General features: G+C 38.5%; 1 protein-coding gene across 1 annotated transcript; it reads right to left on the bottom strand.

Moving 5' to 3' along the window:
• Nucleotides 1–19886: 19886 nt before the first annotated feature.
• Nucleotides 19887–57307, bottom strand: LOC145993926 (uncharacterized). Its single transcript, XM_083129874.1, has 4 exons — nt 57224–57307; nt 48744–48862; nt 36974–37486; nt 19887–26072 (listed from the first exon to the last, which is right to left on the bottom strand). Exons 2-4 carry the CDS (start codon nt 48785–48787, stop codon nt 24650–24652), a joined length of 1980 nt encoding a protein of 659 aa, XP_082986000.1. The 5' UTR covers nt 48788–48862; nt 57224–57307; the 3' UTR covers nt 19887–24649.
• Nucleotides 57308–72089: the final 14782 nt, after the last annotated feature.

Here is a 72089-nt window from a genome sequence, read left to right on the forward strand (position 1 = left end):
GAGGTAATAGCAACAAGAGGTTTCAACGTCGAGATCAGGCTAATCGCGACGATGCAAATACCTCAGCCTGCAGGTTTTGCGGTCGTTATAATCACGAGAGCGACAATTGCTTTTACAAGCCACAACGAGAGAGCAGTTTAAACTAAAATCGTCTTCGACTTGCGGGAACGAAATCGAAGATAATAGCAGATTAGATAAAGTTCCTATAATTGAGAGAAATGGCCTATACTTTATTAATAGTAGCATACAAGGGAAACAGGTAGATTTACTTATTGACGTGGGATCCCAAATCTCAATTTATCCTTCCCACCTTCTCCCTACTGAAAGAAAAACATACAAGGTACAATCCACAATCCAAGGTGTGTCCGGATCGAAACTGAGTGTATCTGAAATTGTAGTTCTTCCTATCATAATTGGAAAGCGTAAATATTCGCACCCATTTAGAATAGTAGATTCAACTAACGTCCCTCCCCTTTTAGGAAATGACTTTTTACGAACGCAGAGGTGCGAAATGTCGTTAAAAGACAATACAATAACTATTTATCATTTAGGACGTACTCCAAATTATAGTATTTTAAGATCAAAGTACAAAACTCACCAGGTGTCGCATGACATATTTACCCAAATTGAGAATGTAAATGTGTATGAGGGAAAAGCTACCCTTTCAAACACAGTTCAGTTAAGTCCACGATCCAAGACTTATATCAATTTGAACATTATCACTACAACACCTAATACCCATAAGCCTGTACTTTTTACACCATCTGCTTCCCTTATGAGCCAGCATCCAGTAGTCCTTCCCAATGCTGCAGTAAACCCGCAGTCACCTGTCATTCACATACACAACCCTACGGAAACCACAATCACTTTGGAAAGTGACACAATATTAGGCGAAATATCGACATGTGAAATTTTAACTGACGTTACTTCCGTTTGGGAACATAAAAGTGAAGATGTTGCATTTTCATACTCTTGTAATGAAAATACTACAGTAAAGCAACAACTTAGTGAAAGTCAAAAGAAATTTGACCCCTCCCTCCTCACAGTTAACCCTGATATTCCCCGAGAAGAAAGAGAAAAAATCCTAAATCTCGCATACACGTATGCAGATATTTTTCTCTGGCCAGGGGATAAATTAACTAAAACCAATGTTTTGGAATATGATATCAAACTGACAGATGACACCCCAGTGTATGCCAAAACCTACCCTATTCCTTTTCATTACCGAGAACCCATGAAACAGGAAGTTCAGAAATTACTAGACCAAGGTGTTATAGAACGCTGTGAAGGGAGTCCCTATCGACACCCAGTCCTATTAGTTAAGAAACCCAATGGGACTTACCGTTTTATCTCTGACCTCCGCGACCTAAACAGGATAATAGCTCCGATTTCCTTACAATCCCCAGACATAAAAACCATCATGACAGAGATGGCTGGAAAGAAATATTACTCAATTTTAGATATGTCCAGTGCATTCTTTCAGGTATCATTAACAGAGCGTTCTAAGGACATTACCGCCTTTTCTATTAACAATCTTGGCAGTTTTAGATATGCTAGGTTATGCCAGGGATTGAAAACATCCCCCGGTGTAATGAACCGAGTAAGCGAACTTGCCCTTAGCGGAATAGACAGTTCAGAACTTTTTGTTTACACTGATGATATTATTATTTACAGTTCAAATCTCCCACACATGCTTAACATACTGGACAGAGTGTTTCAAAAGTTACGAACAGCATCCCTTAAATTATCACCCTCTAAGTGTAGGCTAGCTTTTACCGAAGTAAAAGTCCTTGGTAACTTGGTATCTCAAAAGGGAGTTAAGATTTCAGAACACATTCTTAAAGCTATTTTGGAATATCCCACCCCTACCACCAAACGCAAGCTTCGTAGTTTTCTAGGACTTGTCAATTTCGTTCGACGATTTGTGCAAGGTTTAGCAGGACCAACAGAATGTTTATTTAAGCTTCTTAAAAAGAATGTTAAGTTTCAATGGACTAATGAACACCAGAAAAGCTTCGAAACACTGAAAGAAATGATCACTTCCGCCCCTATCCTCCGCCCTTATGACCCTAAGCGCCCCTCATATGTATACATTGATGCGAGTGGAATTGGCATCGGAGGATCGCTGTTACAGCCTGATGAAGAAGGGAATTTACATCCATGTGCCTATTGTTCACGAGCCTTAACAGACACAGAGAAAAGAGCTGACACATTTTCACTTGAAATTGCAGGTGCATATTATGTATTGAAAACTTTCAAATTTTTTCTTATGAATCAACATTTTGTGGTTCTCACAGACAACAAGGCCTTATCCTATCTTCGTTCAACTAAACACCATAGTTCTATTCTAGGAAGAAGAGCCCTTTATTTTCAGAATTTTGATTTCGAAATAAGGCATGTCAGCGCTAGTAAAAATGAACTTGCGGATGCACTCTCCCGTGCAAGTTTACCGCTTGACAAGACTAATCATGACAAGAAAGATGATGATGATGATCATGACTTATTTTTTCATCAAGTATTTCATGCACAAGCAGCAGATTTTGATATTAGTTCAGAACAACGTAAAGACCCCTATTTCAGAGACATTATTAATGTTTTAGAAAACAAAGATAAAGCTAGTGACCCTAAACTAGAAAAGCTTTCGTATTCTTATGTACTCAAAAATGGAGTCTTATACAGGACTAATAAAATCAAAACTGGTAATAGCGATAGACTTTGTATTCCTCATGCATTAAAAAATCAAGTTTTCGACCTTATTCATGCACACAAAATGAATGGAAGTCACCAAGGTGCACAAAAGACATATAATTTAATGCTTATGCGTTACTTTTTCCCTAATATGAAGAAATTTGTGTACGATAAGGTTCGACATTGCATCCCTTGTCAGATTTCAAAGAAACCACAAGGTTCTAAGCCGCATACGCTGCAAACATTTCAACCAGCCCAAATTCCTTTCCAACGAATTCATATTGACGTATGTGGTCCTTTAGTCTCTTCAAAAACGCACAAATACAAATATTTCCTATCAGTAGTCGATAGTTGTACAAGGTACGTAATAACAGCTCCTTTGGCTAATCACGATGCACAAAACATAGCAACAGCCCTAGTTGAGAAAGTCTTTTTAGTCCATGGCATCCCGGAAACGATCTATTTAGATCGTTCAACACCCAATTCAAGTTTACTCTTACGAGAATTAGCTAATATTACAGGCGTACAACTAAAATATGTAGATACTTGTGCCCATTTCACGAATGGATTAGTTGAAAGTTCATTTAGTTACTTAAAGAAAGCTATGTGAGTCTTTGTGTTAGAAAAGAAAGCTTCGTGGTGTGACTATTTAGCTAGCGCAGCGTACAGCCACAACGTTACAATCCATTCTGGATCCCTCCAGAGCCCGTATTTTACTTTATTTGGCTACAACCCAAGGATCTTAGCTGACGCAGTCCTTCCTTCGAACCCCGACAATGTTTCCCAGACGAACGCACAGAGACTTGAACTCCTGACTTCCATACGTAAGACAGCACATGACAACCTGCATAAGCGTTACGAACAGCAGAAAAAGTACGCAGACAGCACTTCTAGGCAAATACAGTACTCACCAGGACAACATGTATGGATTCTAGATGCCACTCCAACTCCAGGTGTGTCAAAAGCCTTTGCGTCCTCTTATAAGTACAAAGGAACTATTCTTCGCAAAGTTAACGAGAATTCCTACGAAGTAACTTTCATCGACGGCAGGAATAAACAAAAGACTGACACTATTACTATTTCTAGACTCAAAGCCCGCTACGACTAGTGCCATGATAACCCCAGTAACATTCATTAACACGCCACTCCGTTGTCACCTGCTTTAGCCTCCTCGCTCCTCGTTGCGTACATGCTAGCATCCCCTGATCCAGCATTTTCTCACGCTCATCGACTCCCCTCCCCCCTCTTTCCACTTCCAGTGCTCGCACTGCATTTCTTCGTTAGAACGAACTCATTTTATTTTTAACAAGATCAGGACTACAGAATGCTATCTCAATTGTCGGAACATTTATAATACATCTCTTGCCTAATAATAAATTTTTTTTACAGATATTTTAATGTTATTTTATAATTTGCGATTCAACGCATAGTAATAGTCAGAACATATCACTTAGCTGATTTGACTAATAAGTACTTAGTGTGTTTATGATCCTAACTAGCAAATATTTTTTTTTCTCCCCATTTGCTGGTACATATACGCTCAAATGAAGAAAAAGTACAAAGAAATAAAGAACGAATGAACTAAGATAGAACAAGATCAATGATTTAAAGAACAAATGAACTGTGTAGAACTTGCTTGAACAATTGGCTTTTTGGCCATAGCAATTTTTTTTATTTACGCTTAGGTGTAACGCGAACTGCTTCCTTGAAAGCTGCAATGCACTAAATATGTTAATAAAGCATATAATAAAATAGGCAAATGTTCCCACTCTCTCCTTTAATTTTATAGTTCAAATATTGATAGCATACAACATGGTATAGCTCATATCCCATGAAATTACAACCTACTCTATTTTTCAATGAACTTTTACACAAATATATTACTTACTCTTTTTCACTTCTTTTTCAATTTTTTTTTTATTAGCAGCGAATCGAAGGCGCTTAAACCTTTGTCCACAAGACACGTAAAATTCTTGCAATTGCTTTTATAAACGACATTTACACATATTACAGAAGGAAATGTCTCGTAATCACTTAGTTCGTTCTATCATCGCTGAATTCTCCTTTCTTTTCTCATTTCATTCCGGCTAAGCCGAATATTCTAACTTCCTCCCCCCCCCCGTTGCGCCCCGGCGAACTTTCCTTACAACATGGAATTATTCCACCTACCCCCCCCCCCCCCGTTGTCCCGGCGAACTTTTCTTCAGGTAAACCTGTTAATCATAAACAGGCCCCCTTAAAAACTCTACATCATATAAGTAACAACGCCCCTTCGCCGTCATTCAAATTAGACATTACCTCCCCTCCCCCCCAAAATAATTCACCAGTTTTAACTGAAAGTCCCTTTTCAATCGATTTTATAACCCGTCATCATTTATTGTAACTCTGCTCCACTACCTTTTGCTTTTTCCTAATTTTTCCCTTTTTGCGCTTGTTTCATTTTCTCATCGCCACGGATGCTACCGGACCCATGACGACCAACGGCTTGTACCATCGAGCGACAGACCTAGGCTCATCGCAGAGACCGACGACGATTTTGTGGAGTTCCAGCCCCAACAAGGACCCGTTCCCGTCTGGACCCCATGGCTGATTTTTCCATCTTCCAAGCCGCGATGCAGAACTGGAGCTTTTTACCCAGGACGTATCTTGCCCAGAAGCGCCATCGAAAATTTGACTTCCAGAAGGCCCCTCCCACTGAGTGCATCCTGCTCTTGTTTCCTGACGTCATATGATGCATGTGTTATTTTTCATCGGCTAAAAGTGTTCCGGTGCTCAGCTACTTCAACTACCGTAAGGCACACGCATGTCCATTACAGTGCCAAAGTTTGTGCCCATGGGTACTGCCCATATTGGATTAGAGATACGTCTCTTTCTTTTGTGTTTTTTTTTATTATCGACAGCTGCACAGAACGTCCAGCCTATGGCGGCATGCAGTTTACAGAGTTGCCATAGGTAACATACCTCAAGGCTCCGCCCAGCATCGTGTATGTTCCGCCGAGTGTACTTTGAACTCAGCAAACAGTAAATACAACCGCTTGCGGTTCCCGGCGTTTCTTCACACTGTGCTGACATGTTTTTTTTTTATTATTATTATTGTGCTGTCATCACTCAATCAAAACTAGTTCAGTGTCACACTTAAGTAATTATTTTTATCCATGCCTCAAGACTTAGTTAATTGTGCTCGTACTTTTTGAGTTTATAAGAGGCTATGACCTACAATTTTATTTTTTTTTCTCTACGTGTTTTTATATTTTTTTTTCTCAACGGTGTTTGGTGCCACGATATGATATGACTCTTCTGGTGATTTCAATATTTTTTTTACGGTGATGTGATTCTTCTACTGATTGGTTTACTGTATTGGTTTTCTACGAGTTTTGATATGTTAATAAATATTAATTTTTAAATATAACCTACTCCGGACGAGGTAGTCGACCATCACAGAGTGGTTCGATTATTTCAACAAGGGGAATGTAGAGATATGGAGACTATTAGACCGAGAAAACCTCGTCATGTTAATATTCACACTTGTTCATTTCCTGAACTTGTCCGACCAGCGAGTGATCCCAAGAATGCGCTAACTTGTAACTTCCGTAAAACAAGGAACTAGAAAGGCAAACGCGTGGATCTAAACAGGATCTACCGCGTTTGAAAGGTTTAACAACCTTTCGACGCCTAGAATGATAAAAGCAAGCTCCTACCCGGAGCTCGCTCTCTTTTGATTCTGACACTCATCGACGCTACATGGAGAACTAGTCCGATTACATTACAACACGTTACACTGCTAACTACGACGATGGAACACGGAGTTACCGCTGCCTAGCATGCTACAAGGCGCAAGGGAACGCTCGGCTTGGTGAACTGAGGGTCGCTGGATAGAACCTTGGAACTGTCACGATTCGGTCTGCGAGAAGCATTAGGACAAGACATCACACACATCTACCAGGTATGAACAAGCGTGAATAACCTTTTACACCAACTTTCCATATCTCTACCCTCCTACGGAGCAGGTTCAGCCATCAGATATTATTAAGCTCTACCTGAATGTTTAAATGAAACTTCCCTGTGACCTCTCAGAGCCCAGGTAAACGGGCTTACAACAATACATACATTATTTTTTCACTCATAGCTTTCCGGTTAACAAAAATGGCAGGAATGTATCCGATGTTCTCTGTTTCAATTACGCTATAAAAATTAAGCGTGGTTTTACAGTTGGATCTCGGCTAAGACGATTAATGTCACCGTAAAATTACAGTCCTTACACTCTGAGGGAGATTTCGCACCGAAGCCACAAGCGACAGGCAGACGAAAGCGACAAACTTCACGTGTAGTTTGGAAGCGAAATAACAGTAATCAATTGAACTTTAGAACAGAAGCGACACGAGAAGCTGCACACGTCGTGCATCGTGTCGCCTGTTGGTCGCGTATGAGCAGTGAACGCTTCACTTCACCGCAAGAAGCTATATTTATACTCTAAAAGACAGCCCAATCGGAGGTCTTACAAATTTTTGAACGTCTAATAAAGTATCAATATGCACAATGCTTCAAGATTTAAACACAATGTTCTTTTGGCTTTGTCAAGTTTGTTGGTACATTTATCGGCTATAAATTGCTCTTCAACATCATATAAAGAGCCTTTGATTTGGACATTTAGGATGTTGCAGCCAGCTCTTGGAGGCAAGTCGGTCCAAAGTAGATCAGTCAAGGTGGTATGACCTCTTCTGCAGTGTTTCTCAACCGCCGTTTAAAGTGGAATCCTCACTACTATGTGTATCCACCACGTATCGAACCCAGGATCAATTGATTACAATGCAACGACATTACCTGTACGCCATCCATATTTTTATATTTTTCAACAATCCCAGACGTAATCGAACTATTACTTTTTATGATCATGAAACAATTTATTTATCAATAATTAATTTCAAGGACACATGTTAATTTTAAAAACTGGAAACATATTTACAAGAAAAATTTATTGGGATTGCGCCATTGACTTTTAATAAAGGAATTTACGTCTCGGTGGTTGAGAGCCACTGCTTTAGTGTTTAGGTCCTTGCTTTATCCAGGCTAGAAAAGAAAGCGAAAAGTCTAGCGTTTACGGTTTGAGGTTACTGCACAGGGTTTGTTCCTTTGTTTTATGTTCCCGAGCAGTGACGGCGCCAGGGAAAAGTGACTAGGGGAGAAGTTACATTAAAACGCCGGAAAACACTACATATGTATATATTATACATAAATATATAATACTTATTATTAGTAGTAGTAGTATTATACTAATGTATGGTGTTTTGTGTTTGTCCTTTATTCAGAGTGCACGTTTACTGCATAAATTTAATTCTTGATTAAGAGTTTAACTCCTTATGGTTCGTTTTAATAAAGGCATTAATTATTTTTTTTATACGTGGAAACTGCCGCAAGTTGCGTTGTTTTTAGTGATCTATTTCAGGTTTGGAAGACAGGTAGAAAATGGTCTAAAATAGTTTTCCCCTCGTAATTTCATAATGCATCGTCTTCCTTGAGATAAAACTACTGATATAAATATTCAAATTATAAGATAATAATATAAATGACGAAAAAATGTTTCGAAGAGTTACATTTTCTTGCAAAATAAACATGACGTTGGAAGAAATTAATTTTCTTAAATATTAGAAACAACGAAAGTCACTTGGTGTAGTGCAGTTATCCTGGAGGAGAATTCTGCTATGTGTGCTTTGGAGAACACATTGCTCGCCTTCGGTACGTCCAAGACTTGACATTCCTTCTTCCAATAACAAGGACAGCCAAATGAGGCAGTTGGCATCCAGCATCCTGTTTCGAGCACGACTTTTCAAATGCTTCAAAGACGAAAAGATTCTTTCCAACACAGCACTGGAAACTGGGATTGCTACAAAGAATACAACTATAGAGCGTCTCAACCTTAAGTCAGTATGGGTTAAATGGAGCGCGGCGTTGCCAGATCAACAAACAGAGGCGCATAGAGTCGCTGTTAACCGCTAATGATTCCGACAAATTTACTTCCTTAATATCGTATAGGAAATCTTCAAAATCTATGTATTTGGGGGAAAACGATAGTTACCTCAACATTTGCATGTAAACGTTTATATTTCGATGTAACTATTTACTATTTTACATTTGCATTATATGTGTAATACACGCAACTATTGTTACTTCTTTCGTTTAATGCTGTATCCTTTACATAAACAGAATTAAATAAATTTTAAAAAAACATTAAGATATATTTTTTACGGAAAATAAAGTAATAACAAAATGTGTTCAGCTCACGTACCTTTAAGCGTAACTACTGTCCTCGTCTGCTAATGACGTTACATCCTCCAAAGAATCTTTTGTTTCTCTTGGTGGTCCCGGTTCCATCGTATTTTTTCGTTCTGACATTATTCTGTTCCCCATTCTTTTCGACTTCCTTTTTGCCGGTGTTCTGAGAGGACCTTCAGTTTCTTCCTTTCGTATTCTGTATACAAGACATTCAGAACACTCCGTAACATCAGCCGTTGTCTTAACCACCTTGCTGATATTCATTGACTTTAAAAAGTGATTTAGCACGCGCATAACTATTATGCATTTTTTTACCTCAAAGTTTACCAATACTGCGTTTTTTTTCAGCTTCTCTATCCATTATTAAACGAAATATGTAACTCACATGCAATCCAAAATTATCACACAGCACACTGCACTTCCTACGAACCGGGGCGGGGGCACCGGCACCTGCACCTGCCTGCAACTGAATTGTAACCTCGCTGGTACAATGAATTTGATACGCGAGACAGCCCGCGTAAACAAACTACGATTGTGCAATAAATAAAGGTGTGGTGGAGTAACAATGCATTCCAAAAATAAATTCCAACAATGGTCAACAGTTTTCTCACTTGGTCTACACGTGCGTCCAGACAAACCGAAAAGTTTCTCGCTAACCAACTTTTTTGTGTTACGGTCTGATGATTTATACAAAGTATCCAATGTATATACAGCGTGTCCACAATGAGACTCCAACATTTTGAAAGTATATAACTTTTTCATTTTAAATTGTACAGCTGTGATTCCGGAAGCAGCACAAACAGAAACTCAAAATGTTTATGTGGTAACGTTTTAGTGCGCGCAATAGACGTAGTGTAGCTGCAGCAGTAGATAGTTTGAAAATGGAGATTCCAAACAAGCGTGCACAGGTTGTGTGGTGGTGTGCAGAAACGAAATCACTTATTCAAGTGCAACGAAACTTTGTCGTGTGTACAATAAGGATCCTCCGACATTCACGACTATAAAGAAGTGGTGTGATCAGTTTTTGGCGACCGGCAATGTTTTGAAAGGACACTGTGGTGGTAAACCCAGAATCCAGGTTGTAGAAAATGTGCGGTCATTCGAAAGGCGTCCACAGACGTCAGTAAGACAAGCAGCGACAGAACTTGGTATGAAACGGTCGACAGTTCACACAGTTCTTCACTGCTTGTCTTACTGACCGGTGGCCGCGGTGGCTCAGTCGGTAACGCGTCTGACTACCATGCTAAAGGTCCCGGGTTTGATCCCCGGCCGGTTCAAATCCGGGAACTTTTCTAACGGTGGAAGCGGCCCCGGCGCCCACCCAGCGTCGAATAACATGGGTACCTGGGGGGTAAAGGCGGTCAGGGGCGTGATGCTGATCACATCACCCCCACTCACGACCGGATCAAGAAAGTGTGGGGCGTTACCCCCACACCCCCTATACGCCTTCATGGCGTGGTGCTATGCACAGGGGAACACTTTACCTTTTTTACTTTTTGTCTTACTGACATCTGTGGACTCCTTTCGAATGAACCTGTGCACGCTCGTTTAGAATCTCCATTTTCAAACAATCGAGTGCTGCAGCGCCACTACGGCTATTGCGCGCACTAAAACGTTACCACATAAACTTTTCGAGTTTCTGCTTCTGATGCTTCCGGAATCACAGCTGTACAATTTAAAATGAAAAAGTTATACTTTCAAAATGTTGGAGTCTCATTGTGGACACGCTGTGTATATATAACTCTCCCTGTAAGCAAATTAATTCACTCAGGCAAAGAATATCATATCTACAAACACCATAGATCCCATAGAAAAATAACTGGCGAAGTTGTTCAAGCGGTTTGATATTTATGGCTTTTGAAGTATTTACTACAAAAAAAATTAAGCTTTTTGCAAAATTGCATAATTATGCAAATTTCAGATCACATTTATTTATGACAGGTTATATAATGCAGTCATTAAATAGAGCATAAAAAACTCTACAGGATAATGATTTCACTGTTTCAAATTTATGACTTTTACATTTTGTATATTTTGTAACATCTGGCAACGCAGCGGTGGTAGAGAAGGACAGAGCTATTGGCAAAACCCATGTATTAGAGAGGGAAGTACTCCATTTACTTCCATACTGACTTTTAAGGTTGAGACGCTCTATAGGTCAGATAACAATTGCTAGTATCCTCGCCCAAGGTCTCCACATGCTCCTGTGTTCACATATCCCCTCCATGTGCATGATATAGTGATCACCCTGATAGCTAGCTAGTCCTCTGAAGGGCAAGACAGTAGGAAATGGACTTAGGCGAAAATGGCCATTGGAATAGAGAAGGTTGCTTGAAGGTTAGGGCAAGTATCGAGACATGCTAACTGAAATAGTATAAAAATCCTCCCTTTTAGGAAACAGCATCCTGTACTAGGGAAATTGCTGCCCAAGGCTGACGGTGTCGCTTCTGCCAATCTTAGGTAAAAAAGACTTTATTCTTCTATAGTATAGCACCTTAGATTATCTCCATTCAGTTACATTTAGATTTAGTACTTAGAACTTAGGATGTAGTATATTAGAATCTGGTTACCATGTTATATGTGCCTTATTGAACTTATATGTCCAAACTTACTGAACATTGTGTGAATTAGAGAGATAATAAACCTTAGCAATGTATTGAATGAATTATCAATGAACCAACCTGAACTACAAAACCCCAAGTGATGTCAGAACCCTCCTCGACGTTGCACTATGCACAATGCTGTATCTATTTGTAAAAGTTTAGTGTTGCTAGATCCATGGCATAGGTGATATAAAATTGAAACTATCTAAAAGTTTCCAGGCAGTCGTGGTGAGGAGGACATATTTAGGAGTTGAAATGGTATATTTAGAATTAGCATACATTATATTTTGTGCAATGCATCATACTAGACAGTCGAGGTGACAAATCCTCTAAGGTTCCTCGAAAAGTATACGTAATTTATGTGAAACCTGTGAGATGATAAAGGCCAGACTTCGGATTTTTCAATATCTTTCAAATTTGTCTTCATGTGTTTAGCAGCTTCATGAATAGGAGGGTTCCTTAGCCAAAAGGTGTTCTGACTTTAATCCTCACACAGTTTGAAAGTAGCAAATCCAAAGTCAGATTATCTGGTGAAATTAATTGTCTATGGTCAATACTGGGAAAATACAAGGAGAAACCAAATTCTTTGTGTAAGGCAACCCACGTTCGAAATCCTGCTCTGGGCTTGGGTGTAATTTGTGAGTGTCCCTTCATAAATTTCATTACTATATCATCACTTATCTTTAATTAGCCAAAAAGGACTCCCCGATGGCGCAGTGGTAGAGTCGTCGCCTCGTAATCAAGGGATCCTGAGTTCGATACCTGGTGCAGGCACATAGTGATTGAGATTGCACTCTAAATTGTAGGTTCACTCCCGATTAGCCTTACTGTGCACAAAGTGGACCAAAATGCCAAATCAATCAATCAATTAGCCAAAAGGGCATGTCTTTTGGTGGATGCACTTCATTCAGTGATGCTAACTCCCCGCACATAATAGACTTCTCTGTTTTTATAGATTTGACTGTCATGAAACACCATTTCAACATTAGTAGACATTTCAACTGTAGTAACCAATAAACAATACGAGCATGTTCTAATGTTCTTCCTAGATGTAAGGGGTGACTTTTCCTGAACACATGCAAATGTTAACCTCACTCCGGAAACTTCAGCCTTGGAGGCCAACGAGTCCTGGTGTCTGGAGCTACGGCAAGAATTATCCTCTGTAGGGCTGTGTTTTGTCCTTATATGTGCTGAGTGTCTCCATAGAGCCTCACTTTTTAATCTGGTTAAGGAGATTTTAGCCCTCAGAGACACATGTTGATTTTCTATCTATGCTAAGGGGTTTGGCTCCCTAAAATGTGATTGGTGCAAGTAGCCTAAATGCTGACGTGCCCAAAATTTTAGTTTCAATCAATCACTCGCATATGGACACTGCTAACAAATAAACAAAATTCATTGTTAGTTACTACTACTACTACTACTAATAATAATAATAATAAATAACTCTTAATTTTATTATTATTAAATGTTATTACAGGTATCTAACAACAATATGTTGTTCAATAGTCAGTACCAGCCACAATATGTGTGATTAAGTAGGACTAAAGGGGCATCCAGCTAGTAGCATTCACTGTACATTCTACATAATTAATTCATTTTATATGAATTCTAAGGTCAAAACCAAATAGTGCAATAGATCAAATTAAAGAAAGAGAGTTTATGCTATAATATTTGTTTGGAACACTTTCTTCTCAGATGCCTAGGTTATTAGTAATTTAATGATAAACATAAAATTAACATTTTTTTTTTAACAATTCGTTATTTACTAATTAAAGGTTGCTAATATCGAAAAACCTAAGATAACATTAAGTAAAGAACACATCTTAAGTTTTCGTTAAAAAAAAAGAACAATGAAATCAGACCATAAGTTTTAGAGATATACCCTAGTCATCTTTTTTAAATCCACCATCTTGGATTGGCCGTCATTTCTATTAGCTACCACTTTGAGATGGCAATCATGGTTTTTTGGTATCCTTAAGCACCCATATAACTGTGGTATAAAGGAAAATTAGTACCCCCAAATTATACCGAATTCTTAGCTAGCCCATAGACTATAATGGTTTTTGGCCTTTAATCAAAAGTAAGTCAGCAATATTGAATTGTCCTGAGCCAACAAACATTAAAGAGTTAAAATCGTATTTAGGAATGATTTCATTTTATCACAGAAGTATGCCTAGCTTTGATACGAATTGTTAAGTAAACGGGCAGGTTGGTCGTGGACAGATCAACATAAAAATGATTTTTTTGAATCCAAGAAAGCATTGCAAAAGGCAGAGATATTAAGTTCAATGATCCAGAGCAAGAGAATGTGCTTATGGTGGATGGAAGTGGGGCAGGAGTTTGGAGCTCAATCATGTAATAAAATAAATGGTGAACTGAAAACAATTGCCTGCACTTCAGTGACACTAGGCCCTTCAGAAAGAAACTACAATCAGTTTTAATGTGAAGCGCTTCGGTTAGGTTAGGTTACTAATGAAGATATCAACAGATTGGGAAACAAACTGTGTTGAATGTAACAGTTTTCAAAGAAGGGCACCCGGAAATTAATATGTTGGATGGAAGCAAACAGATGTTCCATTCGAGTGAGTACACATTGATTTTTTTTTTAATATGGGGGTAGAAAATTTTTATTATTCTTTGATAGTTGTTCCAGATGGACGGAAATGTGGTAGATGCAACAGGAGAGGAAACTATGCAATGTTTGAACAGAAATTTCCAGATCTTTGGTTACCCTTCTGTTATAGTATCAGATAATGGACCACCATTCAGAAGTACTCAGTTTGAGAAGTCTTGCAAAAGTCATGGGATAAGATTGATACATTCACCACCATGGAATCTAGAAAAAAACGGATTAGCGGAGAGAGGGGTTCAAACAGTTGAGAGTTTCATAAGGAAAAAATGTTTTTGAAATAGACATCATGGACAGAGTATCAACTGGCAGCAGATGATAGATAGATAGATAGATAGATAGATATCCTATAGTACTTAAGATTTTCCAAGTGGTAACAATTAGAGATGTCTCCAGCAGAGAGAGTTTCGAGTTACCATCCTACATGCATATTAAACTTACTGACTTGTCAAATGGAAGAAAAGTCAAATAATGATAAATGGGAGGAAGATATTTGGATGCCTAGACCCAGTGACATAGTGTAGGTAAAGAATTTGTCATCACTACTGCCAAAATGTATAATGGCTCAAGTGATCAAGAGGTTAGGATCGTATAAAGTCTAAGAGCGGGGATCGTAGATAGGCTATGACAGCCTTTAGCCACTCGCTTGTTAGGCGAGAGGAACGTTGTAAAAGGAAGGGTGTAGCTCTGGAGAGCACGTCGACACTAAACTACAAGGGGACTAGCCCCGTAAATAAGAACACACGGACATATATTTAAACACTACCTTTGACTGAACAGGCAGGGGAAGGAAAGACAAGGAATGTTCGTTACCTGGAGTTCTACGGCGATCTCTTCTCCGCTGGTCCTTGGATCGACGAGGTCCTACTCTGAAAGAAAACGGACGAGGGAGCAACTCCGGGCTCCAAACTCTGTACTTTCGCCGACCGATATTCTAACGATAACTTTAACTTTCCGATTGTTCGTTTGCTCCTTTTTCTGAACTTACGATGCTTGTGGAGCTCTCTCGCATAAACTGCAAACAACTAGCAACGGATTTCTTTTGTAACAACTACTTCTCTGGCGAAAAACGGAAGACAACTAAGACTGAGATTTTCTCACGCGACCTATTTATGTGAAATTCGAACTATCAGCCGTTACGACGGTTGCTTCGATCGCGTCCTCTCGCAACGGCAATCCTGAGGAAGAACGCTGATTCCTGATTTCATTTCTAATGCAATGTCAGCGGAGTTTTTCCAACTCCGCTGAAGGACGCTGTCGCGATGAGCTTTTAAGAATCTCTTTTTCAATGCTTCAGCGGGACCCCTTTTATAACGCGATTAGCCTATTTATTTATGATACCCGGGTCCTAGGTTCGATTCACGTCTGCGGCGTGATACGGGATCAAGACATTTGAAAGTTAAGTTCAAAAGTGGAGTTATAAAAAGCGTACACAGGCATCAAGTGGGCTGAGCAAAAAGAGACTAGAAAGATCAGAATGGAGGCAAAGAGGAAGGAAGAGGAGTTGGACGATTTTTGGTCATTTAAAAGTTCTTCAGGTACAACAACACAAGTACCTAGGGAACCAGAGACATCTGGAACTTCACAGGCAAGGACCACAGAAAACTGACAGTTTTGGAGGCCTAGATTCATGAAAGAACCTGATAGACATTTGGTAAAAAGACTTATCGATGATTCTTCTTGTCAGAGGGGGAGAGTTGACAGGTCGAGAAGAAGATAAAGAAAATGTTAAGATAGACTGTGGATATTGCTATGTGGAGATAGATTATGTTTTGTCTTTGTTTATGTCTTTAACCTTTTGCTGCCCAAGCGTCTCGAACGAGATACCCAAAAGTAACCCTCAGGCCACCAAGCATCTCGTAGTCGTAGTTTTTACGTTATAACTTTTCTATTTTTGGCTAGAATTTCATTTTATTTTTTTATATTGTTCCTAACACATGTATTTAACAGAAATGTTTTTTTGCCAATTTTTTGCTGACAAAGGAAGACCAGCTTTGTTGTTCTAAAGCAATGCTTTTCACTCCCTCTTGCTAAGTGCATTGGAAGGAAGCTTGTTTATCAGTATCCGATGTCAAAATGAAAGTTTTCCATAAGGGCGCAAGCAGGGGGAGGGGAGGGAATCTGCGTTGTGAGGATGGAATTTCGAAGCGCGCTGAAGGAAACCTTTGTTTTTTTTTTAGCACAAGTGGCAACAGGGGTTACCCAGCATTGTCTAAAAATAGAATTTCAAGCAGCTGCAAGAATTGGCGCTCATTTGTCACTACGTTTTTCGTTGGTGAATGTTGTGCCCAAGTGCGAGGACATTTTTTGGGTGAAGTGACAATTTTTTAAAATAATTTTTGGGGGTTTTCTCCCTTCCCCCTCCATATATACACCAAATTTGCATAAATTTTGCATTTTGACATTTTTTTCGGGGCGGGGGAAACACCATTTTTTTAAAGAAAAGTATTTTTGAGGGGATTTCCCCCCTTCCCCCCTCCATATGTATGCCGAATGTGCATAAATTATATATCGTCTTAATCTGTTATTCATTCTGCGTACAACGGTATATCGTTCATCTCTCTAGGGCATTTAGTTTCTGAGCTATAGTCATTTCAAGGTAGAGCTGCATTTTGAAGCTTGAATCAGTGGCCATTCCTTTCGGGGGTACAACTCAAGTTACATTGGTCATACGACAATGATGCAAATATTTTTCTGTTTCTTACATGCCATCGATAATTTCTATGTGCATTTTGAACTTTTCATATCCTTTTTTTCGGAGGGCAGGGAGGGGGGGGGGCGAAACCCCATTTTTTAAAAAAAAAAGCATTTACAGGGGATTTCCCCCCTTTCCCCTCCATATATACGCCGAACGTGCATAAATTATATATCGTCTAAATCTGTCATTCATTCTGCGTACAACGGTATATCTTTTATATCTCTAGGGCATTTAGTTTCTGAGCTATAGTCATTTCAAGGTACCGCTGCATTTTGAAGCTTGAATCAGTGGCGTGCCGACCATTCCTTTTGGGGGTACAACTCAAGTTACATTGGTCATATGATAATAATGCAAATATTTTTGTGTTCCTTACATGTCAGCGATCATTTCCATGTGCATGTCGACACTGTCATGTACTTTTTTCTTGGGAGGAGGGTGGAGAACCAATTTTTTTTTCCGAATTTTTGGAATTTTTAGAGTTAGCAACATATACGCCGAATTTTCAAAAATTTCATAGTCTGAATCTCTGGTTCATTCCGCGTACAACAGTATATCACTCATCTCTCTAGGGCAATTAGCCTCCGATCTACACTCATTTAATTGAAACTCTGCATTTTACTCAAAATCGGCTCGGGCAATAGAGGCTTACTTGTGAAAAAGGCCTTGGGCGGCAAAAGGTTAATGGAGTTTTGTTAACATGAAGTTATAATTACTACGTGAAAATTCGTATTTCCGTGTACAAAAAACTAAACTCTGAAGGCTACAAAAAAATTACACATGACCCCACAAACAGATACAATACAGCCATCCGCCACACCATAGAGAACTGTGCCTTCCTCCAAGAAAGTGAAAAGAAGAAAAATAAATTAATCAACACCCACCCCAGTCTCCCCTATGCATATGGCATACCCAAAACTCATACACAAGGAACCCCTCTAAGGATCATAGTGGCCGCCTTGAATCAACCCAGTGTTCACCTGACCAAATGGCTCCTCCAGAAACTGATTGCTCACAATGACAAGCTAACCTACTGCCTAAAATACAGCCTTGAAACAAACAAACAAAAAAAAAAAAATTGTCACCTCCTTCGAGAAAGCCAACAATTGTAAGCTAGCCAGCATAGACGTAGTTGATATGTACTCCTCCATTCCAATCAGCCTTGCACTACCAGAATGTCGCTCCACAGCAATGGCACACCCCATTCATAATAGATGAAATCTTCAATCTCCTACAAGCCTGCCTCACCCACAGCTATTTCCTGTTCAAAAACAGTTTCTTCCACCAGACAGGAGACCTAGTAATGGGCAACCCCCTTTCTGCACCCCTGTCCACCATTGTACTACATGTGGCAGAGAAATCAATACTCACCAAACCAGAGTTTGCTCATATAAGATACAGAAGATGTGCCAATGACACCCTAGTCATTTACAAACAGGAACAAGACCTAAACCGTCTCCTAACTGTCCTCAACTACATACATCCTAAGATAAAATGCACCGTTGAAAGGGAAGAAAATGGCCACCTCAATTTTCTCGACCTCAGCATCTGATGACACCAAGACAAATTCATCACCTTCGTATACAGGAAACCAGGCTCAGACACCCATTACATCCACGCAAAATCGAAAGTATGGTTGAACTTCAACAGAAGAGCCTTCCCACGCAGCTGCACAGAAGATGACCTCCATGATGAAACAGCATGCACAATTGAAACAGAACTAAGCAACGGTTACACTGAATGTCAGCTATCCATCTGGTGTGCAAAAGCAGAAGCCCAACTCAAGACATCCACGTGACAGAGATAACCGAACCAAAATTACAAACCCAAATGGATCACTTTTCCATACCACCCAACCACATCAGGCAAATTATCCAAGGCCCTCAAACCATTCAACATCCAACTGGCACACAAACCTGTATTCCAAATTGGAAGAGCTCTACCCAATATCAAGAGATGCAAGGCTACATGCCAATGCCACAACAGTTACATTGGCAGAACCATCTGCACTGTTTGAGAACGGATTAATAAACACCTAAAAGATGCCAAAAAGACACACCAAGATCAGGCCTTTCTCAACACCTCCACTCCACACACCATGCCATCTCCTCCACATCCATACTTCATCCAACCAGCTATGTCATAGAAAACACCATCAAAGAAACCCATGCCACCATCCAACAGAAACCATCGCTGAACCTGGACAACAGACAGGCACACCCAACTTGGTACCCTGTCCTCCAAAAAATTCCAGGCCACAAAAAGAAAAGATGCAGTGCACCCACTCGACCCCTCCAACCAAGTGAAGAACAGGAACTATGCCACACCGAGCAACACAACACAGCAGACAGCCCAGCCCCCAACCAACACCCAGCAATGCCACTTGACAAAAGAAAGCACAGCAGAGGATGCAAGCCAGGAAACACCCCCCTCCCCCCCCCCCCCCAGCACCACCAAATGAAAGAAAATGCAACTACTGCCACCAGGGAACTAACAAAGAAGGGACATGCTACCATCTCCACTCCAGATGCTGCACGCTTAGTGAATGAAGGCAGTGAGCCTTCAAAATTAAATCGAAAATAACCATTAAACTGTGCAACGCGAAAATATGAAATTTCACGTAAGTAAATCTTAAACCACGTTTACCACATTGATCATGAATGAAGTTATAAGTTAATATAAATTATGTTTAAGGTACTGTTTTGCCTAATTAACATTCATTACAATATATTTGTAAATAGTCTGTAATTGATTGTAATATTCTGCCATTTTGTTATTATCCTTATATAATTTGAATGTCATGTTTTTGTAAAGGAAATGTCTAAATACTATGGATGGCCCGATATGAAATTTTGGCAGGTAAAGATAAAGTACCAGTATAAAATTGACAGATACTGATATTCTACCAACCCAATATAAAATTCCAAGTTGTTCATTGATCTCCTTAACAAATGCATGTTAGCAGATAAACCAAGCTTTTGCAATGCAAAAAGAGCTGCATATTTAGACATTTACTTTTTAAAAAGTACAGGATAGGGATTACATGTTTACATCCATAAAAAAATTATCAAAATGGCACAATATTGCACTAAATTGTAAGATATTTATAGATACAAGGTATATCAGATCAGTAAAACAAATAAATATGTCCCATCACTATGAAATACATAGTTATTTATTTAAGACTAAACCCATTGAATAACTTCGTCACACACACTAATTAGGGATGTGAAATAACCATTTATGTTCTTCAAGAAAAGAATCATTCTTACTGGACCCGTTGATATTTTGTTATCTGAATCAGTATATTTTATATCAGTAATTTATCAGAACTGGAAAAAAAATCATATGTCCACTTTCTGATACTAATAAGAATAACAAAACTAATTGAAGAATATAATGGCATCCCTGTGTGAATATAATTCAGGACTAAGGCTGCACATAATCATCTATTCAAACTGTATTGCAACACTCAAGAACACATTTCAAACTTATCTAACATGGAACAAATATTTTCATACTATTTAGAAATAGAAGTTTACAAGTGGACACAATAGTAATTAATGCAAAATAAACATATACCCAAGAACTATATCTGCAAAGCAGGAAGGGTAAAGCAAATTATTAAAGTTGTAACTATTGGATGTCTATTGTAATCATTATCAACAAGGAGCATGTACTTCATTGGGACTCCTTGACTAATTACATGATTATGCCTGAGATTTCCAGGTTCTCCAGGTTTGCCTGGTGTGTGGGAACCCTGTAGTAGTTGTGATAATCGATCTGAGCTACGATCTGAGCTAAGATACACTAAATACTGTTGTCTTCCATGTGAGTGGGACAGCCGAGCAAGGACATTGCACAATGAGAAGAAAGACTGGTTTGCAAGAAAATATCTGGAGGTTGTACAGTGGCCGCAATGGAAATGTTGACATTTGAACGCAATTGAAATCTTTACATGGTTATCGCGTGTGCCAACTGTGCCGTTGTTATACTCCGAAATAAACAAAGTGGGAGAGTTCTATAATCTTGTGATTGTTCAGTGAACAACAGCCAACAGTGTTGTGGTTCGGCCTAAGAAGACAATGGGGAGGAAGAAGTTGACAATGCAAGAGAAGACTCGCGCCTTGACTTTGCTTCTGTGATTCATGTTGCAGCTGATTTGCAAGTTTCAAGACAGGCTATTTATGACCTTAAAAAAGCAGATGCATGTCTACCACTTGGTGTGGTTAACACCTAAATGGAGAGTAGTCTCAGGGGGTACCAGAAAAATGTCGCCAATAACCGACAAGATTTTGAAACATGAAGTTATAGCAAATCCATCGATTACGGCCACACAGTTGAAGAAGATGAATCCAGATCTGCTAAGTGACGTATCCATCCGCACCATACAACATCGACTACAGAAAGACCTTCACTTACCAGCTCGTCGTGCTGCCAAGAAACTGCTTGTAACCTCAACTATGAAGTCGAAAAGGCTGAATTTCTGCAGAAAATATCGACACTGGATATCAGAAGACTGGCGAAAAGTAGAGTTTTCTGACGAAAGCACATTTACACTTGTTAGATCAGTATCAAAAATTGTGAGAAGACCAAAAAATGTGTCGCGGTATGATCCAAGATACACTGTTAAAACTATTAAACATCTGGCTAGTGTGATGGTATGGGGTGCATTCAGTGGTACTTATGGTAGAGGGGGACTAGATGTTCTCCCCAAGAACGTAACCATGACAGGGGACAATATATGAAAAGTATTGGAAGAACACATGTTGAACTAAATTTCCTCGGAAATGTTGGGGCAGAAAACTACTAACAACTGATTGAGAACATATTGCTTCTGTATCAGAAACTTGAATGTCATATGACAATAAAGATACACATTATCCATTCCCACTTAGATATCCTACCCGATATCTCTGGCATGGTGAGCATGGAGAACGTTTCCATCAGGCAATCACATTGATGGAGGAAAGGAACCAGGGAAAATGAATCACTTCCATGCTGGTAGGTTACTGTTGGAAGATACCTAAAAATAATCCTCTACAGATATACAAGTGACAGGCAAAGCAAAACACCAGGAGAAGCAGGCAAAAACAAACACATGTGGAAATACATATTGCTAAATTATAACAGCAACTATTGCATATCCGTCATAAATGGTAGCCAATTTTAAATTCTCATTGTCACTTTAGCATTCAGTAGCTCAAAATGTACAAGAATTAGTTGTTTACATTTCAGGGACAACACTTTTGTTTATTTGTTGCCTCCTGAGGGACAGAATGAATGCTCTTCAATTCTATACTATGTTGAAAGAAAATAACACAGTGTGAATATATGGTTGACCTTGCAAGAAAGGAAAGGAGAAGGGGTGGATTATTATGGTCTGGGTTTATTTAATTGAAATTAAACAAAGAATAATATTAATTCTAAATACGTGAGTAAATTGATACTAAATTACATTTGACAACCAACAAATATTTTTGTGCTGATATTAAATTGTATTTTAGACAAACAAAATTAAATATAACAAGAGATACAAGGGCTGTTCAATAAAGAATGATCATAAATTTCTAATGCCCATGATTAGGTAGCGGAAGTTGATGAAATGTCATCTTTTTTCTGACATCTCGGACACGATGCCCATTAAATATACACAATATTACACTTGGTCTAGAACCCACAAAGGTAATTTTAAAGAGCATTTTTTGCATTTTTTGCCAATTTTCAGGTTTTAGGTCATTTTCCCGTCATTTTTCGCAATATTCGGTGTACTGTTTCGTCATGTTTTGTCACTTCTTTCATTTTGGTAATATTCAGACGAAGATTCTCGTTTGAGAACCTCCGAAAGACAATGGTGGTGTACTGCTACTCTCTGTAAGGTAAGTGGAAAAAATCGTTAAATATTTAGAATGTGTGAGATATTTCAAACAATTTCTGATGTTAAAAATTACTTTTCCGACATACTTTTTCCTGGGTGAAACCCTGAACCTTTTCCCGGATGCGTCCCCGATTTTGGTTTCCCTATTTTTTATACAATTTGTTAAATTGCTAAACAAAAATTGTCTTACATGGATCGTGATAATTTCTTCTTCTTTACAGTGCCACAGAAACACACCACACTACATCACCAAGCAAAGATGTGGGAAATTAATGCATTTCACACCAATTCATTCAGTGGATACAACTCTTTCATTAAATTGTTTTAAAATTATTCGGTTGTTTCCACTGGAAATCCTCGTTGAATATGTTAATTGAATGTGCATGTGGTATCATTTGGTGCTTTTTTTTTAAAAGCAAGATGGCATTTTGTTTCATTTCCTTTTCATTTCAATTTTTAACCTGAAACTAACAAATTTAAAGGTCATTTTTTGCATTTTTAAGTCATTTTCCCCGCTGCCACTAACGTACTACTGGAAAGAAATAATTGAAACTCTTACCACATATTCATTACACATTAAGCTAACAATGCAACATAAAATTAAATTTGTATACAATACATCATGAGCAAAATAAATTTATGATCAGTCTTTATTGAACAGCCCTCGTATATTTGTGACAACACTCATTGTGACACTATTTTATGTCATTTTCATGATACAGTTTCCCTGTAGTCTCATTATAACACCATTAAGCCTTGTTTCCATTATATGAAAAACTAAATATGCTGAACAAGGCAAAAATTTATTTTATTATAAAACATAAACTAAACATAACGTTTCAATCTTCTAGCAAGGTCTTCTTCAGACTCTACACCAAGTACATATGTAACAAGGTACAAAACAGGACGATATATATACACAAAAATAACTCCCCTCCTGACTATTAGAAAGTTGTTCTGGAACATTCTAGCAGGTGGCTTTCCTTTGTCAACTGTACTTTCACCTGAAAGGCTAAACATTTTCTCCCATCGGGAATGTGGTTGGACTCTCTATCTCATGCTCTTTTTCCTTCATTCTTCTTCCTTCTTCTCTCCTCTTTCTCTCTTGTCCTTTCCACTCTTTCTAACACCATCTTCCATTCTTTGTTTATCTTCAGTCCCCCATTCCAGTTCATTGTGTCTTCTTCACCTTTCTTCTCTATTTCCTAAACATTACGTTTAGTTTATGTTTTATAATAAAATAAATTTCTGCCTTGGTCACCATATTGAGTTTTTGTAGTCTCATATTAAATTTATAATACCAAGAAAATATATAACAGTTCTTAGAAATCTCCATCTTCCATTGAAAAGGAAATTATCTCTAATACGATTAACCTATTTATTTCTGTCTTGCCATAAAAATAGAAACAATGTCGATTATTTTTGTAGTGATTTCCAGTAAAAACTATTTTCGATGAATTTTTCATTTATTCCACTGAAGATACACATCATGAATTCGTAAATGACAAAACAAGTTTTTTTCTAGTTTTGAATGCTCTCTTGAAGGGAGTACACACAAAACGCCGAATACCATCATGATTATGTAAATGAGAGGTCAAGTGAGATTTCTGTTTAAAAGCTTTGTTACAGTGAGTATACACAGAAGGCCAAATACTGTCATGAATTCATAAATGAGATGTCAAATCCCTTTTGTGTGTGAATGCTTTGTTGCAGTGAGTACACACAAAACCCCGAATACCATCATGAATTAGTAAATGAGAGGTCAAGTGAGATTTCTGTGAGAAGGCTTTGTTACAGTGAGTACACACAAAAGGCTGAATGCTGTCATGAATTTGTAAATGAGAGGTCAAATTAGATTTGCAGGTAAATGCTTTCTTGCAGTGAGTTCACACAAAACGCCGAATACCATCATGATTTTGTAAATGAGAGGTCAAATTACATTTGCGTTTAAAAGCTTTGTTACAGTGAGTACACACAAAAGGCCAAATACTGTCATGAATTCGTAAATGATATGTCAAATTCCTTTTGCGTGTGAATGCTTTGTTGCAGTGAGTACACACAAAAGGGCGAATACCATCATGAATTAGTAAATGAGAGGTCAAGTGAATTTTCTGTGTGAAGGCTTTGTTGCAGAGAGCACACACAAAAGGCCGAATACCATCATGAATTTGTAAATGAGAGGTCAAACTAGATTTTCGAGTAAATGCTTTGTTGCAGTAAGTACACACAAAAGGCCGAATACCATCATGAATTTGTAAATGAGAGGTCAAGTGAGATTTCTGTGTGAAGGATTTGTTACAGTGAGTACACACAAAAGGCCGAATACCGTCATGAATTAGTAAATGAGAGGTCAAGTGAGATTTCTGTGTGAAGGCTTTGTTACAGTGAGTACACACAAAAGACCGAATACTGTCATGAATTAGTAAATGAGAGGTCAATTGAGATTTCTGTGTGAAGGCTTTGTTACAGTGAGTACACACAAAATGCCGAATATTGTCATGAATTAGTAAATGAGGTGTCAAGTGAGATTTCTGTGTGAAAGCTTTCTTGCAGCGAGCACACACAAAAGGCCGAATACCATCATGAATTCGTAAATGAGAGGTTAAACTAGATCTGTGTTGGAATGCTCTGTTGCAGTGAGTACACACGAAAGGTTGGATACCATTGAGGACTGGTAAGTAAGATGTTAACTGACTTTTGTTTATAGATGTCTTACTGCAATGAGTACAAAGGGGTGATTTCTTATTGTTACTTTTTAAATCTGCTTTCATCTTGAATGTTCTGCCACATTGATTACATTCAAATAAATATTTATATTCATGGATTAGTGCATTAGAGGTTAAATAACTTTTATGGGTGAAATATTTATTGAGCTGAGTAGTAACGAAAGGCCATATATTATCATTAATTTTAACATTTGCATTCAAATTTACTTTCTGACTGACTGTCTCATTTGATGATTTGGATTTGAAATTACTAAGATCCTCATGAAGTCTGAAATGTTTGATCAAGAGTGTTCTTTTAGTGAAGGTTTTGTTGCAATGGTTACATTCATATAAGTGAATATCTTCATGAATTTTAGAATTGCTATTAGTCTCTCTTGTCTGTCTGAATGCCTTATTGAATTGGCAACCTTTGGATACTGAATCATCTTTACATTTTCTCAAATGGGTAAAATTTATGATACTTTCCTTTGCATCCTTAGATTTATGTCGAATAACTTCCTCAGTTTCAGGGAAGATATCTACGTCTCCCTCTAGAGTCCCCACGTCAAGAGGATCTACTGTAAAGTCCTTTTCGTCCAACTTGCTGGAATGAGAAAAATAAATATATCTGGGAGTATTCATAGCATTAATGACTATATAATGTACAGTCACCAGCAATAAATATTGGACACCTAGATTCTGAAATACTCACTTCCGTTCAAGGTGTTATGTGTGTTACCTAACACTATGATGGTTGTAGAAGTTTCCATTGAAAATTTGCTATTAAAATCCACTTGTCACTGCAGAGATAGGCAACACAAATAATGCCAGGAAGGGAAGAGATCATTTCAGGATCAAGGTGTTCCATTTCTATTGCTAGTACTCTTTATAACTTCTTAATTGACCACCCCAAAAGTATTCTAAGTCTCGAATTCATAAACATAACAACATTGCACTTCAGCTCAAGCTGACAGTAGCCAATTTCGAGTTGGTCAAAGTTGATGAAAAATGCTGTAGTGAAAAGATTTCAATCTTGCATACTCCATGAACTTAGAAACTATAAACCGCTAATATAATACACACACACTCAAACAGAAATGGTAAATTGGATCGAGAAGCTTGAAGAATTTTTAATTCTACTTGCTCGACTTGAAATCAGAGAGGTTTGAAACCCTGAATAGGGTTATTCTCCACCTGGAGGAAATCGTCATCACGTTTGAGCAGAAAGAAGCACATATATGAGGAATTTATGTGACATTTTATTTACAATACTCTGTACAATATTGAACATTTCTCGAAATATAATATTTTTCATGACTAGTGGAGAAAATGTGCTTGGAAACCAGGAAGGTGGATGTTTTCATGAACATCAATATGTTTTTAAGGGCATATTGTTAGTAAGGTATTATAGAGCAGTTGGTTACATGCTGATATCCTTATTTTCCTTCAGGCAAGAAAAGTACGGGTTAGAATACCTTTTTCTCTTTATTTATTTTTTTGTTGGCTGAACATAGGCCGTTGATAGAACTAACTAACTCTCTAGCCTATTTAAACCCGAAGGTTCAAGGCTGCAGCAATACAAGCCTTCCATCTGTAACTATCTTCAGCAAGATCTACATACACTTTTTCATCCCTTCCAATTTCCTTTAGGTCCATCTCAACATTGTCCATTCATCTTCGTCTTGGCCTTCCTACAGGTCTCTTTCCCAACAAGAATCCTGTAAACTCCTCTTTCCTCTCCAATCCGTGCCACATGGCCTGCCCACCTAAGTCTTCTTGATTTAATTATTCTAATAATATCTGGACATGAATACAAATTATTTAGTTCTAAGTTATGTAACCTTCTCCACTCACCTGTCTCCTCATCCCTTTTAGGTCCAAAGATTTTCCTAAGGATCTTATTTTCAAATACTCTCAATTTATGTTCCTCTTTCAATGTAAGGGACCAAGTTTCACACCCATATAATACTACAGGCAAAATTACTGTTTTGTATATTTTAACTTTTAGTTTCTTAGATATTAAACGAGAAGACAAAAGTTTATGAAGAGAGAAGTAACATGCATTTCCTGAATTAAGCCTACTTTTTATTTCCTCTTTAATATAATTTTCATTTGTTAATATTACTCCTAAGTATTTGAATTTGGAAACTGGTTCAAACGAGTTATCAATAATTAAGATTTTGATTATTACCTAACACTTGGTTTCGGCCTGTAAGCATATATTTAGTTCTCTTTCTTAACTTCCAAACCTATCTCTTTACCAGTTTTGAAAAATATTTTAGCATTATTCTTAATTGTATTTATATCATCCCCTAATAAGTCTACATCACCTGCATATGCTAACAACTGAGTCACACCATTTAATTTTAGTCCTTCTTTAGTTTATTTTGCCTTCCTAACAGCATATTCTAAGGCAAAATTAAAGAGCAATGGAGATAATGCATCTCCTTGTTTTAACCCATCATGAATTGTAAATTTGTCAGACACATTAATACACACACGAATTTTACTTTCTGTTTCACTGGTGCATACTTTTATCATACTAACAAGCTTCTTAGGTATTCCAAACTCTACTAATATATTATATAATTTATCTCTTTTGACCGAATCATATGCTCTTTTGAAATCAATGAATAGCTGATGGACATTTTGATTATATTCCCACTTTTTTTCAAGTGTCTGTCTGATGTGAAAAGTTTGATCTGTAGTTGATCTGTTACGTTTAAATCCACATTGATAATCACCTATAATTTCATTAGCATATGGGGTTAGTCTTGTTAAAATAATGTTAGATAATATTTTATATGTTGTTGAGAGTAGAGAAATGAACATTTCAAAAAAAATCTGATGCACACTCTGAGGAACACACTTCTGCACCTCCCCCTTCAAGCTGTTGATTGTCAGGAATTAAGGTTAAAACTTCTATCTTTTAACTATTGTAAGTTGTGTTAACACACACATTATGATGATTAATTTACTCCTGGAATCCGGAGCGAGTGTGGGACACCATATATAGGCCAAACAGGATGCACCATTGAACAACAATGCAATGAACATCAATGCAACATCAGATTATTCCAACCAGAAAAGTCAGGACTTGCAGCATCACAGAGGGACACAGGGTTTTATTTTCTGACATCAAATTATAGCCAAATGTGCTGGTTACTACTGAGACCGACGAGTAAAATAAACCGTAGCCATATCATGGGAAAGCACCAATCTTAACAAGGACATGGGACTCCAGCTCAGTCATACCTGGAACTCGCTCCTCCGTAAAAACAAAGCTCCAGCCAATAAGAACACCAGAATCCAGAGCGAGCCAATAAGAAAACAAGAGTCCAAACTCTGCCCCATAATAGTCATATATTTAACCCTACACTGGTCTCCATTGCTATATTCCCTGATGATGAGAGCAATGTATGCACTCGATATGTTGGAAGCCAACATCGACTTAACCTGGCTGGTAACCCGAGAACACTTGTTCAAATCACGTTGCCAGGAAAGCTACAATTCCTATTTTCTTATTACTGTGTTCAATCCTCTCACCTCCATCTTCCAATCCTTCTAAAACTAATAGTAAATCGCCATTCCAATGTGATAAAAAAACTACTGATAACTATTTATATAGTAAGTGACAAACAAAATATGCAAAACCTGAGAATGACTGTAAATTCCCCTCTGCTTTGCATCCAAAATAGTTGTCTTATTTCAACAGAAAGTATTACATCTAACAAACTTTCCACTAATTCTCAATATTCAAAACAACCACCTCAGATTCAGCTCTATGTAACTTGATTCTGCACATTACACATGTCTGCTGTGCATCGTTGCACATCGAAATAACTTCCAGAAATGCTGGATCTCTTACATCTTCCTTTCACCTCATGAAATACAGAGACAAATGTTAATTTCCTAGAATGGTCGATAAACTTTATACCCAACACTATACTCCTGAAAAAAAAAATCCTGTGGCTGTGGAGATTCAAACCTACTACCACCATTGTCAGGAACAAGTACCCTACCTCTTCTCCAAGTAGCTCACATTAAAATTAGCTACCAGTTTGAAGAATCCAATGCACACACATGATGATATGTCTATAATTTCCTCAAGGTGATTTTTAAGTGAAAATGTAATCAGCAAGAATTGAGAAACACTGAAATTGAAACTATTCTATTCGTGCCTTGTCACATTTTGTAAAAAAGAAAAAAAAGAAGAAAAAAGAAAAAGTAAAGTGCTCCCCTGTGCTTAGCACCACGCCATGAAGGCGTATAGGGGGTGTGGGGGTAACGCCCACACTTTCTTGATCCGGTCATGAGTGGGGTGATGTGATCAGCATCATGCCCCTGACTGCCTTTACCCCCTAGGGTTTCCCCAACATACCCATCTCATTCGACGCTGGGTGGGTGCCGGGGCCGCTTCCAATGTTAGAAAAGTTTCCGGATTTGAACCGGCCGGGGATCGAACCCGGGACCTTTAGCATGGTAGTCAGACGCGCTACCGACTGAGCCACCGATGGCATGTAAATGCTGTACTTTGAACAAGTTATCATTTAGTTACAAAATTTTTTCTTGTTTGTTGAAGGAGGAAGTTGAACCAAACCCCGGTTGCCAAGGAACTTCAAGCTTTTTGCTTTTTCCGCAGGCTGTAGAATTCAGGACTTTCAATTTTTTTAAAGCCAGACAAATAAGGTGTTGCATAGAGTACACTGTAAAAGTATGGTCTCACTAAAATGTAATCTTAATCTCTATATCGTGTGTATGTATATTAGTGGCAAAGAGGAAAAAAAGGGGAGGGGGGAAACAACCACTTGTTAATATCAACAGATATAACAGATAGGGTTGCAAACATCATAAAAATTAGCTCCAATCTCCACTTTTGATAGCAATGGAACTGATCAGCCAAAGCTCTTGTAGATGGCAGCACAATAGTTGTGTCCTTGTGCTTCAGACAGGCAACTATTTTCGAAATTTAATATACGAAGAATTCATTGGTAATCATGCTGATAGAAAAAGGACAAAAATCTGATCTGCTTTCCCAGAAGTAAGTAAAAAGGTTCTGGGCTTTAAGGATAGGAGGGAAAAAGATTGGATGACTTAGCAGACCTGGAAAAAGATTAAAGAGTGAAAAATAATTAAGGAGGCAATGAACTCCAAAGTATACAGAGAAGGATCGAGAAATAAAGAGTAGTGTTCGTAGGGATCAAAGAAATTAGGTAGACAATCTGTCCCAACAGGCGGAGGAAGATCACAAAAGTTCTGTCAAGGAAACAGATGCAGAGAAATCGACCAGTGAGAAGTAAAGATGGTACCCTCCTTACGAATGTTGAGGACCAACTGAAACGTTGGAAGGAGCACTTCTCTGCAACCATTAATCGCCCTGTGGATCCTCAGATAAACCAGGGGGAAGAAGAAAATGATAATGATGGTTATGTTGACCCCAGTGTAAGAATTAGGATGGATGTTCCAACAGTAGGAGAAATTAAACAAGCTCTGAAAGAGATACATAATGATAAAGCAGCAGGTGTTGACAACATACCACCGGAAGTGATGAAAAGTGACAAACACCACAGCAAATCTATTGCAGCCCTTACTTGAGAGATATGGATAGAGGGAGAGATGCCTAAGGATTGGAGGAGTGGCCTGTTGGTGAAGCTACCAAAAAAGGAGGATACATCAAAGCATGACAAATGGAGAGGTATAGAACTTCTCTCCATTCCAAGTTAAGATTTTCACAAGAGTTATTTGATTTGATTTAGTTTATTTTACTTCGCGTTTTGTGCCTCTTGGCTAATTTGCGAAGATGGGGATGAGTGATGAAATGATGAAATTGATGAATGGACATTCACAAACAACCAAGCCCGACCGGGATTCAAACCCGGGACCCTTGGCATCGCAGCGCAATGTGCTAACCACTCGGCCACAGGGTCAGGCTTCACAAGAGTTATCCTAAACAGAATTAAGGAACATGTTAACTCGAGACTCAAAAGAGAGCAGGCAGGATTTTTACCAAATCGCTCTTGCATCAAAATCAGAGGTGTTAATTTTTAATCAACCTACCCTCACCCTCTGAGATTGCAGTCGCCCTCACACTCCGAGATTACTCCCGCCCTCACCCTCTGAGATCACATCACCCTCACTCTCCACCACCCTCACCCTCCGAGATCACAGTCGACATTGCCCTCCACTGCCCTGGCAACCCTGAATCAATAGTGGTCACGTGTGTCCACTCTGTGGAATGGGAGTTATACGATTTCGCTATCAGCTGATGCTTAATACATATAGCTAGGAGCCAGCTCTGAAAATCAGGCACCAGGAAACCACCTACTAGTAATTGTGCATACTATAAGCAGTTGAGCATCACCATATTCAAAACATCGATAAATCCTGTGAGAAAGCAGGAAATGCGGGGTTGGGGGACAAAGAGTAAGAAATTGTTTCTGATTCTATGGAATGTACACAACGTTGATAAAAAGAATCATTTGCTAACTTATGCTGTACTGCAATTTGAACTTAAGTCTTCAAAATTTCGTACATGCAAACTAAAAAAATGGCAATATTACAGCAAAAGATCACAGTCGCCAGGCTGAAATTTTTAGTTGCCATGGCAACCTGGCGACCGGGATTTTTCGAGCCCTGGTGTTAACCTTTCGAGTCCCAAGGCCATTTTCACATGTAACCTCCTTGGTCCCGAGCCGATTTTGAGCAAAGTGCAGAGTTTCAATTAAATGAGTGTAGATCGGAGGCTAATTGCCCTAGAGAGATGAGTGATATACCGTTGTACGCGGAATGAACCAGAGATTCAGACTATAAGCAATTTATGCAAATTCGGCATATATGTGGCAGGGGGGAGGGAGCTAACTCTCAAAATTCCACAATTTCGGAAAAAAAAGATGGGGTCCCACTCCCCCCACCAAGATAAAATAAAAATACAGTGTCGACATGCACATGGAAATGATCGCTGACATGTAAGGAACACAAAAATATTTGCATTATTATCATATGACCAATGTAACGTAAGTCGTACCCCCAAAAGGAATGGTCGGCACGCCACTGCTTCAAAATGCAGCGGTACTTTGAAATGACTTTAACTCGGAGACTATTTGCCCTGGAGATATGAATGATATACCGTTGTCCGCAGAATGAACCACAGATTCAGACGGTATATAATTTATGCACATTCGGCATACATATGGAGGGAGAAAGGGGGGAAATCCCCTGAAAATGGGGTTTCTCCCCCCCTGAAAAAAAAAGAATATGAAAAGTTCAAAATGCACATAGAAATTATCGCTGGCATGTAAGAAACAGAAAAATATTTGCATCATTGTCATGTGACCAATGTAACGTGAGTTGTACCCCTGAAACGAAAGGCTTGTACGCCACTGTCTCAAGCTTCAGAATTGAGCAAAATGCAGTTACATTGAAATGACTATAGCTCAGAAACTAAATGCCCTAGAGATATGAAAGATATACTGTTGTACGCAGAATGAATCATAGATTCAGACGATATATAATTTATCACATTCGGCGTACATATGGGAGGAAAGGGGGGAAATCCCCTGAAAAATACTTTTTTTAAAAAAATTGGGTTGCCCCCGAAAAAAGGATATGAAAAGTTCAAAAAATGCACATAGAAATTATCACTTTTCACACCACAAGAAAAACACGTAGATGACAAAAAAATCCTTGGAAGTCTGTCACTTCACTCAAAAAGTATCCTCGCACTTGGGCACAAAACGACACACACCTACGCACAACTTTCACAAACAAAAAGCTAGAACGCAGTGAAAAACGAGCGCCGATTCTTGCAGCTGCTTGAAATTCTATTTTTAGAAAATGCAGGGTAACCTGTGTTGCAACTTGTGCTCAAAAACAAAGGTTTCCTTCAGCGCACCTCGAAATTCCATTCTCACAACGCAGATTCAACAACCAGCCTTCCCCCTTCCCCCACCACCACCCCCTGCTTGCGCCCGCACAGAAAACTTTCATTTTGACATCGGATACTGATAAACTAGCTTCCTTCGAATGCAGTTACCAGGCGAGAGTGAAAAGCATTGCTTTAGAACAACAAAGCCGGTCTTCCTTTGTCGGCAAAAATTTTCCCTTGAAAAGAGATGCAAAAGAGAAGTCCCTTTTCCCACCTTTTCTCCTCCACTTTCATGAAGAAAAAAAAAGTGCAAGAAACATTTCTGTTAACTACATGTGATTGGAACAATATATAAATATAAAAAAATCAAAATTCTAGCCAAAAATAGAAAAGTTATAACGTAAAAACTACGACATTGACACAGCATCTTGATCGAGATGCTTGGGACAGTGAGGGTTACATTTGGATATCTCGATCGAGATGCTTGGGACCCAAAAGGTTAAGTAATAATCAAAATCTAATTATTGATAACAACTCATTTGAACAAGTTTCCAAAGTCAATATAAAATACACAAATATCATACTAATACTAGTTTCTTTTTCTATATCAGGGTGTCTACCAAAATAACAAATCCAAAATTCTTGACTTTCTCATGACTTATCTTGACCTTTCTTTCCTTTTTTACATTTTTCTTAATATTTATCGGGAAATTAAGAAAATATATATTTTTAATGCAAAACCCCTACTGCAAGGCCAATTAAGATGAAAACTAAAGCTGTACTTTAACAAGTGATTTAGACTTGCTTGAATTATTAATAACGTATGTAAAGATTAATCCTTCAGACTTCATTCTGGATGAGGAATGGCCACATTACTTTAATATTTTTACAAAATTTCATGCATATAAGAATTTAATTCTTAAGAAACAAATAAACAAATCTTAACCACAACTCAATGCAATTTAATTTTATCAAAACCCAGTACACTTACAGTAACAATGTAAATTCACTATACTGTACAAAATAGCCAAAATTCTTGACTTTCTTGGCCTACCTGTTGATTTCTTGACTTTTTCTCAACATTCTTGACTGGTAGACACCCTGTATATGTTCAAGTGTTAATTGACTGCTACTGACATTATCCCTTACTGCACACTCCATCCTACTTTTGATGATACAGATACAGGGTGACAATTAATGAACTATATGAAATAAAACTGTCATAATTTCTGAACGGTTCGCGTGATGACGTCCAAACTGGGTGGCTGGTCACAGGGCATGATGGGAATTCGTATGCGCACGCAACGTGTTGATGTCGCCCATTTGCAAGTGAAAATGTCCTGGAGGAGTATTTTGGGGACCGCACTCTGGCTCTGGGGTACCCAGAGGCTACTGGAAGGGGGCTATGTTAAGGACAAGGTGTACAGAAATAACCCCAAAACCATTGCCGAGCTGAAAACTGCCATTCAGGAGGTCATCGACAGCATCGATGTTTCGACACTTCAGCGGGTCATGCAGAATTTTGCTGTTCGTCTGCCCCACATCATCGCCAGAGATGGCAGACATATCGAACATGTCATAACCTAAATCCGAATGTCTGTAGTCCCGTTTATTTATTTATTTATTTATTGTGTTTTGTTTATCATGGTGAAGTTAAGGCTTTGTAGCCTTTTCTACCACTTAACCATGTTTACAACAACATTTAAACCATTACATAGAAAGGTAAATATTAAAATATAGAAAGAGAAATATAAAATTACAAAGAAAAAAAATTACAGAAAAAAATGATAAGAAAAAAATACATACGGGAATAAAAACCTAACCTATACTCACGAGCATACAACAAAACACACACAAACACACACAATCAGATATTCATGACAGAAGTCAGGGATTTGAAATATTAAGGTGAAAAGGGTTTTCAGTGTTTTTCTGAACTTAACTGTATTCAATTTATCACTAAAATATAATGTGCTAATTATTTGTGCCCAATAAAAAATGTTTTAATTGTGTCTTAAAGACATATGCTGAAGATGAGTTCCGGATTTCGAGGGGCAGTGAGTTCCAAAGACGAGAAGTAGAAACGGTGAAAGATTTTGAATAAAAATTTGAGTTATGAAGGGGGATGAGTACTTGAGTTCTCCCTCGGGATCTGGTGTCAAGGCTGTGAGATTCGGAAAGCATTGAGAATCTGCTCGAGAGATAAGCCGGTTCCTTTGAACTGATTGCCCTATAGAGAAGGGTGAGGTTGTATGTGCAATACACTTTGTGTACTACGTGGTTTGTCACTAATTTCCGTTTTATTTCATATAGTTCATCAATTGTCACCCTGTATTTATATCATACAAGAAAAAATGCACAATATGCAATCACATTATACATTCTACCCCCAGCCAAAGCAATAAAACTACCATTCATTCCCCAACACTTGGAATCTGGTGACTTTTGATGCAGTTGTAGAAGGAATGTGGATAATGATGCTAAGCCACAGATTTCTGTCTAAATGGGAGGCCACAACAGAGATTAGAAGGTACAGATAAAGAGGTTCACCTTTGAAAACCATTTCTAAACTCTAGAAAATCTTCTAAATACTTGCTTACTTTCACTTTTGCTCATAAACAAGATGAATTAAAGTAATAGCTGCTGTTCCTGTGAATTTATCCTTCACCAAGTTGTGGGCAAAATAATATCTGCTGTGTACAATTTTACCCTTCATTGCAAACAAATTATATAAAATAGTTTTACCTAATGTCAAGGGGGCTGATGGCAGTGCCAGGAGAACTCAGCTCCCCAGCCCAATGTAAAGTTCAGGGAAAACTAGATCCAATGTGACCATACAACAATGCAAAAATGAAATAAATTAAGCAGCCAATGTGGAGGTAGGTGTCTTGATCAGCTTTTGAGAAATTGCAAAGGTTACAGTGTGTGTTTTTTTTTTTTTTTTGCATTACCATAATGATAGAAAGTAGGACAGTTCTAATTATTTTAGGAAAGGCAATAAATAAAGCCCTGTCTATAAATTAATGAACATATTAAAAAATTAACACTAGCTGCACTTTTCGTGAATATTTTGAAAATGTTATGTATTAGCAGTTATATTGTAATTTCATAACTATTATGTAAGATTTAAGTCCAGGCTGGTGAAGTTATAACAATATGAAGTACAATTCAAGGTTGTACTAATGCATTTTAAGGTTGGAATCATAGTAAAATTGTACTGAATATATCGGTATCAGTGAGATTTTCGACATCGGTATCAGTTCAAAGTGATATCGGCTCAGCCATAATATAAATGAGAAAAAAAAAAGAACTGAAATATAATCAAGAAACTGCCTGGTGAAACCAGGTTACCCAAAGTACATGATTTGTATGGTTTCGTTAGAAACCAACAATCTGCTAAAATTTAATATATAAATATTATTACCAGTCACTTTGTTGGAAACTGATGTGAATGCGACATTGTAAACAAACTAGTAACTAGCAGGAAAATGCATTATGATGTGTAGTGTCAATATAAGGAGATTTCAATCTTCACAGATTTTGTTTCTGGTATAATTTTATAGCAGTTGCACAAGTATAGCGTAATTTAACCTCCATTATTATGCTAGGTTCTAACATGTGTTGTACATAAAAAGACATACCTCAGACACGGAGCTTCAAATTCATTTTTGATTTTACAATCAAAAAGTTCGGTAGTGTTATCTGTGATGAAAACTTCTTCATTTTTAATAGCATCTTCATATTCTCCATTAGGATCTCTCTCAATCACATTTACCTCAGATTTAATAGTTTCTGCTAAGGTAGTTTGAGAAGTAAATTCGTGTTCTGCATTGCAGGTTGTTGAAAACTGTGTTTCAAATTGGAATTTTTGTTCAAAATCAGGCTCTTTCAAACGTTCCACGGATACACTCTTTTCTCTACCACACAAGAAGTTGTCTTCCACAGATTTTTTCGCAACCAAATCAAATTCCTTTGACTCAGTACTCAGCAACGATTCAAGCTTCAAACTTTCACTTCCTGCACTCGTAGCAGAAATTTCTTTGCCTACAGTTGACAGTTCGTTGATTGTTTCAAAATTTCTGTTGTCTGGCAGAATAAAACGTTCACTAGATGTCTCCTGTTCGGATTTGAAACTTGCATCTGGTAATTGAACACTAAAAATGAAAAAATATATATTTATAAATGAGGGGAAAAACATATTATGGAAGATATGTTTGGTGATTAGAAAAAAAAATCAACCAAACAAGTAAATTTTCATGTTTTAAAAACAAGAAGAAACCTTTAATACATTCAATCCTGTCTGTGTACATCAAAATTGTAGCTCTGTTAAGAATTCTTACTTGTTACATGAGTTGTTGAGTCTTTCATGGAACAACACATACCTTAGCATGAAAAGAGGAAAACAGAATTCAACATATTTTTGACTTTTTAAATCATTTGTGGTATTAAATGGTTTAAGAAACAACTTGACTTCGAATTAGTTCCTTCCTAGAACATAATAAAATTGTGAAACTGTTTAACATTTTGTAGCTTTAAAAAAATGTTTCAGCCTCCTACAGCCTAAAAGTTGTATTTCCTTACAACTAGAAAAAGTTCAATATCTCTTGAAGAATTTGCTGTAAGTAACCTGAAACAAAGTAAGATAAAATATTTGACAGTGTTTTAACAAATCTTGTTAGCTTTCTGAGAAAAGTGGGCTTCTTGCACTATTTTTTAACAAGTTATTAATCTCTCCTTACCTTTTGATGTGTTCTGCATGCCCTGTGCAGGTCCCTTTACAACCTTGCCCTTTTACTTTTATGAAGGGGCTCGTTACACCCTTATATTAACTTCAAGGTAAGGGTTTTATATAAGAAGATATTTTCTCTTATACTTAGAAGTGTGTAAAAGGGCATACACAGTCTAACAAGAAATGAGACTTATTTTATGCTGTCTCAAGTGTACATTTTATCTGTAAAGTAACATGCACATGGTGCATTATGGTCCATGATCTACAACCTCTCACCACCTCATGAACTTGCAGTGGGTATTCTGGGACTTATGCTGCCATTATGCCATGAAATGGGTGCAAGGGTGTCATCACGTAATCACCATGTGGAAGACATTCTGAAAACTGCTCATAGGAATAAATATTTCTTGAATTCCATTGTTGCAGAGGATGAAACATAGCATTTTGGCTGTGGTCCTCCTACAAAATGACAAAGTGCCAATGGAAGTTGCTAATTTTACAAAGGGGCAAGAAAATGCAGCTCCAAAAGTCAAGGATGAACACAATATTGCATTTTCTTGTGATATCAAAGGCATTTTTCATCATGCATATGTTGCAGAGGGTAAAACTGTATTTTCCTGTTATTATCAAGGTGTCATAAATGATTATGAAAGACAACTGTTCATTTCCAGCCTTATTATCCTGAACCACACAGTTAGTTTCTGTTCCACGACAATGTACAATGCTATCAGACAGTGAAACATTAATATATATTACACTAAAAATGTAACGTTTCCACCCTCTAACAGGGTCTACTTCAGATGAAACTTCACAAGGGTGGAAACGTTACATTTTTAGTGTATATATTTCTTATACCTAGGTACTATAAAATTTTGCCTTTGTCAGTATTTTAATGTTTTATTAACATGGAAACAAGGCTTAAGAGCCCGTATCACCGCTGGTGACGATACATGAAAAATAGGTTCTTGCGTAGGGCTGCTGTGCTCGAACATTCAAGTGTGTGGCATTTCAATATTACTGAGGTAAAGTTCAAATATGAAATTAATTATATCGTGAAGCGTTTTTTAAAATACATTATTTATTACATAGCTTTCCTTATCTCAATTTCGTAAAATTCAATTGCTCACCAATTGTATGTAATAACTTAAATCAACATTTTAAACAGCAAAAAAGCTTCAACTGTTCTTCTACAGGAAAGAAATGAAACTGATCTTACACAATTTTCTTTAGAATCTCTGTAGCTTTACAACGTGCAGAGCAATGTATTTAAATTTTAACTTCAACTGATCGCGCTAGCTGTTTCCCCCTCTGCACCGCTCGCGCTCCTTATGACCTCCCCCCCTCTCTGTTCTCCACTGTCCCTTTTTTCCACAAGTGGCCAGTCCCCCGAATGTCTTCTCTTCGTCAAGTGACAAGAAAACCCCATGCCGAGAGCTAGGAAAAGAAAAAAAAAGACATGGAAAGGTTTTGGGGGAGAATCAATGGTTTCGGCAATGCTTGTAAACAGTTCTTCACTACGAGATATCCTTAAATCACGATGGGGTAAATTGTAATGCAACGACAACAGCGAAGGAAGGGGTTTTTTCCCCAGTATATTGTTCACAAATGGGAAGTGCTGATTGCACAGACTGAAGTACACCTTTACAAAAGGTTTGCACGCGAAAGAGAAATTGTGCAAAATTATAACTTTTTTCTTTGTGAAAACACGAAAGTCAATTACCGAGGGAAGTTTTTTTAGGGGGAAGGTGACTTTCGGTGGAATTGGTAAATATATGTAACCTAAGTTTTTAGGTAAATATTGTGTAAATTCTATCTGGTGGTGGATTATCAACCTGTCACGCAAATGAATGACTTTTTAGCTGTCGACGATAAATAAGTTCAATGAACGTTCATTGTCAGTTTGAGATATTTCTGAGGATGAATGGTAAAAAATACCTGATGAGCAATTATGGAAATAGTGCTATTCTTAAAGATGTCCGTTCAATTTGATTTCGAATTTGATTCCTTTGATGATTGCATGTGTATGTGCAACAATGCTGGCGCCAGCCTGAAATAAGTGTGTGTTTGGGGGGGGGGGCTAAAATGTATGTACTTGCTAGTTTACTGTGGTATAATTTTACCAATTGCATATTTTACAGTCAGACCCAAAGGTAAATCACTATGTAAAATAGTTATGTTCCATCATATACAAAAGTACTTTTAGGCATAGGTCTTTTATGTCAAATTAAATACATTTATTATATGTTTTTCTTCTTTTCCTAACACATTATTTAGTGGAATAATACCACACACTTATAATATTGACCGTACAAAACAAATCCTAAAAACTTCATTCACTTTCAACTTTCTGGATATACTACGGCAAATACTACATGTAACCAGGGTTGTTAAAGGTCCTGGAACCCATAAATTTTAATGGGTTCTATTGGGTTCCACTGCAGGGCAGGAACCTTTTTTCCTCACACAATTTAACTTCGGTCCAAGTTGCATATTTATTTATTGAGAAAATTCCAGACACAGCACAGGTGGCCATTTTACATTGAAATTGCCAACAATGAAAAAGCACAATAATAACAGTAATAATAATAAAATAATAATAATCGAAAGTAACAAAATAATAAAAAAATGAATAGCAAATTAACAAAAAATAAGTAAAAGATGGCACTTCTTGATATTACAAATGTTTCTTGTAATAGAAGACCGAAAGGCAAGCTCAGAGGAAAATACAGGGCTATTCTAAACGATCTTCCCAATTTCAAAGTTTAATATCTCACGTTTATTTAGTCACAATGACATGCAAATTATTTTAAATGAAAGAAAAACTCAACAAGTTTTTATTTACATACATACGTGTTATGTTCCACGTTAAAGGTGCTCAATATGAGTGCCTTTTGTAATTCGGCACACATCAAGCCGATTGTCAAATTCTTGCCACACTCTTCCCAACATCTCAAGAGTCAATAGACCCAACTGCTTCTTGGATGCGTACTCGAAGTTCAGGTAAGTTGTTAGGTAGGGGAGGCTCATACACTTGGTTTTTAACATAACCCCACAAAAAAAGTCACACGGGGTGATATCTGGCGAACGGGGGAGCCAAGGAAGCAGAACCTGATCCTCACGACTAGCTCGTCCTATCCATTGATTTGGTAACCTTCTGTTGAGTTCCCTCCTGACATCCTGGTGTCACACTGTTGTCTGCTTCAAGTTCAATTCTCTGCTTGCACGAACCATTGATTTGTTGCATGCACCCGATCAACTGTTTCATCACTAACTCCTGGCCGGCCTGTTGATTTTCTCTTGCAGATACACCCACTTTCTTTAAATTGTCTGTACCACTTCCGAATTGAGTGACCGCTTGGTGGATCTAACCCGAACTTCGTCCTAAAACTTCGTTGGACACAAATAACTGACTGTTGTACATGAAATTCCAGGACACAAAATGTTCTCCTGTCTTCGTTTCCAGCCATCTTGATTTACTGTCACCCTAGCGGCAGAATGCGTAACTAAACATCAGCTTTGCCAGACACTAAAACTTTTTGAGTTTTTCTTTCATTTCAAATAATTTGCATGTCATTGTGACTAAATAAACGTGAGATATTAAACTTTGAAATCGGGAAGATCATTTAGAATAGCCCTGTATATCTATTCTTGAGGAGAGATCATTGAATTGTGTGTCAAATCTGTAAAAGAGAGATTTTTTGAATGGCTAGTCTAGGTTTTTTTGTGTAAAATAAGCTTGTGTTGCGTGTTGTGTGCATGGGTACACAAAAGTGGAATTCCTCAAGGAGCGAATTTTGCCATTGACAATTTTGTATAAATAACTGAAATTATTCTGCAAACGGCGTTGATATTCAGTCTGTAAGTTTCATTAAAAAAACTTCCTGGACTGAATTTAAATTGTTCTGGAGAAAGATTCCTGGAACATATTTAAATTCATCCAGAAAAAGGGTTCCTGGACTGTATTTAAATTCATCCAGAAAAAATGTTCCTGGACCATATTTAAAGTCATCCGAAAAAAAGGTCCCTTGACTGTATTTAAATTTATCTGGAAAAAAGGTTCCTGGCCCGAATTTTAATTTATCAGAAAAAAAAAGGATGGGGTTTACCTTCAAGTAAAGTAAGAAGTTAATTATTATTTCATACTTGGGGGCCTTCCCGATGGTGCAGTGGTAGCATCGTCGCCTTGTAATCAAGGTGTCCCGAGTTCGATACACGGTGGAGGCACATAGTGGTTCAGATCCCACTTTAAACTGTAGATCCAGTCCCAATTAGCCTTACTGTGCATAAAGTGGACTTAAAACACCAAATCAATCAATCAATCATTGTTTATCTACAATACAAATCCTCCAACTTTGAAATACAAGTGAACATAGAATTGTAAACATTTGAATTTGAATTTAAAATTTTGGGTGTGTCAGCACTTTGGCTATTTTGCACTCCTCAAATTATACGGGGCCCAGCCCCTTACCATTACAAATAACAACTCTAACCTTGCATAACTAAAATCTTAAAATATACTGAATCCATTGAAAGCTGAGGCTGTAAAGGGGCACTCAGCACACATAAGGACAAAAAAAAACAGGACAACACAGAATTATACTGACCATAGGGCCAGTTGCCAGAGCCTCGTTGGTTTGCAAAATGCAGTCCAGGGTGTACTACATGAAAGTGAGGTTGACAGTTGGGTGTAATACATGGAAGATCACCCCCTTACACCCCAATTGTAAACGTTTAATCTACCTTCCTCATTCATGTGATATTGAGATCCCGCACAAAAATTTCCATCACAAAATACCCAAAACTCAATGTTATAATATGGTAGTTTGATTGAATATTATGAAATGGAGGGAAATCCTCACCTAGGGAAAGATTCTGATGTGATGGCTAGAAATGGATGTCATTTCTGTGATCAGCATTCAAAATACAGGGTGTCCGGATTGAAACACCCTAATTTCAAATACTTATATTAAACATAATATACAGACAAGAACAGTGTGGTAGGTGGTATATGGTAACTTAGCTGTTGAAATTTTAAATAGGTAATGAATATTAAGGATTCGTTTATTTGGTATCGTTCCAGAGGGGTGAAAAGTGAAAATGACAACCAATGCTGAAAAAGCGCAAACTGTGTGGTGGTGTGCAGAATAGGGATCCATTATTGCAGTTCAACGACGATTTCGTGCTGAGTATCACAGAGACCCTCCAGATGCCAAGAGAATCAAGGCATGGAAAGCAGTGTTTCTAGAGACAGGATCTGTCGCTAAGAGGCATGGTGGTGGTCGATCACGAACATCAGAGGAAAACATTCAGCACATTGCAGATGCATTTGCACAAAGTCCCAAGAAATCCGTTCGTACAGAGTCACGTGAGATTGCTCTCCCAAATTTTGTGTACGAACGGATTTCTTGCAATAATGGATCCCAATTCCAGTTTGCGCTTTTTCAGCATTGGTTGTCACTTTCACTTTTCATCCCTTGGAACGATACAAAATAAACGAATCCTTAATATTCATTACATATTTAAAATTTCCACAGCTAAGCTTACCACTTACCACATTTTTCTTGCCTGTATATTATGTTTAATATAAGTATTTGAAATTATGGCATTTCGATTCGGACACCCGGTACTTCTGGAATCACATATTGATTTGGAAACAACCAAAATCATCCCCCCCTTTTTTTTTTGCATTGTGTAATATTAAGCCAATCAATCACGAACTTACCAAATGCAGGTCCAACTGACTGTTTCCTTGTTTTCACATGCTGCCCCCTGTCAAGGCTGAATGTAATGTTATAGCAAATGTGAATAATTTGATTGTAAAATACACTGGTGTACAAAATTAACACTTGTTTGCGAAAATCTCCCAAAACTGGAAAGTCCGAGTTCACCAAAGCATGTACCAGAACGGTTGTCGACTAAGGCATTGTATGCGAACGTGGAGGTGGCACTGCGCCAACAATAGGGAGAACAAGCGGTCGGGTGGTGTTCCACGCATACGTCATTCATACACATCCGCGAGAAGCAGAGCGGTAGTGGTCAAATTTGTAGAAGCAGTACAGTAGAATGACTGCCCACGAACGTTTAGAGTACAGCATGAGATGGAGAATCATGGGGCCATTAAAGGCAGGACAATCTCAAATTCAGGTTGCACGTGAATTCAATGTATGCCTAAGCTGCATATCAAGCTACCTTTGCAGCAGTTTTTATGTATCAATCCGAGCGAAAACTGAGCTCAGAATCTTCCTTGCCAGTCTTGCCTCAACATCGCAGACACAGAAAATCCGCAGTATTACCAAAAACACAACACATCAAAATTCCCACATGAATGTCAAGCAGAATGTATTTTTGACTCGTGAATCATACAATTTTCAAAGTACTTTCTGCCCATAGAAGTATCATTGATGTCCAAATGTTTTTATTGTTAATGAGGGTTGATTAATTTCGTCTAATAAGTATAATAACAGTTTATGTAATAAATGTGTCATTACTTAATATAAATCGTGAAATATCTTTGAAACATGAGGGCATGTGTGTATATTTCGAGCATGCAAAAAAGAAAAAACAAAGGTAAAAGTAAACGACAGACCCCTCTTGAATTTAATGACGGGTTATTGTTTTTGGTTTAGAAATAAATAAATTTATGAAAAACTTGGTTGTTTCATTCGCAATACATCCGTTACTATAAGATACATGCCCTTCAAATTTATACTACCAAAAAAGCTTACTTTGTTATTGGTGATATATACAATGGAGTACATTGTCTGCTACTATTACTCTGTTTGGAATCACTTCACTAAACCAGGATTCAAATCTTGGTCTGTCCATTTCTTCGTGATTCACCCTTCCCTTTCTTTGCATGGAACAGTAAACATTCATCTTCAACAAAGCCTTCATTGCCGGCAGTAGGTGAAACAATACTTTCCCGTCGGGTTGCTTCAGCCCTGCGGTGGTTTTGCATGGTGGTATTTTCCTAGCACGCTTGAATCAATGTACACCCTGCGTTGACGCACATCTCGTCCAAATAATAACATGTTTCTTTTCACGGCGATATATTTTAATACCGCGGAGATTCTTTTTTCGTCAAACAACAAACAATCGTTTCCTCCTCCTAAAACCCAAACCACTAATCATTCAACACCCAGGACACAGCATGTGTGCACATTGACGGCAAATCACCTAATGCCCTGTTTTATTTTTCTTGTTACCGTAAGGAGGAATATGTATTTAAAAAAACTTGACTGGCATCCGACTCCAACTTGCTTGACTTTGAAGTTTTTTTCCTTCAGATGATGCCCAAAATAACACACTGGCAAAACTGGGCACTGAACAGGACATCTCCATTCAGCCATTCTCGCCGCTGTAGAGCACGATTAGCAACAAATCACGATACACATAGGGTTGAAATAGTGGGATGTGCAACACTGGTATCACTAATTCCACGCGCTCTGCAATGTATTGAGACTCGATCTTGGACTTCAATGTTCCTTCCATGCAACCGACTGTCCAGTTGGCGAATCTGTAGATCCAAGTTCGTCTGCACAGTGATTGCAATTGATCAAGTCCATACCTGCTAATGGATGTATCATTTTGTCTGTATATTACAAATTAAATAACTGTTTTGTTGCAAGTATGCAGTTGTGTCAGAATGGAACCAGTCTCAGTGGAACTATATTCTGCATGCACGTTTGGATCTACATATGCAAAACCATGCTGCAAAATTGACTTGATGCACAGCTTAGTGCCATATGCAATTTGTGGAAAGTTTCAGGAGACCTGATCCATATTCCGACAGCCTGGGCAAGGGCATCCAAAAGCCACGACGGCCAATGAGGCACTCTCCGCCAGGCGCCAGAGGACAGCAACAGGTGCACAGCTCGCTTGTGAGCTCTGTGCTGCAACTGGGACCTCCGCTTCCAGTGTTACTGTTTCCCTAAGGCTCCATGAGCGAGGGCTGTATGCCAGACGACCCGTTGTTTGTGTCCCGCTCACCCCTGCCCACAGGACAGTGGGGTGGTGCAGAGAACATCAGCCGTGGAACCAACGTCAGTGGGCCCACGTCCTCTTCACTGACGAGTCACGATTCAGCCTCGACACTGATTCGCAATGGATCTTCATCTGGAGAGAACCTGGGACCCGATACCATTCCACCAACATCAGGGAAAGAGATAACTATGGCAGGGGAGGTGTCATGGTATGGGGCGGCTACATGTTGGATGTCCGCACACCACTCCATGTGTTTGACAGAGGCACACTGACTGTGCAGAGGTACCAAGAGGAGATCTTAGAGCCCTATGTGTGACTTTTCAGGGGTGCAGTAGTCTCTCAGTTCATTTTAATGGGCGACAATGCTCGTCCACATAGGGCTCTCCTGGTCGGCGATTTTCTGGAAAGTGAAAATATTTGGCGAATGAATTGGCCAGCCCGATCTCCAGACCTGAACCCGATTGAGCACGTCTGGGATGCACTTAGGAGGGCAATTGCAGGTCGCCGACCGCTTCCGAAGACCATCCATGAGATTTGAACTGCTTTGGAGCAGAAGTAAATTGGGCTGCGACAGGCATTTCTCACCAGTCTCGTGAACAATATGCCGACTCACTGTGCCACCTGTGTGTCTGTTAGAGATGACCATATCCCCCATTAGCCTCACTTTTGGCTCCTTCTTGCAACAGTAGTGTTGGACATTCCTGCTCTCATCAGTACTCACGGTCATGTGTGGGTACGTTCACTTTTGTACGGTGTGTATTGCTGTAGACTATTACTCTGTATCCATACCAAATTGCATTACTTTCTGTCCAATAGTTTTGAAGAAATTTGAAAACAAGTGTTTCTTATCTTAATTTTGTACACCAGTGTATATAGTGACAAAGCCTGACATAACGGGAATATATGGATGCCAATTGCATGATCAGCATTCAAAATACTTCCAGAATCACCTACTGGTTTGGAAACAACAGAAATTTCCCTTGTGTAAATTTATTTTGTTATGTTGTGTAATATATGTGATGTAATGGTGAATATGAGAATTTTGATTGTGAAATTGTCACAAATCCTGACGTAATGGGGGAAAAAATGGTTGTCATTTCTGTGATCAGCATTCAAAATACTTTTTTTCCCCAAAATACAGCAGTGTTATCATTTTATTTTTCTTTGTACAAAACATGTGTATCGGACCAAATTAGTTTGCTTTTAAGTCCAATTTGTGCACAAAAAGGCTAATCAGGACTGGACCTACAGTAGAAAGCAGGCCCTGAACCACTATGTGCCTCCACTGGGTATCGAACCCAGGATGTCCTCATTACAAGGTGACGACATTACCACTACGCCCTTCAGACAAAATGAAAAGCATCACATAGCAAAATATATGAAGCCATCACAAAATACGAGGGTGGTTTGAAAAGTTCTCGGAATCACCACCAGATGTCAGTGCTAGGACAACGAGGTTCCCGCATAGTAATAGGCCATCCTTTATTAATAAACACGTGGTGCGTCAGTGTTCTGGGTAGAGATCTGTGGTGCGGATGTCACTTTGTAGTTGTTCCCCTGCAGAGCTTTGTGAAGATGGAAAAAAATCGAGATTCGAGCGGTGATTAAGTACTTCGTAAAGAAAGGTATGAAAGCAAAGGAAATTCATGCCGATTTTCTGAACACACTGGGGGACTCTGCTCCTTCATATTCAACTGTTGCAAAGTGGACAAACGAGTTTAAGTTTGGTCGGGACAGCTTAGAAGATGATCCATGTAGTGGTCGCCCAAAATGTGCTACTACCCCAGAAATTATTGAAAAAGTGCATGAATTGGTCATGGAGGATCGCCGACTGAAAGTGCGTGAAATTGCTGAAGCTATAGGAATGTCATCCGAACGGGCGTATCACATTTTAACAGTTGAATTGGATATGAGAAAATTATCTGCAAGATGGGTGCCGCGACTTTTAACACAGGACCATAAACGCATCAGAGTGGACATTTCCTAACAATGTTTGACTCGTTTTAAGAGAAATCAAACAGATTTTTTGCGCCGGTTTGTGACGACAGATGAAACGTGGGTCCACTACTATACCCCAGAGACAAAACAACAGTCAAAGCAGTGGAAACATGTTGATTCACCACCACCAAAGAAAGCAAAGGCAATACGGTCGGCCGGAAAGGTAATGGCGTCAGTGTTTTGGGATGCGAAAGGGATTCTGTTGATCGATTATCTTCCCACTGGTCAATCAATTACGGGACAATACTACGCTAATCTCCTCGACCAACTAAAGCATAAGATACGGGAAAAGAGGCCAGGTATGGCAAGAAAGAAAATCATCTTGCATCAAGACAATGCACGCCCTCACACAAGTGTCATTGCCATGGCAAAAATTCATGAACTTGGTTACGAATTGTTGCCATATCCGCCTTATTTGCCTGATTTGGCTCCCTCAGACTTCCATCTTTTCCCCAAACTCAAAAGTTTCCTCGGTGGACGGAGATTCTCTTCAAAGGAAGAACTAATAGCCGAAGTTGACACGTATTTCACAGGCTTGGAGGAATCTAATTTTCGAGATGGGATCAAGGCATTGGAACATCGCTGGACCAAGTGCATTCGTGTACAGGGAGACTACATTGAAAAATAAAAAAAAATCACTGTTGTAAGTCGTTTCTTTCTATTCCATTCCGAGAACTTTTCAAACCACCCTTGTAACTTACCATTTATCTGAATCCGCAGTCTTGGCACAAGTGATGTTTGACATTTTGGTAAATAATATTTTTTTTTAAATCTTTGAATCTTTTGGCATCTCTGTTTCTTCACGATTTATTTTAGTCAACTGAAATTAAAAAATATGAAATTAGTTATGGGAACAAGATGTAAACAAGAGCAACCAAATATCACAGAGAACAGGACAACTCACAAATATTTTGATTTCTTTTATCGTTAGTACAAATGGATGTCCTAAGATAGAGATAAGAATGATGAAAATATGTACTCCAACAAATTGAGAATTACTGTAAATATCTTCAATCTACCATACGATGATAATGCACAGTGCAATAATTAAAATAATTGTTTATTTAAATAGGTATATTATTAAATCAATTTGGGCCACTTTTATAACCAACACTATCCAATAATAAGGTAAGAGAGAAAGAAATCAGAAATTATAATATTGAATGTAACTAATTTTTTAAGACCAAGAGAATTGCTGAACTTCGCACTGGAGTGATCTCTGCCTTACACTAATACATGTGTGTATTACAATTACACTAAATTCTACTGAGCAGAAAAACTTTCCAGAGCAAGACTAGCAAAGCAGTATGTTAATGGGAAAAGGTTGGTCAGAACATGGAATGACGGACCTGATTTGTAAGCCACCGTACTTCGTGAGAAAGTTGGAAGGTTTGAGTGGATTGGAAATATTTGATTTAATATTTTTCGTGCTTTCTCTCATGCATCTATAACAACATTTGCTTCAAAACAAGTGGGGATTTTCCATTCTTGTTAGTTAATTGTATCAGTAATTGTATGTTATTGTTTGATATCCTGCATGTTTTTGTTTCATGCAACCAAAATAATAATAATAAAATGGTGAAAAGTGGTCCGGGATGAGAGTCATTGGACATGCCGTAGTCACATTTTGGGGCTAAATATCTCTATTATTTGTGGTTTCTAGAACAAGTAATATGTTTCATGCTTCGAAATACATCGAAATTTATACATTGAAAAATATTCAAAATTTTAGAGGGTGTACAGTTGCTTACCGGACCCGAAATGACATTGTTGCTTCCATCGTTGTAAAAAGTAAACAATCCACATTGAGATTTTAGCACAAAAAATGCTCTTAGAATTATTAAATATTGCAATACTGTATTTGTGATTTGATTTGGTTTATAGTAATTTGCCTTTCTAGCACTTTTGGCTAATCACAAATAAAAGGATGACTCGCGATATGACGAAATTGATGAAAATACGCACAAAAAACAGCCATCCCGAGCCTGGGATTGTAGAATGGCTGTGCTAACCACTTTACCATGGAAGTCGGCTGTTCTTGTTATTTGTAACGCAAAATAATTACTAACAAATCTTAAAATACAATCTGTTAAGTAAACAAAAATCTACATGGAAATATCAGTAAACTTTTCTAAAAACTATCAAAATATCTTGATTACATGCAGCAAGACGATTTAAAAAATACAAGTCTTCTCTCTGTGTGGGATGAAGAAGAAAAGAGTGACAGACAAAAAAAGGAACACCTTTTTTCCTTGCCTCCTCTCCTTTCACTTTGTTACAGGATATATGGTATATTGTTAATAGTTATAGTAATAATACTGTTAAAAACATTAAAAATATTTTTGAAAAACTAGGAAAAAATACATTGAGCAAGAAAGTGTTCTGATGATGTTTCTACCTTCAAAGTGCCTCTTTTAATGTGTCACCACAATTGTCGCGAACGTTTTGCATTCTCTGGTCTTATCTTGTTATTAGTTCATTTTTCAATATTTTCCTTTTTTTTTTTTTTTTTTTTTGCATACTTATCATTTTTGAGGTTTCACCTTGCTCCTTCAATGTTGTTTCGTGAATTTTAAGTACATTTGCAAGCATTTTTACATTTCCAAACTATGCCATTAATTGAACATATGGTCAATTTGAAAGCACAATATTAATTTTAACTAAACTACTTTGAGGTTCCATTGTTGGCCACTATTATCACTTTTTCAGATAATGACCTCTTACTGTATCATGCAATGTGCACCCAAAAGAGGTGAATGACTTATACAAAAAAAACCTTCAGGTGTATTTTATGTATACTTGAAGTAAAAATAAAGAAAACTACATTAGCACTTAACACCGCAGTCCACGCACTCCATTCATAAACATAATTACAAGCACAGGCCTTATTTTTCATGTTGCCGGTTTTTGAGTTATTGAAATTTGAAAATTGACAAAAAACTGCTCACCGCTGAAACTTTAAATACAATTTGCAAGAGACCTGTTTCAACCACAGAGATGGGCATGGTTTCATTTTAAAGCTTATGCTTTAAAATACAACATGCTTGGTTTTTTTGCAAAAAACAAATTTGGAAAGTGTTATCAAAATTTTATTTCACAATTTCAAAATAAACGAAATTTTCAAAAATTTTACACATATTGGTACACATCTACTGAAGGTTCAGACAAAATTTCAAGGTGGTATCTTTGGTATCATGAGCAAGAGACAGTTCAAGCTCAAATCTGAGAGAAATATTCAGACTTTTTAAATCTAAATATCCGCTACTTAAGATTGAATGTTCAAAATTTGTAGAATTAAGACCAAAGAGTTGCATAATAGCAGGAGCCAGTGGTACCCACACTGTATGTGTTTGTACCACTCATCAAAATGTTAAACTAATAATAGCTGGAGCTCACTTAAATAAAATAACTCTCAGGATATGAAAATCTTTTAAAAACATACAGAAATTGACTTTCAAAAATAATGTGTAGGGTACCAAAACAGAAGTGTTTTCTAAATGAGTGTGATTCCTGTCCCAGCATAATTGATTTCAAGGAAGCCTTGCTAACAAGCCTTGAGGAAGAGATGATTGGAAATACAACCTACAAGCAGTGGATTGCTGTTCTCTTGAGACAATTACTAAATCCACAGAGGAATTTGTTTAAGATTTTTCAAATCAGTTGATCAACCTCAGGAGACACGATTTTATAGCCAAACAGCAATCAGTATATTTTTCTGAAAAGAAAAGTTTTCTAGTGTATGATGAAGCTGTGGTGTCACGTGATTTTGCTGAGAATTACTAATTTATTTTGCAGGATGAAGTACAAGAGTTCCACTGGAACAACTCAATGGCAACAGTTCATCCATTTGTAATATATTTTAAACATAATAGTTATGTCTTCATTTCAGACTGCTCAATTCACAACACAGTTCTTGTCCATGTTTTACAAAGAAAGCTTTTAGATTTCTTGAAAATTGTTTGTCTGCCAAACTTACAGAAAGTATATTACTTCTCTGATGGTTCAGCAATGCAATAGAAGAACCGCAAAAATTTTGCAAATTTGTGCAACCACCATAGAGATTTTGATGGCATTGCGGCTGGTGGCATCTTTATGCAACAGCACATGGTAAGGGAGTGTGTGATGGTGTTGGAGGAACAGTAAAGAGGCTGGCAGCCAAAGCTAGTCTAGAGAATCCTCTTTCAAACCAAATCATGACACCACTCCAGCTATTTGAGTGGGGAAAGGAGAACATTCCATCAATAACTTTCTTTTCTGACAAATGACGAATATTTGGAAGAAAAGATACTTTTCCAGACACGTTTTAGTGAAGCTGTAGCTGTAACAGGGACTCAAAGAGGTTTCATGCATTCATACCAGTAAGCACAGAAAAAGTGGAGACTAAAGCGTTTTCTGCATCTGAAGAAACTATGGTACATTGTGTTAAAGTTAACGCAGATGTTGAAAATGTACCCTTTGAACACTCATAGGTTTTCTATAGTGGAACCACAAGCAAAACAAACTGCGCAGACCCACGACTCCTGTGGACCATACTCCTGCGAGAAGAGGAGGGGGAGAGTTGACCACGCTTCCTTATGGCCCGAGCTGAAGGGAAGAAGGGAAAGCTGCGTGGGGACTTTTCGGCCAAGGTTTTTTTTTTCCCTGTGGTCGATCTATAGTGTGTGCGTACGATGTCAATTGGTGGATGGGATGTGTACTTTCGAAAGATAATGTAGAACATGAAGTGGAGGTGCCTTTTTTGCATCCAAGGCGAACAGATGTTCTTAAAATCCCAAGACATGCAGTTCTTTGCAAAGTAGGCCCTATAACAGCCACTGGTAGAACATACGAGCTGAAGCAAGAGGAGATGACACAGGCATCATACATTTTATCAAAGAAATACTTTCTGTATCACTAAGCAGTTTCTTGGTATATTATTAGCAGTAGTACATCTGCTAACAGAAACTTTATTTCAACACTATTTATTAATAGTGAAACATTATACACAGTAGAACTAAACAACATTGCAAATCACTTTGTAGCAGCAGCAACACACATTTTGCATGCAAACTCAGTGTCTCACTCAGCTTGTTCATCAGGTCCAAAATTCGCGTATGCTCCGCCTAGCAATCCATTTTCACAACAACAATTAGGACAGGGAACCTCAGCAATGAACGTTCCAAAACAGAAACAACAATGCACGCATGGGTAGTATGGAGCTGCATGCAAGAAACTTTGGCATCTTGGCAGTAGCGCAGTTAAAATAAATGGGCATTGTAACGATTTGGAGATGTCACCTGTGCAAGAGAATTTCTGAAAGAACAGATCCATCCAACAAAAATGGCAATACTATGATAATTAGTTCTGTCCGAACAGCGTTACTCCACCCGCGTATGTATTGCGGTGTTAATTCAGGGTCCCCACATGAACTCCAAATACATTTTCCCTGAGATTTCCATGAGTTTTTCCGAATTCTAAATTTTTTCAGAGTACTCAATAGACAGTACATTACTGTTTTCAATATACACAGTGGGTCCCACAATTTTCCAACTGATGTCGTAGTGCATTTACATAATGCAAGATTTGAAAAAAAACACCCATTCACCCGTGGTAAATTTGAACTTTGGGGAAGTAAAGACAAGCTGCACCACCATAGGTCAACATGCCAGAAACAATGAAACCAAACAAAGTGCCAGAGTTTGGTGTAGAAGAGCCAAGGGTCCCCAAATACCAAGAAAGTTCACTTGCAGAAGTCCCGTATCAAGACGATGCTCATCACGTTCTTAAGACTCCATGGGTATCATTCATGGAGAATTTGTTCCTAATGGACAGTCAAAGGGGAGTTCTACCTTGAGATTTTGAAGCATCTGTGGGCACGGATTCAATGTGCACGCCCACAATACCAACAACAGGATAAGATACATGGTGTCTTTTGATTGACAATGCACCAAGTCACCAGTTTCTGCTTGTTCATTTTTTTTTTTGCCTCCAAGGGGATTGTTTTGCTTGATCACCTGACCCCCCTTCCCCCAATTCTCCTGATCTGTTCCCTTTTCCGAACCTGAAATCACATCACATGTAAAATAGATGGCAGCATCAGTCAGTAACCAAGAAAACGGTAAACGAAAGGTTGGTTGCAAAAATTCATACCGGGAGCCCCACAAACCATTGACGGATAGCCCCAAAAATCATTCACGGATAGCTCCACAAACCATTTCCAGCAAGGTTAGGTTAGGCAGGTATAGTAAAAATTTTGTTCATAAAACAATGCGAAAAAGTTATAAAAAAATAGTATTTTTTCGGTTATGAAACACTGCATAGCGGATGAAAATCGACAAAACACAAGCAAGACACGCGATGAGGCACAAAGATGTACGTGCCATATTGTGTTTTCCGCAAGCGAAAACTACAAGAAGAAGTACTCGTAATGTGAAAAATTGTAATTACTTTATCAAAAAAACGTGAATATACCTTAAACAATGTTCCACGAAGTAGATAGGTAAGTACGAATGTTAAAAATGACTAAACGAAGAAGTTACAGGTGTTCGCGGAATAGCAAATTTTTACCGATTCACGTAGTACAAGGACATAGAGGCAACAGCTTTCGTGCATTGGAGAGACATTAATCTTCAAAAATACATGATTTACCGGCGAAATAAATTAAGCGATGGGAAAAAATGCGGTAACACTTTACTATACCGGAGACAGATTTCTTCAAATTTACAGGAGAAAGTACTTACGCAAATCATTTTCTGTAGCGTTGTTGATGTTCGGGAATATAGTTTTGATCCATTTAATGCGAATGCATGTGGTTTTCTACGAAAATCTATTTCCGACACGCTATTGCTGCCATTTGCTTTCTGCACGAGAGCACAATACGCTCTCGTATTGTCCGTATATGCTAAATTAAACAAAAGGAGTGCTAATGGAACCTAACCTAACAGGCCTAACCTAACCTAGTAGGCATACCTCGTCCCAATGATGGTTCGTGGGGCTATCGTGAATTTTTGGGCTAACATCAATGGTTTTTGGGGCTACCCGTGGATGGTTTGTTGGAAATAAGGAACAAGAAATAGACATTATTTTCGTTAGAAATTCATTATTTCACCTAAAGAAATGTTCCGCAATGCAGAATAGCTTCGTAGCAATGTAAAAAATTGTGAAATAAATCATTGATAGGTGTCTCCAGTATAGTAAAGTAGTACCGAATTTATAATGAAAATAATGTCTATTTCTTACATTAACGAGTACTTACTGTTGTTCCTTATTTCCCACAAACCATCCACGGGTAGTCCCAAAAACCATTAACGTTAGCCCAAAAAATCACGATGGCCCCACAAACCATCACGGGGACGAGATATGCCTACTAGGTTAGGTTAGGCCTGTTAGGTTAGGTTCCATTAGCATTCCTTTTGTTCAATTTAGCATATACGGACAACATCGTGGCGGCAGCAGCAATAGCGCATCGAAAATAGATTTTCGTAGAAAACCACATGCATTCGCATTAAAATGGATCAAAACTACATTCCCGAACATCAACAACGCTACAGAAAATGATTTGCGTAAGTACTTTCTCCTGTAAATTTGAAGAAATCCGTCTCTGGTATAGTAAAGTGTTACCATAAATTCATTATTTCACCTAAAGAAATGTTGTGCAATGCAGAAGAGTACGTTAGCAATGTAAAAAATTGCGAAATAAATCATTGATAGGTGTCTCCGGTATAGTAAAGTAGTACCCAGTTCGGTAAGTACTTTCTCCTGTAAAATTGAAGAAATATGTTTCGGGGATACTTAAATTTTACCCGTGAATCAAATGTTGTGTGTGTTAGATGATGTAACCCTCGGTCAGTGTTTCGAACCCATTCAACTTATTTGGCCGGTAAATCATGTACTTTTTGACATTATTGTCTCTCCGATTCACAAACGCTCTTGCCTCCATATGTTCGACTATGTGAACCAAATGTTCCGTGCGTTCTATGACGTAACCACCAGTCAGTGTTTCCAAACTCGCCATTGTTTTGCCAGAACATGACTATGTTTGCCCAACCTAACAGTACCTAACCTAACCTTGTGTGCATGGTTCGTGGGGCTATCCATGAATGGTGTGTATGGTGTGTGGGGCTATTTATGATTGTTTTGTGGGGTTATTCATGCATGGTTCGTGGGGTTTTCGAACCCGGAATAAAATACAAAATGAGTAACTTTCGGTGAAGAAGGTTGCAGCACTGCAAACCCACTGATCATCGACAACACTAGTCAAGATTTCTCCGCCATATTGTGTAACGAACGAACAATAATTACTCGATATGTGGAAAATTGGGTAAATTTCTCGTATCGGACAAACAGATTTCTTCAAATTTACAGGAGAAATTACTTACCGAATGCAGTTTCTTTAGACTTGTGGAAGTTCGGGGAAGTGTTTTCTCGCATCGTTCATTGAATTTTGCCGGTAAATCATCTATTTTTCGATATAAATGTCTGACCGATACACGAAAGCTCTTGCATCCATTTACTTCCAGGTGGATGTAGCCTGTCTCTGATGACGTAATCCCAGTCAGTGTTTCCAAACACGTGTTTATGTAACTGAAGAAGGTACATTTCCGCAAATGGTTTGTGGGGCTATGTGTCAATGGTTCGTGGGGCTATGCGAGAATGGTGTTTGGGGCTACGCATATTTTTTTCGAAACCAATTTTTCACTATTGTAACCTAGTGACCCTACCTAACCTAACCTTACCGGAAATGGTTCGTGGGGCTATGTATGAATGGTTCGTGGGGCTATGCGTCAATGGTTTGTGGGGCTACGTAGGTATTTTTGGGTGCAGTGGGGTGGAAACACTGCATGCCGACTACGGTAGTGAAACTGTGACCGCCATTTTGCGTGCGAAATGCCACCTTCAGCAATGTTTCTCAATGCAGAATACGTAAGTACGAATATTCAAATTAAATGAACTAGCAAATTTCAGCCGTTTGTCCGATACGAGAAATTTACCGAAAATTGAATCTATTTTCGTGAAAGAAGCGAAATCCCACCTTAAACAATGTTTCACAATGCATAATAGGTAAGTACGAATGTAAAAAATGACGAAATAAACTTCTTTGTTTTACCGATGGATTTCTTCGTTGTATACTAAGAAAAATATTCAGATATTACGTAACAACTATTTGAAGGGAAAACAGACTAAGGAACGGACCAAAACAAACCTTCAATATCATATATTTTCTCTGTGCTTTTGCTTTAGCCTTTAATACATGATGGCACAATATGTGGGCGGCACCAGCGTTGCCAACTTCTGAACCACTGATTACAAATATGGCGCTATTCACCGGATGTTTACATTTCTGTGCTTCCTTGGCGCTGTCGTGGACTGCACTTCCGGTTTTGAAAAGAATAACATTGAAATCAAAGGTTCAAAAGCAATGTCTTCGGTTCGGAAAAGGCGACAAAATTTCTGTGGCTTTTGGTTTCAACATCAGATAGGGAACAAACAATTGTTCTCCTTATGCATCGTTTTCAGACAGACCCGATACGGAGAGATCAGTGGATTTAGGCAGTAAGGATAAAAAGATTGGACACAAACACAAGGGAGTAGGCGCTCTGCAGTCGGCACTTCATCAAATCAAATGATTGTCTAACGCACATGTGTTGATTACTGATCATGTTACTACGCATTTGCCTTTTGGTTGTTGATAAGCGCTCTCTCCATGGGCATCGGTATATCAGTCGACCCCTGCTTCCCCCTCTGAAAATTGGCATCCTTCATTTCAAGTTGCAAAAAAGCAGGAAGTTCGTTATTTTTATTGGTTGTGAATAATAGAAATAAAGTTCACTTGGTTAGTATTCGAACTAGGGGTGTGCGGTACCAAATTTTTATGTCGGGACGGGATCGAGACGGAAAAAAAACGTTCTCGACATGTCGTGAATTTTCCGAGCCTCGGGATTTCTAGAGCTTTTAGATTTCCCAACATGTCGGGAATTCCCGAGCGTCGGTATTTCCCGACCTTTGAAATTTCCCGACACTTCTGGATTTCCCGGGGTATCGGGATTCCCGAGCTCTGTAATTTCCCGACGCTTCGTTACTTCGAAACGATTCGGAATTCTCGATGTCGGTAATTTCCCGACTCTTCGGTATTTCCCGAGGTCTCGGGAGCCCGGCATTCGGGATTTCCCGAGAGTTCGAGATCCTAGACTTTGAAAATTGTAATATTTCGCGAACTTTCCATCCCTTCCGGAAAATTCTTCACCTAATGCTAACTGAATATCAAATTTGCGTTAATCTGTGTAAAGACGAGGAGAGTGTTTGCTTAGTATAAGCTTTATTTATGATAAAATTTTCTCTTCGAAAGTTACAATTAAAAAATACAGTGATATACGGCAGGCCCGTATCTCATGGGGGTTCATGCCTCATGGCTGTCCACATGTACGAATAAATTAAAATAAAAGGAGCTTTGAAATTATTGTTAATTTAGAGAATGCAGCACTTTTTGAATAATTCGGATAATTACATGTAAATAATTTGTACTAAGCTGTACGCTCTTTGACAGCATTTTGTCTCTAAGCGGTTATGTTGCTCATTACTTGTCGAGTCAGGGGTGAGCGTTACCTTGGATCATAGTATTCAACTTAATCGAACATCTGTAATATAATGAAGCCTTGTTTCCAGAGGCGGTGCCAGAAATTTTCGACCGGGTGGGCAGAAGGTGTATATTAATAGATTAAGGTGGGCAGTTATAAATGTAAGGCCATATACGTGTGTGTGTGTAAATATATATATATATATATATATATATATATATATATATATATATATATATATATATGCATATGCATATGCATGTAAGACACATATATGTACGACATACATGCATATGTATTATCCTCTTCTCTCTTACACACCCGATTTCCCTTCACTTCTTCTCCCTTTGCTTTTCATCTTTTCTGTTTTACTCCCTAATGCCTTTTTATAGCTTTTTTTCTCAGCTTGTTACCTCTTTCTCCCTTTCTCTTTCTCTCGTTCCATTCTTCAAATGTTTCTCTTATCTGCCATGCACACACACATGTATGTGTGCGTGTGTTTGGTGTCTTCCCTCTTTCTTTTCTAATCTATTCTCGCATCTTGTTCCACTACTTTGTCTCCTTCAAGGAAGTGTTTGTGTGTGCGCAGCCATACATTCTAATCACATTCTTTCCTTCACGTCAATGTAGTGAAATAAATGTGAATTGGTTGCATCTCATTTTGTCCTTCAAGTGCAAAAATACAAGGCACATACCTACTACACTTTATATATTAGGACCGCGACAGTGATAGAAATTGTGATGGTAGACAATGGTGAAGGATTAAATTACTTTTTCGTAATTTAAATGCATGTTCCTGATCATATTACTTTCATCATATGAGTTTTTGACTGAAACTTGGCTTACAAAGTTATTGCAACTGACAAATGTATCTGAGTGTTTGCAGTAACAGCTATCTGGTGCCAAAACTTGGGGGAAAGGACAGTTTACTTTTCTTGGTAGAAAAGTCTTAGCATTAAGAGGCCAGTGCGGGTACAACAAGTGGCCAAATGTGGCGCGGGGAATTTTCCCCACGCTCCTCCTAATCGCTGCCACTGGATATTTGGATTAAAATTAATGTCTTATTGAGAATGTACACACATACATGGAAAAACTAATTCTTTGTTCATTCTGCATAAAGTATCCCCAGGCTTATGAAAGGCTATTTTGACAAAATATTGCCCAAAAATAATAATCAAGTAACATTGAAAAATCTGTCAGCTATGTTGTTATTCGTTTCCTGAAGTAAGTCTTCGTTACTCATGCGGGAGAAGTGACACACGTATGGTTAGATGAAGACATGCACACAGGTAACAAATAGTGTACATTTTGTAAAATGTGATTTTGGACACAAGGAATTCGTCGAAATTGATCACTATACCCGGTAATTCATCTCCTTTTCACAGACGACTTGGATTGTTTGGCGTGACCTTTTCGAAAGCGCTCAAATGTCAACCTCTATCCTGCCCAGTATACCCTGAAAACTTTAATCCTGCATGCGAACGAGTCTCTGGCGCCTGGAACCACAGTCAAAATAATAATTTGGGGGGTTGTATTTTCAATGTCTACGTGTATTTGCCCCCCTCCCTTTCGTCACTTTCATCTAATCACCATTGAACCTCATGGTCGCTATTAGCCAAAATTAGCAGAAAAGTGATTTCACATAGAACAAATCAGTCGAATCAGCAACAACTTACCAGTAGCGGCTCGTGCCTAAAATAACAGGTGAAGAAGTATATTTATAGGCAATGAAAACAAATAGTAAGTGCCAGTGCCCCCCCCCCCTCAATTTAAAACGTCTTTTTTGTCTTCATCCGTCCATCTGGAAAATGGTGTCTGCAACAAATTACACACTAAGTCATTTACTGGGTTCATTGTAGAAACCACAGCTCAACACATGAACACAACACACGATAGGAAACGGGAAACACACACGCGGAACAAGATCTCGCGAGAACGCGAAGATTTTGCCACAAGCACTGGATGCGATGTTTTCTCCGACGAGAGAACTGCTTCATCTAAGCCAAGCGTCAGGTTAACCTTGCAGCAGGTTTTATGTATCAATCCGCGCGAGAACTGAGCTCAGAATCTTCCGTGCCAGTCTTTCCTCAACCGCCGAGCTGCTTACATCGGAGACACTGAGAAAATCTACAGTATTGCCAACCGCACAACACATCAAAACCCGCATGCATGTCAAGTGGATTGTATTTTTGCTTCTCTTTGTCTCCTGAAACATAACATTTTAAAAGTACTTTCTGCGCATATATTATTTAATAAATGTGTCATTAATATAAGAGCGAAACAACTTCTAAACATGAGAGCATGTGTGTATATTTCGAGCACGCAAAAATAAAAATAAACAAAGATAAAAGTAAACAACGATAGGCCCCTCTTGAATTTAATGACAAATTATTGTTTTTGGTTTAGAAAGAAATAGATTTATGAAAAACTTGGTTGCTTCGTTCGCAATACATCCGTTACTGTAAGACACACGCACTTCAAGTTGTACCACCAAACAAGCATGATTTGTTATTGGTGATATATACAATCAGGTGCATTGTCTGTCGCTATTACTCTGGTTTCAATTTATGAATCACTTCACTAAACCAGGATTCAAATCTTGGTCTGTCTATTTGTTGCTGATAATCACCCTTCCCTTTCTTTGCGCTGAAAAGTAAATATGCGCCTTCAACAAAGCTTTCATTGCCGCCAGTGGGTGAAACAATAAGCCTCCCCCTTCCCCTCATCGTCGGTTTCTTCAGCCCTGGCGGTGGTTTTGCATGGTGGTATCCTTCCATGGTTTATTCCCCCTTCCCCCACTCACCGAGTTGAAGGACGTCTCGTCCAAATAATAAACATGTTTCTTCTCACTGCGATATATTTTAATACCGCGGAGATTCTTTTGTCGTCAAACAACAAACAATCGTTTCCTCTTGCTAAACTCAAACCGCAAATCATTCAACACCCGTGATACAATTCGTGTGCACATTGACGGCAAATCACCTCACGCCCTGTTTTACTTTGATCTTGTTGCCGCAAGGAGGATTATGCATTTAAAACAACTTGCTTGACTTTGAAGAACATTTCCTTTCGGATGAAGCCCAAAATAACATTCGGGTAAAACCGCGCGCTGAACAGGAGATTCAGCCATTCTCGCCGCTCTACAATAAACATAGGGTTAAAATAGTGGGATGTGCAACACTGGTATCAGCGATTTCACGCGCTCTGCAACGCATTCAGTCTCGCTCGACTCGCTCTAAAGTTTCAATGTCTCTTCAACGCAATACAGATTCGAGTTGGCGAATCTGCGGTTCTAAGTTCGTCTGCACAGTGATTGCAACCAATTAAGTCCATACCTGCTAATCAATGTATTATTTTGTCTGTATATTACAAATTAAATAACTGTTTTCTTGCAAGCATGCAGTTGTGTCGGAATAGAACCCGTCTCAGTGGAACTATATTCTTGCGCGCACGTTTGGATCTACATATGCTAAAACCTGCTGCAAGGTTGACCTGACGCTTAGCTTAGAAGGCGACACCCGTTCAAGGCCAACGCTAGGTGACGTCACCGTTGCCATGACAACCGGCTAAGTTTTCCGCAACCTAGCGGTGTTTGCTCTTGGGTTGGGACGAACTCAATACGTGCGTAGCGCCGAGCGGCGTGTTATTTGAGTATTATCGTGTGCGTTCTGCTGGGAAGTAGTTTAATTTAACAAGCAAATGAGTAGATCAAAAATATGCCTTTGAGGCCAACTCTGATTTCTTGACCAAACGACCACAAAAAGTTGAAAAACTTATTTTTTCTCTCCGTTCCGTGCCTTATTTATTGCGCTGACGATGTTTCACGGGGGGCAAAAGGCAGTGATGAGTGAAAGATGAGCTCTCATCCTCTCATCCCTCTCATCCCTCTCATTCTCCTCTCATCCTCCTCTCATCCTCCTCTCATCCTCTCATCCTCCTCTCATCCTCTCATCTTCCTCTTATCCTCTCATCCTCTTATTCTCTCATCCTCTTATTTTTTGAAAGATGAGTGCACCTTATCGTAATTTTCCAAGTCTGGGACCAAATGTTTATATATCGTGACCTTCGTAAACCTCTCCTCTCATCCTCTCATCCTCTTATTCTCTCATTCTCTTATTCGCTCATCCTCTTATTTTTTTATTCTCTCATCCTCTCATCCTCTCATCCTCTCTATTTTTAGAATATTGTCGTCAACATTAGAGATAAAGTTGGAGTGCTGGAATCAACGGGACCAAATGTTTATATATCGTGATCTTCGTAAACCTCTCTCTTGGGGGAACGATGTGGCATATACACACGCACGCGCTCTCATCCTCTCATCCTCTTATTCTCTCATCCTCTTATTTTTTGAAAGATGAGTGCACCTTATCGTAATTTTCCAAGTCCGGGACCAAATGTTTATATATCGTGACCTACGTAAACCTCTCCTCTCATCCTCTCATCCTCTCATTTTTGAAAGATGAGTGCACCTTATCGTAATTTTCCAAGTCCGGGACCAAATGTTTATATATCGTGACCTACGTAAAACTCTCTGTCGGGGAGGGAACGATGTACCACCCACACACACACACACACACACACACACACACACACACACACACACACATACACATGCGCGCGCGTATGCCTCTCATTATTTTCGGTATTGTGACGCAAAACAAACAAAATAATAATTGTTGTTGTTTTTTTTTAGGATCCCTGGCCCCTATATAACCTCGCCAGGGGTGCGTGGTGACGGCGAAATCATCACGAGTTTAGATTTGTACTGCGAATGTTGTCAAAAATTTAATCAATGTTGTTTATTCTCGATGCTAGAATCTTACATAGATTATTCTCTAAAAAACAAAAATCGATAATCCTATGCCAAGCCCCCAAGGCATTCAGGCAATTTCTAATGTTCGACTGGATAGCGACGCTCGGTAGAATTTTTCCTGTCCCTGTGGAGAAATTGTGGAGAAATTGTGTTTCGTCGCTCAATGTAACATTTTCATCACGGACCAAACTATCCACAGCAACCCCTCCCCGAACCTATTCATCTTGCATCCTCTTCCGCCCGAAGAGATTCTATTTTTTTTTTTTTAGCTTTCCCACGGTCCTGAATAAAGAATCCATCACATCCCCGATAACAATAGAATCAGAAGCGGATGCGGCGGAAGCAAACACAGCAGCATCTTCCACTTTTTGAGTTTTGTGCTGGGGATCGTCCGTTTCACACACCACACCCTGACGGGGCGTGGAATAGAGGCCGAGGGGAAATGATCGACAATACATACATGGGTGGAACTGTCAACGTCCCGTTTATTGTTATTTGTCCCCCCACAGGATATTGTGCGCATCACAAAAGTCAACAAGGGTTTTATTTGCTAGAACATTAACTATAGCGCTTATTGTGTTTTCACCAAAGAGAGTCGCGTGGAGTAGGAAGGAGAGAAGGAGAAAAAAGGAGAGGAGTTCCTATATAACCTACCAGTTTCTTCTTTTGTATATTATTATCATAGTGAACGTCAATCGTGGCAGTTCAGTATTTTTTAATTTGTTTATCTGGCAGTATACATATATATCATCGTGGAAGTTTTAGTGAGCTACAAGTTTTTATTTTGAAGTTTTTCTATCTCTCTTGAAAGGTGAACGTCAATCGTGACAGTTCAGTATTCTTAATTGTTTGTCTGGCAGTATACATATATATCATCGTGGAAGTTCTAGTGAGCTACAAGTTTTTATTTTGAAGTCTCTCTCTATCTCTCTTGAAAGGTAAGTTTTTATTTTTTCATGATATATTAATATTTTTTGTTTTGCGTCTGACACACACATATTCAGAGGAGTCATAAAAAATTGACACACACTTACATGTCGTATATTTTTACCTCCTACAACAGTGCACGCACACACACATACATACATACATACTGTTCGCGTCTAATATATATATATGTGGAAGGAAAAAATGTCTAGCATTTTTTCAATTTTTTTTTCCTTCTGTTTCAGTGCGCTTTCCACTACCACCACCACAACCCCCCCCAAAAAAAATTTCTCTGTATATATATAAATAACAGAGAGAGAAAAAAATGGAACCGCAACCAGGTCCCTCCGGTTTTTGCGGGAAAGTGGCATGTCGCAACTGTGGGAAGTTGATTTCTAAACCTAACATTGCTAGGCATTTGAAAAAATGTCGTCTACCGGATCATGATGTCGTAGTCCCGCCGGCAAAGAAATCTCGCATTGATGCGCATGAAGGGGGTGCTTTGAATAAAAGTGCACGCATTATGACGTATAAATCTGGAAGCGATGAAAAGTGTGACTCGAGCATCTTCCTCAACAATGTGAAATCTCTGGTAGTCGATAAATTACGTGATTGCCTCGTCAATGTTGCAATTAAAATTCATCTCGTCTTGACCCTGCTGTATGAGAAAGTTGTCTCGTCCGAGTCAAGCACTTTTAGCTTTTACGTAGGGTGTGAAGCCTTACACGATGACAATAACGAGGATCTTGACGAGATAGTGACACGGCTATTTGATCACCTGACACAAAAACAAGAAGAGTTTGAAGGTAGAGGAAGTGGATGGAGTCTTTGCGGTCGTAGCCACATGTTAGAACTTAGAGTCTGCAATTTCAAACCATTACGCAGCGCTCAAAAAAAACAAAAAACAAAAAAAAAGCAAAATGCAGTGTTGAACATACAAAGTAATGATCAGAAGAGTTTCCTATGGTCTGTCATCGCCGCATTACACCCAGCTAATAATCACCCCCAACGCCTGTCCAATTACAGAGAATACGAGGGAAGATACGAGAATATAATGAGAGGAATTTCCTATCCCGTGCCCCTGAATAAGATCAATCAATTTTTAAAAAACTATAGAGAGGAAAAAGGAGAAAATATCGATATTTCTGTTTTTGGGATTGACGATTCCGCCAATATTCGTGTCTTAAGACCTGCTAGAAGCCAGAATAATGTAATTCGACTCTTGCTTGTAGATGGCCGTTACAGTTTGATACGGAATTTCTCACGATTAGTAGGAAGACAGATCACCAAAAATCACGATAAGATCGAAATTTGCGATCGATGCTTGAGAATTTTTCGCGGGGGTAAGAAGATGAAAGAACAGCACAAGTGTTTTGGCTCCGTGAATGCAGAACCCGAAGATGTCATGCCGGAACCCGGAACCAAGATGAAATTTCAGAAACACCAGGCTCTTCTCCACCATCCCGTTGTTCTTTATGCCGACTTTGAAAGCTTCCAAGTTCCTATGACGTCTTGCAACCCTGATCCCTCTACCTCAAGCACGATCCAAATTTTTCACCACGAGCCTTGCAGTTTCTCCATCTACAGAGAAAAATTGAATGATGTCATCTTGTATTGCGGACCTGATGCGGCAAAGCATTTTGTTAAGAAGATAGCGGAATGCGCGAGAGAACTTGCACCCAGCCTGAAAGGCTCTTACGTTTCTCCACCCGCTCTCACGACGGAACAACAACAGAGACATGACGCGGCGACAAGATGCGCGGAGTGTAACCAGGTTTTCACCGCCGAAAATTACAAGGTCGTCCACCATGACCACCAGAATGGATTATTCCTAAACACCATCTGTAATTCGTGCAATCTTAAAATTAAGGAGTCGCATTTCGTTGCCGTGTTTCTGCACTACACGGAGAAGTACGACACGCATCTCTTCGTCAAAGAGCTCTACAACATAACTTCTCGAATCAGGATCATTCCGAGAACAAGTGAGAAGTATATTGCAGTAGTTGTGTTTGTGGTGGGGACAGGACCGGAAAGGAAGAGCAGCCCTCCAGCAGCTTTGCTATACTTAAAACAGGCTCAACATGAGCATATGAGCTTTTTGCTCTAGTGTGGAAACCCCGTCTAATCCAAGATTTTTGTAAAAATGACCTCGGGAATTTTTCACAAAGGAAGAGCTCTTCTCAGATTGATTTGTACATACTTAAAACTTGCTCAACATGGTCATATGAGCTTTTTGTTCAAGTGTAGCACCTGCCTAACCCAAGAGTTTTGTTTCGGAAAGTATCAACCCCCCCTCAAGCAGATTTTTGTCTATAAACTTGTATCCATACCCACTTATACATATTTACTTCGGGTTTAAGTTTAATTGGATACTATTCAATTTGTTTATTTAATATTAAAACAATGCAAAAGCAGAGCGTTCCTCTAGTCTAGCCATAACCTTGTTATGTATTGATTTTTGCTTCCCAAGTCGTGCGTAAATGGGAAAGAGCGAACAAACATGCTTCCATGTTTTTATAATCTTTTGATCAGTCCCATTAGTAAATGCCTGGGAGTTGTATGTCAACAGATATAATCTATATTGTGTCTTTTCAGAGAGTTATTCATTGTCATTAGTAAATGCCTGGGAGATTATATCTGTTGACATTACCTACACTGCGCCTTTTCCGAGGGAAATTACATGTCATTTGTCATGGAACTCAAAGAGAAATTCTTATCTACACTGTGCCTTTTTCAGGGACCATCCATCATATTGAGGAAATTCCTGGATATTGTCATGCAAACTGAATTGTATTTAGGCTTGGTTTTGTTGCACACAAGTCTGTAACTTACAGAATAATCATTGCAATATTTCTGTATTTCAGCTTTTGGCTGGTTATTTGAGCAGAGGTGCTATAAAATGGGTAGGTAATATATTTTCTGACGGTAAAGTATTGTTTTATATCTAAAGGGCCTCTGTATTTGAATCGGGTTTTAGAATTGCTCTGTGACTCTCTCATTTCTTACATCATAAACATATGATTTTTCACCTATGAGAATGACGCTACATATGGTATCATCGGGTAATGCCTCGTGGAATTTTCAGATAATTTTAATGCTTGTTCTGTCATTCACCACAACTTGTTTTCTTTTTGAAGTGTTGATTACAAACATGGGTCTCTGATTTTTGAATTCATCTGGTGTGTAATACATGTCAGTATTGCCTGTAGTGACCCTTTTGAAAGCCGAAAAAGCCTCATATAATTTGAGGAAATCATCCTTGGAAATGTCTAAATTGTAATTTTCTCTAGGAAAAACCTCATTTCTGCCATTTTTAAGATATATGTTCTTGATGTTGCAGTTATCAAATTTACTTGAATTTTTTTCCTGATTATTGTGTCTTCCAGTCTGAAACAGCACCACCACAAAATCAGGCATGTCATATTGTATGCTGGAAAATGAATTTGTGGCATCAAATTCATAATAAGTACCAGTGGCAACCTTCTGTACGCATTGATATGTATAAAATTGCAGAAGAACCTGTGGATTTTTTATTATATCAGCTTTGTATTTAAGAGCATAGCTGGCCTCATATTCAACAACCGGGATTCTTAACTCCATAGTCTGAATAATGCACTTGCCCTCATCAGGTAGGGTATTAGGCAGAGCTTCCCCTGTAGGGTTTATCGCACTGTACCTCATCAAAGCATTATTATCATTGGCAGCTCTTCTAAATGTGATTCTTAAACCACCCTTCCACATAATTTCTTTGTAATCCGAGAAGAATCCTGGCAACAGGCGCATGGGGAACAGCACTGTGTGGTTCTTGGTTAATATTTTCTCACCAGCTTCAAATCCACCGATTCTGTAGTATGAAGCCTCGGTTTTGGATAATTTTAGTGTGGTCAAAGCTGTGGAGGTAATGCCGGGATAATCCACTCTGTTTATAACAACACCATGCTTTCTGATCTCAATTTCAGAGAACAGATGCGGCACAAAATTATCCACCAATCTTATGTTTGAATTTGCCGGATAATCTGTACCATCGAGCTTTACAACATCAAATTTGATGTATAGATCTGCTCTGTGGGGGTGTATAAAGCCGTCCCCTACATCAAGATCAACCTCTATTTCTGTGTTGGGTTGATTTAAATTTGCAAATGTCCTCCTGTTTGGGGGGAATGATTGTAGCTCATAACTCTCAATATTTTCCATTGTATGTATTTTTATTTAAATGTTAATCTCTACGATTGCAGTTGTTGTGGCTCCAGCAAAATCAACTAATTCTTCTTTTTCATTAGTGACCATCAATTTAATGTAATCTATTCTATTATGGCATACAGGAAAATATAATGTTGGGGATGGATTGTAGATGATTGGCTCCATAAATTCGGAATTAGGTTTGAATGTTGCAATGATGCCAGTTTGTTTGTGAGTGCCTATGCCATTTGATTTGGTGATCATACCCTCGGCCACATTACAGTGAATATTCAGAGTCTCTATGGCTAAGAATTTGGGTATATTCATAGCAGTGTGTTTGATGGCTGCTTCAAGTTTTGTGTTGTTCTCAAAGCCTAACAGCTCTCCTATAGTACCCAGATCCACTGTTTCTGTAGCAGATACAATCTCTACTCTGTGAGTGACAGAATTTTGACTTAACACTACACCTCTGGGTAACTGAGCATTTAGAGTGGACAGATTATACTGCCCTGGAGTGATGACAATTTTTTGATCCCCAACTGCAATTTTGTTGTTGTGGTGAGTAATATTTGGGATCAGGTACATGCCATAAAATGCTCTGAGAGCTATTGTTTTGGGATACACTATGTCATCATGCAATTTGAGTTTCAATATTGAATTTTGGCTGGTGAGATGGAATACCCCCATGATGTTTTAAATACCACAAGGCCTTTTGAAAATTTTCAATTGATGGTTTATTTATTTGAGACATATATCTGAGAACAGATAAACACAAATGTCCGCAATTAACATCTTTGAAGTTTTGAACACGGGCATTATTGTAATAAAGATTAGCTGATTTTAGATATTTTACTAAATTTTCAGGTGGAACACCTCCAAATGAATCAAACACAAATGCCTCATTGTTTAAATATTTAAGATAACAGATCCAGTGAGTGCCCTGATTTTTGTACTCATCCAAATTAACAATGCCACACTCTTTGTTGAGTGGTTGTTCTGGTAAAGAATCAGACATGTACACACCTCTAAAATTTTTGATGCCCAGTGGCTTGATTAAAGCTTCAATATCTTGGTTTGTAAGCGGCTCTTGTTTTTTTTAAACTTATTCATGGCTCTCTTAACACCTTTGCCTTTTTTCTCCATGGCCAGGTTATGGCGCTTCTGCTCATCTAATTCTGCCCTATTCTTCTTGGCATCTATTACTGTTTTTGCTATGGCAGCTGATCCCCCAGCCAAGCTCCCTACAGCCCCGAGTGCTGCTAAGATGGCCGGGATGGTAAATATGAAACCCCCTGTATGCAATTTTTTTCTTGATTGCTGTAATTTTTTTAATTGGGGGGTACTAAGCAACAATTTCATACCATGTCCCTTTGCAAGACAAGAGCTTTTTTTCTTGCGCTGCTTTTTGGTCAAAAGACTGTCAATAGTTTTAAGAGATTTGAGACCTGCATAAGGTATTTGATACATAACACCCTTTGCCTTCATTGTAGGTTTATTATATACATGTTCACAACCCCCACCCCAGTTTTTGTTTGGTGCTCATAGCTATGGTGGTTCCCAATGCTGCTATTTTTTCACTCAAAGAAGCATCTTTGCTTACAAATCTACCAAATGCAGCCTCTTCTAATTTCTTGTCTGCAACATGTCTCTTGTCAAGATCAGAATCTGTGTTGTATGCTATGTCATGGTCTCTACAAGCAGCATCTAGGGGATTAACACCAGGGTCCCCTCTGTTTAATCTATGGTCCAATTTTGTGCCTGGACCACAATACTGATAGCCTGGAATATGTAGTTCAAATGGCAGCTTGTTTATAATGTCATTAACCAGGCCCCGACCCTCAGAAATATTCCAAAATTTGGGGGGTAGAGTATTAATAATTTTTATGAGATATCCAATGCCCTTAGTGTCATTCACTATAAAATTAGACAATTTAGTGCTTATCATGTCCATAATTCCAACCTTTTCATTGTAAAAATTGTGGTTCCCTGCATTTTCCTCCCCAGCTATCACCAATAACCTATCCACAAGTTTCCTGACATCATCAACCCACACAAATTCTTTAGGCAGGGTGTTGTATTGTTTGATCCCACTGCCAGTCTTGATCTGTGACCATATGGGCTTGATTAAATTGTTGTATTTTGCTCCACTGCTAGACTTGACTCTTTTTTGTGTGGGATCATTGTTCTGGTATAGAGCATCTGATTTTATTAATATTTCTTTGTAATAATCATAATCTTGATCTGTATAGCTGCCAGGCCTTTTCCTAGTCATCAGTTCCCACAATCCAGGTGTGCCGGGGTACTTAACAAAAGCACCTTTTTCTCCGAGACGAGATTCTGAATAAACAATCAGATCATCTCCCATAAAAGTTACTCTGAAATTACCAATTCTGTGTATGATACTACCATCAAGCTCTGTGTCAGCATATAAACCAAACACCTCATCTTTATTGTCTTTAGGTGTGGTTAAATATTTTTGAGCAAGAAGACCCAATTCAATAGGATCCTGAGTAGCTTCAATTCTTCTAGGAGCAACAGGACTAGGTGTATGAATGCTGGAAAGTGGGGTGAATGGATAATCTAATATGTTTCTTGCAGCTACAGGCACAAGCTCTGTGATCAAATTTTGATTCTGCTCTGTAACAGTTTTGATATTCTTACCTAAATTATTAATAGCATCAATTACAGGCTGTTCTGTTTGGTTGTGTTTTTCATAAATTCCACGGTTCTCTGATTTCCATCCCTTAAATCTTTTTACAAGATAATCTCTTAACTTAAGATCATCAATGATTGGCCTTTTCATGGTTATTTATTTATGTCTCAACGTCTAGAAAATCGTTGATTTTATTTCTGTATTTGCCACTATTGGGTGTTCTTGTCATATCAATTGTGACAAACCCATAACTGTCCTGGTTCCAGCACCTGCTGCAAAACTTAGAAAAATCATTGTAGCTCAGGTCCCCACCTACATATTCATCATGTATGTGTTTGAGGTTGGTATGGTCTTGATGAAACACACATATAAAATTGCTGTTGTCTCGGATCAGCTGCTTCGGTATTTTTGAAAAAGTCTGTGCCAGGTAGAAGCAATCAATGTTTTTGTGTGGGCCCTGTGTAAAGAAATTTCTAACCTTGTTTTGATTATCCAGTATAATGTCATCAAACACAACAACAGAATTATCGAGACATTCATGGAGTGGCTTAACATCTGGTTCAAAAGTGGCAATATCCAATCCATCATATAGCTTCATCAGCTGCTGATATTTTAATTGTTCCAAGCTCTTAGAGAAGACATACAAGTGCCTGTTTTTCCAGTCTAACCAGTTGGGTGCCAATAAAAAATTATCAACCATTAGTGTAGTTTTACCACAAGCAGATGGCCCAACAATGAGACACCTAATATTATTAGGCAGCAAGTTGCCATTTCTCTTATTCTGTTGTTCAGGTTCTGGCAGCCTTTTTATAACATCCCAGGTGCTCATATTATCACTTTGTCTGCATCGATCCAGCTGTTTTCCGGATGACCCAGCCATTTGACAAATAACTTGTTGCCTTTTCTGCGGATGATTTTTTCT

This window comes from Lepisma saccharinum, chromosome 10, assembly GCF_977018435.1.
Source record: "Lepisma saccharinum chromosome 10, izLepSacc3.1, whole genome shotgun sequence".
Classification (NCBI taxonomy): Eukaryota; Metazoa; Arthropoda; class Insecta; order Zygentoma; family Lepismatidae; genus Lepisma; species Lepisma saccharinum.

Excerpts from the sequence above, each read along its gene's own strand:
- LOC145993926 (XM_083129874.1), bottom strand. The coding sequence starts at position 48,787 with ATGTCAAACATCACTTGTGCCAAGACTGCGGATTCAGATAAATG. Across the intron at positions 37,487-48,743 it reads ACTGCGGATTCAGATAAATG|TGTTCAATTACCAGATGCAA; the intron begins GTAAGTTACAAG and ends TTTCATTTTTAG. Across the intron at positions 26,073-36,973 it reads TTTGAAGCTCCGTGTCTGAG|CAAGTTGGACGAAAAGGACT; the intron begins GTATGTCTTTTT and ends TTCTCATTCCAG.